The sequence below is a fragment of the Triticum urartu genome, chromosome 3, assembly GCF_003073215.2.
Source record: "Triticum urartu cultivar G1812 chromosome 3, Tu2.1, whole genome shotgun sequence".
In the NCBI taxonomy this organism is placed as follows: Eukaryota; Viridiplantae; Streptophyta; class Magnoliopsida; order Poales; family Poaceae; genus Triticum; species Triticum urartu.
Genome location: NC_053024.1, coordinates 222,848,494 through 222,920,582, shown reverse-complemented (window position 1 = coordinate 222,920,582; position 72,089 = coordinate 222,848,494).

The following is a 72,089-nucleotide window of genomic DNA, read 5'->3' as shown; positions in this document are numbered from 1 at the left end:
AAACCTAGTTTTATTATGTACTTTGCAGTAAAATACAACTAATATTTTACATGGGTTCACCAGAATAAGTTCTATATATAGACCAAAGCTATTTTGTTTAGTTTTGCTGCCTCCTTAATATCTTCTGTTCTGATACTACTAATGTAAAAACTCAACTTTTCAGCAAGCTATGGAAAAATGGTGGAACCGCCACCTTTTGAAGGTGACGAGGCAACTATAACCGCAATGTCAGCTCTTGCTACAGTGGGTCAGTACCTGTCCACTAACAGTGATTCGAGCCAATGTCATGGAAGATGACGAGCAAACTATGGCACGATTCGTGAATGGACCCAACCATACTATCAATAAGATTATGTATTTCCAACTGTACTCGAACCTCCTCGAGCTAGTGCACCAAGCTACCAAGGCGGAGCGACAAGTGCAAGACGACTACAAGTACACCAAGTACTCTTCCAAGACCTATGGTTCATACAATCAAGCTTCAAAAACTATGATGCCTTCTACCTCGACAAAAGCTTCACCAAACAATGGCGACAAGGAAAGTTACAAGAAAACTACGGCATCCTCAAGTTGTCCTCCTACTACAAGCAACTTCAAGCCGAGAGTTTCATCGTCATCAACTCCAATGGATGAGACTGTCAATATGAGTTCCAGCAAATGCTTCACATGTCAAGACCGAGGCCATAAGACATTTGAGTGCCCCACTCAGCGCACTATGATCACCAACGATGATGGCACCCATGACTCCATGAGTGAGGAAGAAATGGAAGTGCTTGAGCACGTGGCAATGCACTGGCAAGTGAATGAAGATGAAGACAATCAAGTCTTTTGTGACAATGGTTCAAGTCCCGCTCTTGTTGTCTCCAAGGTCATGACACTTCAACGCCAATAAGACGAAGACCAATGTTACCACATCTTCCACACCAAAGTGGGCATCAATGGACATTCTGCAAAGGTCATCATCGATGGAGAAAGTTGCCAAAATTTGGCAAGTGAAGAGCTAAGTACCAACCTACAATTGGTCAAGGTGAAGCATCCTCGTCCCTAAAAGGTCCAATGGCTTAATGACTCGGGCACCATTCACGTGGAGCACACCATTCAAGTCTCCTTCAAGATCGGAGCATACGAAGACACATTGTAGTGTGATGTGGTTCCTATGTCCGTTTGCCACATCCTACTTGGACGACCTTGGCAATTTGACCGTGGCGTCATCCACGATGGACGGACCAACCATTATAGCTTCAAGATGAAGGGGAAGGAGTACGTACTACAACCCATGTCGCCAAGTCAAGTGATCGCCGACAAGCAAGCATCTACCCTTCATGGAGCGAATAGTGAGAGAGTGAGCCACCACAAAGAGAGTGAGCACCACAAGCCAAAATTGAGTGCCTCCATGATGAGAGACAAGAAAAACCTAGTACTCTTAGCCACGAAAAGAGATATGAGAGTTGTGTGTGAGCGCCCTTCAAGCATTCTTCATTGTGTCCTGGTGTGCAAAGACGAAGGGGAAAGAACTAACACATCTCACCATCTACCTCTAGTGTTGTATAATCTATTGCAGGAGTTCGCAGATGTCTTTCCCGATGAGTTACCTCCAGGACTACCTCCACTTGCAGCATCGAACACCGCATCGACCTCATCCCCAGCGCACCCCTACCGAACAAGGCACCATACCGCGTCAACCCCGAAGAAACCAAGGAAATGCACATGCAAGTACAACACCTCATTGACAATGGACATGTACGTGAGAGCTTAAGCCCTTGTGTTGTTCCGGTTATTCTTGTGCCTAAGAGGGATGGTAGTTTCCACATGTGTTCCGATTGCCGACCCATAAATGCTATCACCATTTGCTACAGGCATCCCATTCTGTGCCTTGACGATATACTAGATAAGCTTAGTGGAGCCCCACTTTCACAAAAATTGATCTTAAAAGTGGCTATTACCAAATTTGCATTCAAGAAGGCATGGGACATGGTCTGTAAGCCTAAGAACAAAGGAGGCCTCGGTGTGCTAAACCTCAAAATCCAGAATGAGGCCCTTCTCATGAAATTCTTGCATAAGTTTTATAACAAGTTGGACATCCCCTGGGTACATCTTACCTGGGATGCTTATTATGATCGGAAAATTCCACACGCCACGGATCCTATTGGATCATTTTGGTGGAAAGACGTTCTCAAGCTAACTCCACAATTCCGCAGGATCTCTCGAGTCAATATTGTCTGTGGAACCACATCCCTCTTTTGGAAAGATCTCTGGACCGATCAATTACTCTCGGAGTCATACCCACGGGCTTACTCATATGCAGTCAACGAGGATGTCTCTGTAAAAGATTTCTTGGGGATCACGTCATTGGGAATGGCCTTTCATCTACCACTATCCCCCCAGGTCCATGATGAAGTCAGGAACTTGTAATTAATTGCGGCCACTACACAACCAATGACTACCACGTCGGATGTTTGGCACTACGTTTGGGGTAAAACTACTTTGAAATCCACGGACTACTACAAGTTCTTCTTCAGGGAGATTCAGTCTCATCAAGTCTTCCGATGGCTCTGGAGATCTAAATGCACAATGAAGCTGAAAGATTTTGCTTGGTTTTTACTCAATGACAGACTCAACACCCGTAATATGCTTAAGAGACGTCACTACAACATAGGAGATGATCATAATTGTCTACTTTGTGGGCTCAACATAGAAGAAACAGTTGAACACATGATCTTCACTTGCAACTTCAGTAAGCGCTGTTGGCATGCTCTAGACATAAACTGGGAACCTTTTTCTGGGCGCCTGCAAGCCATTGAGGATCAGAAAGCCTCCCACCCTACACCTATGCCACTTGATAAATTTGTTGTGGCAGCGTGGAGTATTTGGAAGGAAAGAAACAACAAACACTTCAGAGCTATAGATCCTTCCTTCACCTCCTGGTTAGGCAGATTCAAGAAAGACTTTCAGCTTCTGCAACACAGGGTCAAAGAGGACCAGAAGTCCTTTGTACTCAACTTTGTAAACTCACTACCCTGAGCCTTAGATCTTATTTTCTTCTACTTTTCTGCTTGATGCAAAGTGATCAAACATCCACTCCCCCCCATGTAAATACTCATCCCTGTACAGTGCCCACTATTTTAATATATTAACACAGTAGGAGCCTTTCCTACTGTTTACGGTAAAAAAACCACTTTCAAAACCAAGTTTAGCTTGTATAAGTGGTTGGTCATGCCTATGGGCTTATCTAAAGCACCTAACACTTTCATGCGTGTGATGCCTTATGTTCTTCGCAAATACATTGGCATATTTGTTGTGGTCTACTTTGATGATATACTTGTGTTAATCGAATCTCTAGAAGATCATGTCACCCATCTTAGGGCTGTTTTGCAAACTCTTCAAAATGAGCGAATTTATGCTAATAAGGAGAAATGCACATTTGGTGTTGATAAGATTTTTTTTCTTGGGTTTTATTGTGTCTTCTAAGGGTGTTCATGTCGGTGAAGCTAAAATTGAAGCCATTAAAATTTATCCACAACCAACCAACTGGCAACAAGTGCGTAGCTTCCTTGGCCTAGCCGGTTTCTATCGTAGATTCGTTAAGGACTTTAGCACTATTCCATCACCATTGCACACATTGAGTAAGAAGAATGCATCATTTGTTTGTGGACCATCCCAAGATACTGCATTTCATGAGCTTAAGAATTTGCTTACACATGCTCCATTGCTTGCATTGCCCAATTTTGACAAAACTATTCAAGTGCATTTGGACGCTAGTGGTAATGGCATATGAGGTGTATTGATGCAAGAGAAGGTCTCAATCGCATACTTTAGCGAAAAACTTTCTGGAGCACAACTTAGCTACCCCATTTGTGACAAATAGTTATATGCTTTAGTGAGAGTCTTGCATGTGCAGAAGCATTATCTTCGTCCTTGTGAATTTGTCATCCATACGGATCATGAGATGCTTAAATACCTTAAAGTTCAAACAAAATTGAATAAGTGACATGCCAAATGGAGTGAGTTCATTGAGTTATTTCCTTATGTTATCAAGTATATCAAGGTTAAGGAAAATGTTGTGGTGGACGCTCTTTCGTGCAAATGCATGCTTGTAACTGAAAGTGCGTTATATCGACTAGAGGGGGGGTGAATAGGCGATTTTTATGAAAGTCTTCAAAACGTGAGAGTTATGAAGACAAACAGTGAAGATTATGCCTATTACTATGCAGCGGAAGTTAGATTACACTAGGGCAGCCATGGTCATGTATTCAATAGAGTGAAAGCGCAATGACAAACAGCTTCAGTGTAATAAGGATCAGGTAGGAAGAAGTTATGAAGCCGAACATATCATACATTCATGTTGTGAAGACAAAAGATAAAGCAAGCATGCAATGGCTTCACAATGAATAACTGTAAATGAAGGGAAGTGAAGATGAAACCAGTGACACGTTGAAGACAATGATTTGTTGGACCAGTTCCAGTTGCTGTGACAACTGCACGTCTGGTTGGAGCGGCTAGGTATTTAAACCGAAGGACACACAGTCCCGGACACCCAGTCAAGGACACTTAGTCCAAGACACCCAGTCCTCACCGTTTTCTCCTTGAGCTAAGGTCACACAGACCTCGCCCAATCACTCTGGTAAGTCTTCAAGGTAGACTCCCAAACCTTCACAGACTTCGTTCACTGGCAATCCACAATTTCTCTTGGATGCTCAGAGCGCGACGCCTAACCGTCTGGAGGATGCACAGTCCTCAAGTGTAATAAGTCTTCAAATCACACAGACACGAAGACTTAAGTGATGCCCAATTTACTCTGGCTCTGGGTGGTTAGGGCTTTTCTCCTCACTGGGAATTTTTCTTTCAAAGGCTTCGAGGTGGGTTGCTCTCAAACGACAAAAGCCGTGCGCTGAAATCTGAGCAGCCAACCATTTAAGGTTGTGGGGGGTGGACTATTTATAGCCACTTGGCAACCCGACCTGATCTGTCCGAAATGACCCTGGGTCACTAAGGAACTGACACGTGTACCAACGGTCGGATTTCGAACTCACACGGCAACTTTTACTTGGGCTACAAGTAAAGCTGACTTGTCTGACTCTGGACAAGATTTTCTCTCAAAGTCTTCGCTCGAAGACATAGGATTTGAATTTGGCATCACTTCAGTCATTCTGACTGGTTCTCTTCGACCCCACTTAACAGTACGGTGGTTCCTATGACACAACATGAATGAAATAAAACTACGAAGGATCTAGGTCTTCGAGTTCCAAAAGCTTCATAGGGAGTCTTCTCATGTCATTGTCTTCAATATGAATATCTTCATAAACCACCATTGTCTTCAATGTCTTCGTACATTTTTAGGGGTCATCTCTGGTAGTGAAACCGAATCAATGAGGGACTTCTACCTGTGTTTTCCTGTAATTCTCACAAACACATTAGTCCCTCAACTAGGTTTGTCGTCAATACTCCAAAACCAACTAGGGGTGGCACTAGATGCACTTACAATCTCCCCCTTTTTGGTGATTGATGACAAACTAGTTGAAGTTTTCAACGGGAAACATAATTTGCGAAATTGTAAAAGAATTGTCTTCATAAGTTGCAAGGGCTCCCCCTGAAGATGTGCATATAAGTAATTTGCTTCTTGAATGCAAATGCACATGGCAGGTTGTACTTGTGGAGATCCACTTCAACTTATGACAATCCACTATGCATGTGAAAGTATATGAAGATAATGACATGCATAATGGAAAATGGACATCTGCAGAATGAGATGAGTGCGGAATTTATCGTCGCACATGCGGAATTTATCTTCGCATAACGGAGTGACAAGCAGGTAGCAGACGGCCATCAAGGCTAAGTGTTACAACTCAAGGAAGCAAATGTAGCAAAAACGGGAGTTGTAAGCACGAAGCAAAATGTAGCAAGATATGAAGGCACCCGCCCATAGTGACCCGCTTGAAGACTATTACCATCATATGCTTCTCCCCCTTTTGTCAGTGATGACCAAAAAGGTTTGAAGACATAGAGGTTTCTACGCGTTCCCAGGCGCAGCAGGGTCGGTGGAGTTGTTTGGCGGCGGTACAGACGAGCTTGGTGCAGATTCGACGCGCGTTGAAGCAGGTGGAGATGATGTCGCGTCGTCTTCTTCTTCAATAATCCGGGCAGACACGGTGGCAGCAGAAGAAGAGAACTCTGACTCTTCAAGTGATGGGGTGCTGCGCATCACCGCTCTTCTCGGAGGCGTGGAGTCAAATTTGAAGTGCTCTGTGAAGCCATCCTCATGCAGTTCAGCTTCAGGGCACATCATGGTGAGGCCCTTCCAAGTGCGGCGACAGGTCTCGTGTGTGACAAATGCATTCTTTGTTGCCATATTTCTGATGCGATTGACGTCTTGCATGATGCTTCTCATCTGCCTCTTGAGCCAGTCGTGATGCCTATCTTGCTTTTGGTGAAGAGCCACAAGAAGCTCTCTGTCATTGAGTGCACGAGCGCGCTTCTTGGGTCTCTTTGCAGCTGTGCTGTTGGTGGCTTCAGTTGATGCAGGGGGTACGTGTGGTGCCAGCCATTGGATACACTCGGGAGAGAGCTTCAACACCTTCAATCTTTTGAGTGAAGCTCTGGTGTTCTGCATTCTGAAGACTAAATGGTTGCTTGGCAGGCTCTGGATATATTGCTTCAGCAGATGTGTCCACATCTGGCAAAAATATCCGGTGATTGCGGGCTGAGGGTTGATAGGAGATTGCAGAGTGAAGCTTGATCAGCCTCATAACCCAAGGAGCATAGAAACTTTAATCCAAACAGTTCTGAAGCAGATGCTGCAAATTGACGGATGAAGAGATCCTGTGCATTGAAGCATTTGCCATGAAGAATGCAGAAGATGAGAGTCTTCATTGCACCATCAATCGTTGCATATCGAGAGTGTCCCTTGACTGGCCAGAGAGTCCGCCTTATGATGTGATATATTGTTCTGGGCAGGTACTCTAAGTCTTCAACGAAGAACCTAGTTGGATAGGGTGCATTTGGAGGAAATGGCTTCATCATTGAGAGCATCTGACTCATATCTGGCTCAGGACGCTGAAATATGCTCTCAATTGCTTCAGCATGGAGTTGGCACCCTTCTTCAAAGAATTCGCCAGGAGTGGGAAGGCCAGTAAGCTCAATTAGGTCGAAAGCATTGGCTTCATGATGGATATTACCTGTCATCCACTCCAGGATCCATGTCTTCAGATCTCTGTTATAGCCTTTGATATGCAAAGTGGCATAGAACTAGAGCAGAAGCTCTTCGTTCCAGTGCTCTTCGTCAGTGATAAATGGCAGCAAACCCACTTGCTTGAAGCAATCCAGTGCTTCTTCCAGACCAGGAAGACCTGCAACAGCTTCAACCTCAAGGCGCTTGTGAGGAAAGATGCGGCCTTGGTTGTAGAGGATGCATGAATAATAGCTGCGCTGTTGATGGCTCCAGAACCTATCTGATACAATCCGTTCCCTTGAATAAGGGTTCTTGGAGCGGTCGAAAAACGTGTTATCTGCCCTGAAGCCGTTGATGTTGAAGGAACCAGGAGCTGATGCAGGACCTGGGAACCTTGGTAGTCGTGGGATCGGCTTCTGGACCTGGGGCCTGTGCGCAATATGATAGTTGAATTGTGGTCCGGCAGCAGACTCAGGCACAGAATGTTCAGGAGCAGTAGCTTCGGTGTCTTCTGAAGCTGTTGTTGGGGAGGGCTCCACATTTGCTTCGGCGTTGTTTGTGGCAGCCTCAACATTTTCAGCTTCAGGCACGTTCTCCTTGAGAACTTCTTCTTGTTGGTGCAGGGGAGTTGGAGCTTGTGGTATTTCTGCTTGCTCTTCGGCTAATACAGCCGGAATGTCTTCAGCAGCCTGAGCCCTTGGCCCTTTGCGAAGCCTATGGAGTGTAGGCGCTGGTGGAGTTGCAGTGGGATGGGGCTCATCTTCCTCATGTGGGCTATCTGCCCATGACGCATTTTGTGTGATTGGCGTCAATGGACGACCAATACTGATCTGTTCGCTTGTCTCAAGCTGAGGAAGGGCTGCATCACCTTGCACATTGTCTTGGGGATCAATGTCTTCAGCAGCATTGGGGTTGGCTGCTGGAATGGCTCCATCGTGCGGAGCCTCTATGGAAGCAGGCTCATGCACTGTCAACTGACGATCTGCGTCAGGATAGCGGACGCATAGTGGTTCAACTATCAGGGGCTCTGTGGGAGCAGCCCGAGATTTCTTTGTCTTGCGCTTCTTGATGATGGGTTCAGAAGGAGAGGCTTCAGAATGTTTTCTCTTCTTAGCTTTAGCCTCTGCAGTCCGTGTCTTCTTGTGCTGTGAGGCGGTTGATCGACTCTTTGGCTTCGAGCTAGTCGTTGCAGCGGGGAAGACAATCGGAGCATCAGGTTCTGACCTTGGCGCTTCAGGTTCGGTCACAGCCACCTTCTTTTTCTTCTTCGCGGCCATCCTGGGGTCAATGCCGGGACGTCCAAGCGCCTTGCGCTTTTCTGCCTCATTGTAGGCCTGCACGCAGTGATCAGCCAAAGTCTTCATGCGTTCTCGCGAGCCTTGAGCTTCAGCACGCGTCTTCAGGAAGCTCTCTTTCAGCTCATGCAACATAGTTTCGAAGCTTTTCACTTCTTGCACACTGAGCTTGGCCACGTGCTTCTTGAACTGAGCCTTTTCATAATCAATTTTCTGCTTCAGTTCTACAATGCGCTGGGCTATTGCAAGTTCTGAAGCAATTGCACCTTGAAAGACAATGCTGAGGCCTATGGGTAGCTGCAGATCATTGAAGCTTATGTCTGGTGTGTCAAACCATTCATCGATGAAGTTGTGGATGATGGCGACATCGAACAGAGGCAGATTGTTGAAGATTTCAGCCTCCTCCTTGCTCTTGATGAGCTGCTCAAGAGCATCATCTCCAAGATCTTCATCGCTTGAGAGATCAATGGCTTCGCAGCGCAGAATGTCAGCAGCTGTGAGCTCTTTGCCTGTGTGTGGCTGAGGCTTCTTGGCTTCTTGGGGCTTGGACACTCGTGATAAGTCTTCTGACTGCACACTGGCTTCAGGAGGTGCAGTTGCTAAAGGCTTCACTCTTGCGATCTTGGGAGAAACGGCTGGCTTTGAAGCTTTTGGAGCTTTTGGCTTCTTCTGCTTTGGCTTCGGAGCAGCAGGGGCGTCATCTGACTCAGTGTCTGCTGGAGGGTCATTCACAGCAGTCCCTTGGACTAGGATGCGAGTGATGAGGCCTGCAAGATTGGCATACGGCCCGATGATATTGGGATCGGCGTTGCGTGTGCCATCTGCCCTTGATGAGGAGGGACCAGGGTTGAAGTCAAGCCCAAATTTCTTCTTGTTTATCTTTGCTGACTGTTGTGCAAACTGAAAGTTGCGCTTGAAGAGATTATCATCGTGACACCAGAGAAGTGATGACGGATGTGCATCAGCTGGCTGTGGTCCTCTCACCATGCATGGATAGAAGCCTTGAGCAATGGCTTCGTCTCTGGACCTAGGTACGAGATTTTTGTATAATACATCTCCCCAAGGTCTCTTGATGGCGCACTTCTCCGCATATTCCTGAGTGACGAAGCGGTAGTGGAACCATTGCTCTGCCCAATATCTTCGAATCCATTGGATTCGTGTCTTGCGCTGACCATAGCTTCCTTCAGGATCAGTTTTGTACATTTCTGCCAATTCATCAGGCAGATCTTTGGACGTTTCACCACGTCGCTGTCTGCCTCCCTTCCTTGCTACTGTTTCTGAAGCCATGAATAACTTGGAAGGCTTCAAGATGTTCAAAGGCTTCAAAGGATTCCTTTTGCAAGAACTGGCTTCAGGCGAGTTGATGTGATGCTGCAAGTACTCTGCAAATGAATGCAGACTATGAGAACCAAAGGATTCTCCCACGGACATGTACCTGTGACAGCATTAAGGTGCGAGGGAAGGGGAAGAGGTCATATGCATTCTCAGAAGATTTTGAAGATAAATCGGTTTAGAAGACATTGACCTTATTATGCGAAGACATTCACTTATAGATAAGAAGTTGGTTCCAGATTTGTACGAACCCATAGATCAGTACAAGTGAGGAATCTAACTACTTTATGAAGCACAAGTGAATATACTAGGCATGTTATGAGATGCAGCGAGAGATTTAACTGGTGTGAAGAGAAACTTCTTATGGCAGAAAGTGACTGAACTGTAGGATCAAAAGAAGCTGTAAAAAGAGGTTTTATTTACCACACTTGGAACTGCTAGACGAAGTGAGAGTTGAGGCCGAGCAGTTCGATCCTCCGTGCCCTAACTTGGCGACGGAAGACACCTACGGCGACGGCGGAGAAAGTGATGTCCGCTGTCGGCGTGAAAACAGCGTCGGAGAGGTTGCGGCAGTGAAGCGCTTCGTCGCCGGCGTCGTCGAGTGCTAGCGGTGGCGCTAGGGTTCGTGCGAGGGTGGAAGAAGGAGATAATGACCGCAGTGAATCGTATATTTATAGGGATAGAGGCGGCACTGTGCTATTACGCAGGTACCCCTGGCGGTTCGCATTTGAGGCACGCGTGGCCAGTTAGATTATCGGGATTTGTTCCACGTCCCACGCATGCCTAAATTATCGGGCGGTCGTTTCTGCTTCTCCGGATCTTATGTGGAGGAATGAGCATTAAAACTGACTTTTATGGTTGTCTCAATGTCTTCGGCTGACAAGGACACAGTGAAGACATTCGACAGTTTCAACAGAATGCATATGACTTGGAGAGATAGAGTTTGAGATAGAAAGCATAGAGAGGTTAGGGTCCGATCACATTCACTTAGTTCAAAAGATTCAACCAAGAAGACATAGCTATAAGTGAATGCTGTAGAGGACAGAACATTAGTACATATATATCCATATAATCAACGTAGTGAAGATAATCATGAAGACATACAGAGAATGAAGCCAAACCAATTGTGAAGACATTGAGAGGTGACGCCATGAGAGAAACACTTCAAAATGGAACGTTTGGTGGTGGCGTTACCCACCGTATAGGAAGTATTAGACCCAGACACGGCGCACAATTATCGTGGCGCTCCGAAGTCAAATTCCACATTAATGTATTCACACTTAGAATGTATGTCTTCATTGATTGAAGATATACGCTACTTCGTGTGTTGCACATCTAAGTCATCAATATGCATAAGTGTTAGGATGTGTGCCTGATCACAGGACATTTGAGGATTCCAAGATATTTAGCTCACACCGTAACTTGCAAAATCTCTTCTCATCAAAGGGCTTTGTGAAGATATCTTCCAATTGCTCTTCAGTGTTGACGTGTATGATATCAATGTCTTCCTTCACAACATGATCTCTGAGAAAGTGATGACGAATTTCAATGTGCTTTGTCTTCGAGTGCTGAACTGGGTTGTTGGCAATCTTGATGGCGCTTTCGTTGTCGCAGTAAAGTGGCACTTGCTTCAGATGAATGCCATAATCCTTGAGTGTTTGCTTCATCCACAGAAGCTGAGCGCAGCAAGATCCAGCAGCAATGTATTCAGATTCAGCAGTGGAGAGAGAGACACAGTTCTGCTTCTTTGAAGACCAACATACAAGTGATCGTCCCAGAAAATGACATGTGCCTGATGTAGATTTGCGATCAACTTTGTCACCAGCATAATCAGCATCCGAAAATCCAACCAGATCAAACTCTGAGCCCTTTGGATACCATAATCCTAGAGTTGGGGTGTGAGCCAAATATCGAAGAATTCGCTTCACAGCTAAGTGATGCGACTCCTTTGGTGTCGCTTGAAATCGAGCACACATGCAAACACTAAGCATGATATCTGGCCTAGATGCACATAAATAAAGCAAAGACCCAATCATGGAGCGGTATACCTTTTGATCGAACTCTTTACCATTGTCGTCGGGACCCAGATGATGCTTGGCTGGCATTGGCGTTGTGAAGCCTTTGCAGTCTTGCATACCGAACTTCTTCAGGCACTCTTTAAGATATTTCTCTTGAGATATGAAGATGCCGTTGCGTTGTTGCCGTATTTGAAGACCGAGAAAGAACCTCAGCTCCCCCATCATGGACATCTGATATTGCTCTTGCATCATGTATCCAAACTCTTCACTATACTTCTGATTGGTGCAGCCGAAGATAATGTCATCCACATATATTTGGCACACAAACAGTTCACCATCATATGTCTTCGTGAAAAGAGTGGGATCCAGGGAACTAGGTATGAAGCCTTTGCTTTTCAGAAAGTACTTGAGTGTATCATACCAGGCCCTAGGGGCTTGTTTGAGGCCATACAGTGCCTTGTTGAGCTTGTATACCATATCAGGATGTTTTGGATTTTCAAAGCCAGGTGGTTGTGCAACATACACTTCTTCTTCAATCTTGCCATTGAGAAAGGCACTTTTCACATCCATTTGATATAGAAGTATGTTATGATGATTTGCATAGGCCAGCAGTATGCGTATGGCTTCAAGCCTAGCCACAGGAGCAAATGTTTCATCGAAGTCAATGCCCTCCACTTGAGTATATCCTTGAGCAACTAGACGAGCTTTGTTTCTGACAACTTGACCATGCTCATCTTGCTTGTTGCGGTATATCCATTTGGTTCCTATTATGTTGTGCTTCCGTGGATCAGGACGCTTAACCAGTTCCCATACATTATTCAGCTCAAACTGTTGAAGCTCTTCTTGCATAGCTTGAATCCATTCAGGTTCCATGAAGGCTTCTTCAACTTTCTTGGGTTCTGATATTGAGACAAATGCGAAATGCCCACAGAAGTTCGTTAGCTGAGTTGCCCTTGAACGAGTGAGTGGACCAGGTGCATTGATGCTGTCCAGTATTTTGTCAATTTGTACTTCATTTGCAACACGAGGGTGTGTGGGGCGAAGACTTTGCTCTTGCTGATCTATGTGGTCATTTGAAGGTATATCTTCAGGCTGAGCATTATCTTCATGTGGATCAGGTGCTGAGATGATAAGTTCTTCTTCAGGTTGAGCTTCAGAAGGTACAATTTCTCCAGTTCCCATAAGCTTGATTGATTCATTTGATGGAACTTCATCTAGCACATTTGGCAATTGCTCTCTTTGTGATCCATTGGTTTCATCAAATCGCACATCCACTGTTTCAACCACTTTGTAGTGGAAGAGATTGAAGACTCTGTAGGAGTGCGAATCCTTTCCATATCCAAGCATGAAGCCTTCATGTGCCTTTGGAGCAAACTTTGAGGTGTGGTGTGGGTCCTTGATCCAGCATTTTGCGCCAAATACTCTGAAATAACTGACATTTGGCTTCTTGCCAGTTAGGAGTTCATAGGATGTCTTGTTCAGAAGCTTGTGAAGATAAACACGATTGATTGTATGGCATGCAGTATCAATGGCTTCAGTCCAGAATTTTCTTGGAGTCTTGTATTCATCTAGCATTGTTCTGGCCATCTCAATGAGTGTTCTGTTCTTGCGTTCGACGACGCCATTCTGCTGTGGCGTGTATGGAGCTGAGAATTCATGTGTGATGCCCAAGGTGTCCAGATATGTATCAAGGCCAGTATTCTTGAATTCGGTGCCATTGTCACTTCTGATGTGCTTTATCTTGGCGCCAAAATTGTTCATAGCTCGATTTGCGAAGCGTCTGAAGACATCCTGCACTTCAGTCTTGTAAAGGATTATGTGCACCCAAGTATATCTAGAATAATCATCAACAATTACGAAGCCATAGAGGCATGCAGAAGTAGTAAAAGTTGAGTAGTGAGTGGGACCGAAAAGATCCATGTGAAGCAGTTCGAAGGGTTGTGTAGTAGTCATGATTGTCTTTGAAGGATGTTTTGCCCTTGTCATCTTCCCTGCTTCACAAGCACCGCATAAGTGATCTTTCTTAAACTTGACGCCCTCGATGCCTATGACGTGCTTTTTCTTCGCAAGGGTGTGGAGGTTCCTCATGCCAGCATGCCCAAGCCTTCGATGCCAAAGCCAGCATTCTGAAGCTTTTGCAAGAAGACATACTGCAAGTTGTGGTCCTGCTGAGAAATCTACCACATACAAATCACCTTTCCTATACCCTTCAAACACTAGAGATTTGTCAGATTCCATTAGCACCAGGCAGCAATATTTGCCAAACATTACAATCATATTCAAATCGCAAAGCATTGAGACAGACATTAAGTTGAAGCCAAGGGATTCAACAAGCATGACTTTATCCATGTGTTGATCCTTTGAGATTGCAACTCTACCTAGACCCAATACCTTACTTTTACCAGTGTCAGCGAATGTAATGTGGCTCTTGTCGGATGGACGTAAAGTTGAGTCCATAAGAAGGCTTCTTATGCCAGTCATGTGATTTGTACACCCACTGTCAATAATCCATTCTGAAGACTTTGAAGTCGCTGGTGTCGTACCCTACAGTGCAGTTAGGGGGATAGGCTTCACGAAGAGTGTTGTGAAGCATAAACATTTGACGAACCAGTGGGTTATGAAAAGTTAGATCCAGATTAGGACTAATGGGGAGAATAGCATGCGATTCAGGAACGAAGTACATAATGATGCCATTTGGGCAGTTTATCTTGCGCCCCACAAGATTTTTATGGTCCCCAGCAATAGTGTCAGAAGATTTTGTTTTTGTGCTGGAGACCTTTCCCTGCAAAAGAGAGTTAAGCTTTCTTAACCACCCACATCTTCAAGGGTGGCTTAGAAGCTATGAGTCTAAGTGCAGCATCTGAGAATTTTGGCTTTGAAGCCTTAGCAAACAGTCTAGCAGGGGGACAATAATACTCATAGGCATAAGCAGAATAATTTTTGGTCATATGAACATGACGGTTCGATGAACCGCTCTCATATTCATATGCCTGAGTGTGGTTTCCCTGCAAAACATTTGCGTTAGTGTGACTCAGGTGAGTCCTCTGTCTGTATGAAGCCTTTGACCGAGGTTTGTCTTCGTCAAGTGAGGTGTCATGAAGACATTCACAGGAAGATTTTCCAGACATGTTTTCGGAACCCAGATCTTCTTCATAGGCGGTCCATTCCTGTAGTTAGTAACAATGTACCTGGCAATCACTTCACCATTCTGATTCTTAAACAGTTTATAGTTTGCATCAAAGGATTCATCAATGATAATTGGGTTAGCACTAGTGAAGCCAGATAAATTGGATGGATCTGCTGAAAGTTCCTTTGCAGCAACCCATGTAGTTTTGGGGTACTGCTCAGGTTTCCAGTAAGAGCCATCTGCATTGATTTTCCTCACGAACCCAACACCCTCTTTCCTAGGGTTTCGGTTCAGAATCTGCTTCTTAAGGACATCACATAATGTTTGATGCCCTTTCAGACTTTTGTACATCCCTGTTTCAAGCAATGTCTTCAACCTAGCATTCTCATCAGCAATAGCAGTGGTATCCTCAGCAGAGGGGTTAGTTGCCACATCAACAGTTGAAGATATTGGAACAGTAGTAGCAGTGGAACATTCAGCAACAGAATTAGCATTATTACGCTCAATGCATTTAAGACATGGTGGTTCAAATCCTTCCTGAGCGGGACTGATCTGTTCGGCGCGAAGTGACTCGTTTTCCTTTTGAAGATCTTCATGAGCCACCCTCAATTTCTCAAGTTCTTGCTTCCTTTGAAGATAGTCATAGGAAAGCTTTTCATGAGTTGTTGAGAGAGTATCATGACGGTCTTCAAGTTCCTGATACTTAACGTGAAGGTTTTTTATGTCTTCAATTAAGGATTCAGATCGAGTCATTTCAGCACCCAACAGATCATCGCTTCTGTCTAACAGTTTTTGAATGTGTTCCATAGCTTTCTGTTGTTCAGTTGCAATTTTAGCAAGTGTTTTGTAGCTAGGTTTTGAATCACATTCAGAGTCATCATCACTGGATGTTTCATAGCGAGTGGTGCGTGTGTTTACCTTGGCACCGCGTGCCATGAAGCAGTAGGTAGGAGTGGAGTCGTTCTTGTCATTTGCGTCGGTGTCGGTGATGCAATTATTGTCTTCAGTGTTGAAGATGGACTTGGCGACGTATGCTGTAGCCAGACTCGCAATGCCAGAATCAGACTCCTCCTCAGATTCCACCTCTGCCTCCTCAGATGCGGATTCCTCCTCTGAATCCATCTCCTTTCCTACAAACGCACGCGCCTTGCCAGATGAGCTCTTCTTGTGTGATGAAGACTTTGATGAAGACTTGGAAGAAGACTTTGAGTTTTTCTTCTTTTTCTTGTCGTCAGAATCATATTCCTTGCTCTTCTTCTTCCTTCTATTCTCATTGTCCCACTGTGGACACTCAGAGATGAAGTGCCCAGTTTTCTTGCACTTGTGACATGTTTTCTTCTTGTAGTCATGAGCAGAAGCTTCATCATTCCTTGAGCTTGATCGTGAAGATTTTCTGAAGCCTTTCTTCTTGGTGAATTTTTGAAACTTCTTCACTAGCATTGCAAGTTCTCTTCCAATGTCTTCAGGATCATCAGAACTGCAGTCAGATTCTTCTTCAGATGAGGAGACAGCTTTTGCCTTCAAGGCACGAGTTTGCCCATAGTTTGGACCGTAGATATCTCTTTTCTCAGAAATCTGAAACTCATGTGTGTTGAGCCTCTCAAGTATGTCAGACGGATCGAGTGTCTTGAAATCAGGACGTTCTTGAATCATCAGGGCCAGAATGTCAAACGAACTATCAAGTGATCTCAGCAGCGTCTTGACGATTTCATGTTTGGTGATCTCAGTAGCGCCGAGGGCTTGGAGCTCATTTGTGATGTCAATGAGCCGATCAAAGGTGTGCTGGACATTCTCATTGTCATTTCGTTTGAAGCGGTTGAAGAGATTGCGAAGGACACTGATTCTTTGATCTCTCTGGGTTGATATGCCTTCATTAACTTTGGAGAGCCAATCCCAGACCAGTTTGGATGTCTTCAAGGCACTCACACGGCCATACTGTCCTTTGGTCAGATGACCACAGATGATATTCTTGGCAGTAGAGTCCAGTTGAACGAACTTCTTGACATCAGCAGCAGTGACACCTTCTCCAGCCTTGGGGACGCCGTTTTCGACGACATACCATAGGTCGACGTCAATGGCTTCAAGATGCATGCGCATCTTATTCTTCCAGTAGGGATATTCAGTTCCATCGAAGACGGGACAAGCAGCGGAGACTTTGATTATCCCTGCAGTCGACATAGCTAAAACTCCAGGTGGTTAAACCGAATCACACAGAACAAGGGAGCACCTTGCTCTGATACCAATTGAAAGTGCGTTATATCGACTAGAGGGGGGTGAATAGGCGATTTTTATGAAAGTCTTCAAAACGTGAGAGTTTATGAAGACAAACAGTGAAGATCATGCCTATTACTATGCAGCGGAAGTTAGATTACACTAGGCCAGCCATGGTCATGTATTCAATAGAGTGAAAGCGCAATGACAAACAGCTTCAGTGTAATAAGGATCAGGTAGGAAGAAGTTATGAAGTCAAACATATCATACATTCATGTTGTGAAGACAAAAGATAAAGCAAGCATGCAATGGCTTCACAATGAATAACTGTAAGAGAAAGGAAGTGAAGATGAAACCAGTGACACGGTGAAGACAATGATTTGTTGGACCAGTTCCAGTTGCTGTGACAACTGTACGTCTGGTTGGAGCGGCTAGGTATTTAAACCGAAGGACACACAGTCCCGGACACCCAGTCAAGGACACTTAGTCCAAGACACCCAGTCCTCACCGTTTTCTCCTTGAGCTAAGGTCACACAGACCTCGCCCAATCACTCTGGTAAGTCTTCAAGGTAGACTCCCAAACCTTCACAGACTTCGTTCACTGGCAATCCACAATTTCTCTTGGATGCTCAGAACGCGACGCCTAACCGTCTGGAGGATGCACAGTCCTCAAGTGTAATAAGTCTTCAAATCACACAGACACGAAGACTTAAGTGATGCCCAATTTACTCTGGCTCTGGGTGGTTAGGGCTTTTCTCCTCACTGGGAATTTTTCTTTCAAAGGCTTCGAGGTGGGTTGCTCTCAAACGACAAAAGCCGTGCGCTGAAATCTGAGCAGCCAACCATTTAAGGTTGTGGGGGGTGGACTATTTATAGCCACTTGGCAACCCGACCTGATCTGTCCGAAATGACCCTGGGTCACTAAGGAACTGACACGTGTACCAACGGTCAGATTTCGAACTCACACGGCAACTTTTACTTGGGCTACAAGTAAAGCTGACTTGTCTGACTCTGGACAAGATTTTCTCTCAAAGTCTTCGCTCGAAGACATAGGATTTGAATTTGGCATCACTTCAGTCATTCTGACTGGTTCTCTTCGACCCCACTTAACAGTACGGTGGTTCCTATGACACAACATGAATGAAATAAAACTACGAAGGATCTAGGTCTTCGAGTTCCAAAAGCTTCATAGGGAGTCTTCTCATGTCATTGTCTTCAATATGAATATCTTCATAAACCACCATTGTCTTCAATGTCTTCGTACATTTTTAGGGGTCATCTCTGGTAGTGAAACCGAATCAATGAGGGACTTCTACCTGTGTTTTCCTGCAATTCTCACAAACACATTAGTCCCTCAACTAGGTTTGTCGTCAATACTCCAAAACCAACTAGGGGTGGCACTAGATGCACTTACAGTAACTCAACTTGAATTGAATGTCATTGGATTTGAGCACATTAAAGAGTTGTATGTGCATGATGTTTCATTTGCCATTCCTTATGCAAAATGTCTAACACATAACACTTGGAACGCTATTACATTAAGGATGATTATCTAATAAGAGCTAAAAAGCTTTGTATACCTGAGTCTTCTCTTCGTTTGTTTCTTTTGCAACAGGCTCACAAAGGAGTACTTATGGGACACTTTGGACGCGACAAGACATTTGCAACGCTCTCCGAGAACTACTTTTGGCCCAACATGTTTCGTGACGTCTCCCACTACACCAACCGATGCTCCACATGTCGCAAAGCTATGTCTAAAGCTCAATCCCATGGTCTCTATATGTCGTTCCCTATTCCATATCACCCATGGGAAAATATTAGTATGGACTTTGTTATTGGTTTGCCTAGAACTCAAAATGGAAAATATTCGGTATTTGTTGTTGTGGACTGTTTCTCTAAGATGGAACACTTTATTCCATGTAACAAGATAGACGATGCTCCACATGTTGCAAATCTATTTTGTAGGGAAATGTTGCGTCTACATGGAGTGCCCAAGACTATTGTGTCGGACCGCGACATCAAGTTCCTTAGCTACTTTTGAAAGACCCTATGGGCCAAGCTCGGTATCAATCTACTCTTCTCTTCAGCATACCATTCGCAAACCGATGGCCAGACGGAGGTCACCAACTGGACGCTATCTACACTTCTTCGAGTCTTGATCAAGAAGAACATCAAGATGTGGGAGGAATGGTTTCCCACCGCCAAGTATGCCTACAAGATCAATATCCCATGCGACAAGTACAACGTCAAGCATCTCTCTCCCTAACATGGTGATGAGGTTTTGATCCGAGGTTTGGATCTTTCCCAAGGGGGAGATGATGCAGAGCATCCTACGGTCATCCCCATGGACCTACCTACGTCTCCTCAAGTACCTAGTGGGCCGATGACACGAGCATGTGCAAGAGCTATCGAGACCAAAGTGACATCTCTCCTTTGTGATAATCTGCATGACACACATGAGACACAATTTCTACCTAAAGCCGGAATGCTATGTGTGATTAGGCATGGAGACCACCCTCTTGAAGACGCTCGTGAAGGTGGACAAGTCCCCAAGTACATGGATGAAGAGGACCGACTAAAGGAACCCGAGAAGGCCTACAGGACCCGGACATCCGGCCCTGGCCTCGGACATCCGGCCCCTGAAGACCTCAGCAACAGCAGTAGCCCAGCAGCCAAAGTGCTACACATGGCCCGGACATCGCCTCGGACATCCGGCCCGGTGGCCTCGGACATCCGGCCCGGTGGCCTCGGACATCCGGCCCGGTGGCCTCGGACATCCAGCCCCAGTCTGGAAATCCGGCCCCACCTTCACAGAGTGCAGCCGAGGCCAGCCCCGGACATCTGACCCCCTTAGCCCGAACATTCGGCCCCGTGCACGCAGTGTAACGGGCCACCGGCCCATGTACCCATCCATTCTCCCCAACATGTACTAAGACTATAAATATACCTCTCCCCTCTCCATATAGGGTTAGCAATGTGATAGCTCATTAGAGATAGAGCTTTGCTCATCCACATATCCCCTACTCCTTTGGAGACCAAGACCTCCTAATGGAGAAGATCCCCCACGTGCATTCAAGGCCTCCTCATGGAGAAGATCCCCCTAATGGATTCAAGACCTCTTTCCTCACAAATGGGGACGAACAAGCTACCGTGTATCCTCCCTTGTTGACTTTGGATCTTGTGTTTCCCCTTTGTGTATGTGGATTTAGTGCATGTGTGATTGGAACTCGTTGTTTTGAGTGGCTTCCCTCTTTTGTGTTCATCGTGTTCTTCGGGAATCCCCCTCCAAATCGTGAAAGATCGGCCATTAGTGTTCCACCATACATCAGATCTCTTGTCTAATTGGATGGACAAGAATGCCTAAGAACCTCCTCTGGATGTGTATCTCAACTTGTCTCAGATTCATTCTTGCTGATCACAAAATTTGAGCACACTGCTTTCCAGACTCTCCGGGTGAGGAGCACTCAGAACCACCAACTCACTCCAACTCGGTCTCATCGATTGCAGACTGGTCCACTTTTAAATCTCGGACAAACCGAATGAAGCAGCCTCTCCCAACGACGATCATAGGAAGCAGGAAATGTGATACAAGCAAGCTGCCAGGTTAGCCAGGGTCATCCTAAAAGAGGACAGGGATCGCAAGCGAGCAATACAACTGGCTCGGCACAGAGTGCAGCGAATGGTGCAAGCGGCGGAGGAGGGACCTCGACGACGCAAGAACAACTGCAGCAGTGGCGGCAGACGCACGAGGCGCAGGCTTATATCCCAGATGGAGGAGGGTGTAGTGCCGGACATCGTCGGGGCATGCCTGGGGGCCGTGATGCGGCTTGCAACTGCGTCGATATTTCCCCAAAGAGGAAGGGATGATGCAACATTGCTACAGTAGGTATTTCCCTCAGTTATGGAACCAATGTATCAATCCAGTAGGAGGACGAAGCAATACTATGTAAATGGTACCTGCACAGAAACAACAAATACTTGTAACCCGACGCGTAAGAGGGGTTGTCAATCCCTCCTGGGTATAAAGATAAATTGTTTTGTGATAGATTGGATAAATAGATCTTGATAAAACACAAAATAGAATAAATGAAGAAAAAGTGCACCAAGGTATTTTTGGGTTTTTGGAAATATAGATCTAAAAATAAATATGACAAAAGATAGAACGGAAAGCAAATATGATATAAGATAGACCCCGGGGTCGTAGATTTCACTATTGGCTTCTCTCGAGAAATAGCACGCAGTGGGTAAACAAATTACTGTTGGGCAATTGAGAGAAGAACAAATAATTATGGTGATAGCCAAGGCAATGATCAATATATAGGCATCACGTCCAAGATTAGCAGACCGATGCCTGCCTTCATCTACTACTATTACTCCACACATCGACCGCTATCCAGCATGCATCTAGTGTATTAAGTTCATGGAGAAATGGAGTAATGCAGCAAGAACGATGGCATGATGTAGAAAAGATCTATTCATGTAGGAATATACCCCATCTTGTGATCCTTAATAGCAATGATACATGTGTGCCTTGCTGCCCCTTCTGTCACTCGGAAAGGACACTGCAAGATCGAACCCATCACAAAGCACCTCTTCCCATTGCAAGAAAAATCAATCTAGTTGGCCTAACTAAACCAAAGATTCGGAGAAGAATAAAAGGCTATAAATGATCATGCATATAAGAGATCAAAGAAGACTCCAATAATATTCATGGATAAAATCTGATCATAAACTCCAACTTCATTAGATCCCAACAAACACATTGCAAAAATTCATTACATAAAATAGATCTCCAAGAGACCATTGTATTGAGAATCAAAAAGAGAGAAGAATCCATCTAGGTAATGCGTACGGACCCATAGGTCTATGGTGGACTACTCACGCATCATCGGAGAGGCACCAATGAGGATGATGAACCCCTTCGTGATGGTGTTAGATTGGATCTCGTGGTTCTGGAACTTGCGGTGGCTGGAATTATGTTTTGTCGACTCCCCTAGGGTTTCTAGAATATTTGGGAATTTATAGAGCTAAGAGGTGGTGCAACGAAGCTACATGGGCCCCATAACCCATCAGGGCGCGCCTGGGCCTCCTGGCGGACCCTGGTGGGTTGTGGTCCCTATGGGCCTTCCCTCGTCCCCTTCCTTGCCTCCCAAGTTGTCTTCTGGTAAAAAGAATCTCCAAAAAGCTTCGCTGCGTTTGGACTCCGTTTGATAGGGATATTCTTGAATTTCAAAACAAGCAAAAAACAGCAACTAGCACTATGTCAATAGGTTAGTTCCAAAAAATGATATAAAGTTGTTATAAAATGAATATAAAACATCCAGGATTGATAATATAATAGCATGTAACAAGCAACAATTATAGATACATTGGAGACGTATCAGCATCCCCAAGCTTAATTCCTACTCATCCTCGAGTGGGTAAATGATGAAAACTAAACTTTTGATGCGGAATGCTACCTAACATGTTCGTCACATATTCTTTTCTTTTGTAGCATGGACATTTGGACTTTTATATGGTTCAAAGCAATAGTCTAGTTTTGACATGAAGATTTCAATACTCAAGCATATCAACAAGCAACCATGTCTTTAAAAATATCAACACTAAAGAAAGTTATCCCTAGCACATTATGCGCAACCATTGATCCATTCACGAAACACACTCAAATATTAGCTACATCTAATGCTCAAGTATGATCATAGTGCTCCCTAGTTGGTACTTTATAAGAGAAGATGGAGACTCAATATAAAAATAAAAATTGCATAAAGTAAATAGATAGACCCTTCACAGAGGGAGGCAGAATTCGTAGAGGTGCCACAGCTCAAAGCTTATATTGAGAGATGATTTCTTTGAGAGGCATACTTTTCCCGTCGACCGAAACGACCGAGTAATTCCCAACACTTTCCATGCTAGATATATCATAGGCAGTTCCCAAACATAAAATAAAGTTTATTCCTTTTTCCACCATACTTTCACATTCCACGGCTAGCCCTATCCACAGGTACCGTCCATACCAACACTTTCTAAGGAATTTATTATTTGGCAACATAAAGTAAATTTCGTTTTCATTTCGGGACTGGGCATCCCTATTACCGCCGTACTCTCGTGCAATGACAAGTGAATAAACACTCATGTTGAGAATAACACATCTAGCATGGAAAATATTGGCCACCCCCTGCCGCTTCATGAGCGATATGAGCACACAAAAAGGAAATTCATTTTGAAAAATAAGAGGTGGCAACTACAAATTTACTTAGAACTGCACGAAAATACCGCATATAGGTAGGTATAGTGGACTTATATGGCAAAACTGGTTTAAGGATTTTGGATGCACAAGTTGTATTTCTACTTAGTACAAATGAAGGATAGCAAATAGATTGAGAAGCATCCAACCAAGAAACGAAAATTCAGATAAACGAGCATTAAGCATAACTAACATCGAATAATTCACCACAAGTAAGATGTAATTTCATTGCATAATTATTAAGTTTCGTGCTTGCATAGGGAATCACAAACGTTAACACCAATATTCTTACTAAAGCATAATTACTCATCAACATGACTCACATATCACTATCATCATATCTCAAAACTATTATGAAGAATCAAGTTTATTTTGTCCAATGATCTTCATGAAAGTTTTTATTATATCCCTCTTGAATATCTATCACTTTGGGACTAATTTCATATGTTGAAATTGCTTTTGATAAGCTCAAACAAATTTAAGTGAAGAACATGAGCATAAAAATTTCCATCTCTCAAAATAATATAAGTGAAGCATGAGAGAATTTCTTCAAAAAGTTTTACTAACTCTCAAATAAATCTACGTGAAGCAAGAGAGTATTTCTCCAAAAATATTGAAGGACACCGTCCTCAAAAAGATATAGGTGAAGCACTAGAGCAAATCCATAGTTCATTTTTTTAAGTGAAGCACATAGAGCAATTCATCATAGCATAATTTTGGCTCTCTCAAATAGGTGTTCCCAGCAAGGATAGATGAGACAAATTAAAAATAAAAACAAGCAAAGACTCATATAATACAAGACGCTCCAAGCAAAACTCATGATATGTGATGAATAAAAATATATCTCCAAGTAAAATTATTGATGGTTGTTAGAAGAAAGAGGGGATGCCTTCCAGGGCATACCCAAGCTTAGTTGCTTGGTTATCCTTTAATATTAACTTGGGATGCCATGGGCATCCTCAAGCTTAGGCGCCTGTTTTCACTCCTTATTCCTTCATCCATCGTGATCACACCGAAAACTTGAAAACTTCAATCACACAATGTTATAACTGTTGAATGAGGAATCGCATCCGAGATAATTATCCATCACTGATCCAATGCCTATGAGCTTTTCACATATTTATCTTTGCTTAGTTACTTTTCCATTGCCACTGTTACAATCACTACAAAAACTACTACTGTTACTTTTGCCACCGTCATCGCTACTTCCATATTACTTTGCTACTAAATACTTTGCTGCAGATATTAAGTCTTTCAAGTGCGGTTGAATTGACAACTCAACTATTAATACTTGAGAATATTTTTTTGGCTCCCCTTGTGTCGAATCAATAAATTTGGGTTGAATACTCTACCCTCGAAAAATGTTGTGATCCCCTATACTTGTGGGTTATCAAGACTATTTTCTGGCGCCGTCGCCGGGAAGGATAGCTCTATTCTTTGAGTCACCTGGGATTTATATCTGTTGATCACTATGAGGAACTTGAAAGATGAAAGAACCAAGATTTTTCCCTCAACTATGAGGGGAGGTAAGGAGCTGCCATCTAGCTCTGCACTTGATTCACATTCTGTTTTGAGTAAACTAGCAACACCTACTCCTTCTATTGATTCTAATATGTCGCATGTTATTGATGATGCCACTTCTGCTATGCATGATGCTTATTGTGAAACTACTTCTATGCTTGATAATACTATGCCATTTGGTGAATTTCTTCATGAACAACTTGCTAGGGTTAGAGAGAATGAAATTATTGAAGCTGATAATATTGATGAAAGTGATGATGAAGATTCTCCCCCTAGATATGAATTGCCCGATGTGCCTGAGTGTTATGTTATGGATGAAGAAACTGCTAGAGATCTTTTAGCTTACAAAGATAGATATAATCTTAAGAAACTGTTAGCTAAGCTAAAAGAAAAATCTTTGAACGCTAGAATGAAATATGACCCTGATTTTGCTACTTCACCTATCTGTATCTCTGATAAGCATTATGATTTTTCTGTCGATCCTGAGATAATTACTTTGGTTGAATCTGATCCTTTTTATGGCTATGAATCTGAAAATGTTGTGGCACATCTTACTAAATTGAATGATATAGCCACCCTATTCACTAATGAGGAAGAAATTCGTTACTACTATATCCTTAAGTTATTTCCGTTCTCATTAAAGGGTGATGCTAAAATATGGTTTAATTATGTTGCTCCTGGTGATGTGCGTAGTCCCCGGGATATGATTTATTACTTCTCTGCTAAATATTTCCCCGCTCATAAGAAACAAGCTGCCTTAAGGGAAATATATAATTTTGTGCAAATTGAAGAAGAGAGTCTCCCACAAGCTTGGGGGAGGATTCTACGATTACTTAATGCTTTGCCTGATTAGCCTCTCAAGCAAAATGAAATACTTGATACCTTTTATAATGGACTAACCGATATGCTTCCAGAGACCACCTGGATAGTTGTGCTTGTCGTGTTTTCAGGGAAAGAACCGTTGATCAAGCTGAATTGCTATTGAATAATATGTTGAGTAATGATAATGATTGGACACTTCCTGAACCAACTCCTAAGCCAACTCCGAAGAAAAGGGGTATTCTATTTCTCAGTCCTGAAGATATGCAAGAGGCAAATAAATCTATGAAAGAAAAGGGTATTAAAGTTGAAGATGTTAAGAATTTACCACCTATTGAAGAAATACATGGTCTTGATAACCCGACACAGGTAGTAAAGGAAAATTCTCTCTATAGATTTGATGAAGGTAATATTCCTCATAATAATTCTGCTAGCCAATGCTTGGATGAGTTTGATAATTTCATTGTTAGACAAGAAAACTTCAATGCTTATATTGGTAGACAATTGAAACATATGCTTATATGATTGAACACTTGAGTGATTATATGTCTAGAGTTCAAGGTGAGCTTAAACTTATTAGTATGCATGCTTCTATGGTTACCACTCAAGTAGAACAAGTGCTTAAAGCTCAGAACAATTTTCTCAATGAATTAAATAATGAGAAAAATGATAATGTTGTTAGACTTGTGACTAGAGGGGGTAAAATGACTCAGGAACCTTTGTATCCTGATGGCCGCCCTAAGAGAATTGAGCAAGATTCTTAGAGAACTAATATTGAGGAACCTGGTTCTTCTAAAAAGAAGAAAAATAAAAATGATAGGACTTTGCATGCTTCTAGTGAACCTGTTGTTGACACACCTGATAATCCCAATGCTATTTCTATTTCTGATGCTGAAACACAATCTGGTAATGAACATGAACCTGGTGATAATATTAATGATGATGTTCATGTCGATGCTCAACCTAGCAATAAAAATGATGTAGAGATTGAACCTGCTGTTGATCTTGATAACCCACAATCAAAGAATCAATGTTATGATAAGAGAGACTTCATTGCTAGGAAGCACGGTAAAGAAAGAGAACCATAGGTTCAGAAACCCATGCCTTTTCCTCCTAAACCATCCAAGAAAAAGGATGATGATGATTTTGAGCGCTTTGCCGAAATGATTAGACCTATCTTTTTGCGTATGCGTTAGCTGATATGCTTAAAATGAATCCTTATGCTAAGTATATGAAAGATATTGTTACAAATAAAAGAAAGATACTGGAAGATGAAATTTCCACCAAGATTGCTAATTATACTTTTAAAGGCGGAATACATAAGAAACTAGGAGATCTAGGAGTACCAACTATACCATGCTCCATTAAAAGAATATATGTTAAAAATGCTTTATGTGATCTTGGAGCCGGTGTTAGTGTTATGCCTCTCTCTTTATATCATAGACTTGATTTGAATAAGTTGACACCTACTGAAATGTCTTTGCAAATGGCCGATAAATCAACTGCTATACTAGTCGGTATTTGCAAGGATGTGTCTGTTGTGGTTGCAAATGTTACTATTTTAACAAACTTTGTTATTCTTGATATTCCCGAGGACGATAGTATGTCGATTATCCTTGGTAGACCCTTTTTGAATACTGCAGGGGCTATTATTGATTGCAACAAAGGCAATGCCGCTTTTCATGTTAATGGTAATGAGCATATGGTACACTTTCCGAGAACAACCTCAAGTCCATAGTATCAATTCTATTGGAAAAATTCCAACGATTATTATTGGAGGTTTTGAATTTCCTCTTCCTACTATTAAGAAGAAATATGAGATTCTTATTGTTGGGGATGTGCATATCCCCGTTGAGGTAACCTAGTGTTATTCGAAAATTCTCCGGTTTCATGCGATTCGGAAAGAGTTTATTAACAAGACTTGATCAACCTTGTTAGTGGATTCCTTTTGATGAGCATTAGATGGATGAAGTTAGAAAGCACAACTCTTTGTACCCTCCTTTTACTTTCTGTTATTTAGATTAAATAAAGCAAAAATAATATTTTCTGTCTATTTTCTGAATTATCCTTGCAATAAAAAAGTACCCCGAAAATAAAAGTTCTCCAATTGTCCTGAAAATAAAATATGATTTTTTTCTAGAATATTTAAGAATTATTGGCACTAAGAACACACCAGGGTGCCACACCACCTGGCCACGAGGGTCCATGGCGAGCCCCTGCCTCGTGGACCCCATGTGGGCCCCCTCCACTTATTCCTGCTCCCACACACTTCGTCTTCCTCCAGAAAAATCCTCTCACAGCTCAAACGCGAGTTCTAGCTCATCTTGCTGCCATTTTGGATCACCTTGCTCAAAACTCCATTCACAAAACAACTTTGGGGGATTGTTCTTCGGTATGTGACTCCTCCAATGGTCCAATTAGTTTTTGTTCTAGTGCTTTATTTATTGCAAATTTTTGCTGCTTAGGTGACACTGTTCTTCAGCTTGCATGTCAAATTTGTGTGGTCAAAAGTAGTTTGGTTCACTTGTAGGAGTTGTTTCTATCAATCTTGTTGAGTTTGGTTCACTTTTATTTTTGAGTCACTAAAAATTTCAGAAATTTTTCTTAGGAGGAAAGATGTTTAGGAAAATTTACCAAGGTGGTTCCTCGAGGAATAAAGGACCAAGGCTCGCGGTATGTGAGCGGGAGGACGAACCACCAAGGGAAGCTCAATTGTGGCCTTGTGAATGGCCATCAGAGGAGTTTATGGTCCAGGCAGGCATCAAGGATGAATTTGACGCGTATGTGCGTAACGCTGATCTTAAGGGCTTTGTGTGAGATAAGTGCTGGCAATACCTCTATCTAACTGATTCCTTTGCGAGAAGGTTTAAATTTACATCCTCGCGCAATTCTCACACTGTTTTATTTGATCTTTATGATAAATCATATACCATGGACCTAGAAGATTTTAATATTGCTTGTAAACTCCCGCATCGGGGCAATGTTAATGAACCTCGCAAATCTGAATATAATGACTTTCTTGCTAGTATTACTATGGGGGAATCTAGGGGAATCACATAAGCTACCATAGGGAGCATTAATTTCCCTTCCATACATTATTTTGCTCTCTTCATTGGTAGATGCATTAATGGTAAATATGAGGCTTGTCACATGTGCGTTCCAGATCTTAGTGTCCTCAAGAGTGCGGTATTAGGTGCTAAACAATATAATTTGGGGGCCATTGTTGCACGAAGGTTGCATCACAATAGTATAAGTGGAGATTTGTTTGGTGGAATTTATGCAACTCGTGTAGCTAATTATCTTAATATACCCATCCATGGAAATGATATTGAGTTGCCTCCTTCTTATCTAGATTATGATGCTATGGTTTGACACCAGTTTGTTGAGAGGAATGAACAATTCCTCTAGTACCGACTAATCTTTGACAGATGGCGCACCATCCATGTTCCCTCCCTGCTCCTACTTTCTTTGACTTTCAGGCAAAAAGGAGACATGTTATAACCAGGGAGGAGGCGAACGAGTATGAGAGGAGGACGGAGGCAGCTCGCCTCCAAGCTACAGCTCGTCAGGCAGTAGCTGCTGCATCTCAGTACGACCCCAGCTACAACTTTGGATATCCATCAGGCCAGAAGTGGCCATAGACCAACTTAGGCCAAAAACCTAAGCTTGGGGGAGTACATACTTCTCACCGACATTACATTCATGTTCACACACTCATTCTACTTGTCGGTGCTCATACTTTTTTCATTGTACTATCCATGCTAGTTTATTTTCTTTTTAAGCCTTCTTCTCGTGTGTTTGAAAAACCTTAAGAAAAACCAAAAAAAATTAGTTGTAGCTTTTAGCTAGTTTACTTTCCATGCCTGTAGTAGTAGTAATTAAAAGAAAACCTAAAAAGATTTCTCGTTCTTCTTTGGCTTGTTGGGAGCTTTCCCCTGTAAATAGTTTTTATTTCTTTTCTTTTCTTTGGCGTCGAGAGGAGAAGGCCATGATGAAAATGTTGAGTGGCTATCATATGCATTATTGTTGATCTAACCAAGAGCCCATATTACCTTGTCTTCTCCCTTGTATTAAATGCTTGCAGATTCCAGCTTAGTCCAATGCACGTGCACTATTATTATTATCCACACCGTTCGGTTGTGCAAGTGAAAGGCAATAATTAATGACGATATATGATGGACTGATTGAGATGAGAGAAGTTGGTATGAACTCGACCTATCTTGTTTTTGTAAATATGATTAGTTCACCATTCCTGATTCAGCCTATTATGAATGAAACATGTTTGCAATGAAAATTAGAGATTATAATTTCTCATGCCATGCTTAATTAGCTAGGAGTTTATAATGGTTTACCTTGCGTGCCAACATGCTATTAAAATGGTTGTGATGTGGTATGATAGGGTGGTATCCTCCTTTGAATGGTTCAAGTGGCTTGACTTGGCACATGTTCACGCATGTAGTTGAAACAAAATCAACATAGCCTCCACGATATTTATGTTCATGGTGAATTATATCCTACTCATGCTTGCACTCAGTCTTGATTAATTTTAATCCATGTTCATGACTGTTGTCGCTCTCTAGTTGGTCGCTTCCCAGTCTCTTTCTAGCCTTCATTTGTACTAAGCGGGAATACTACTTGTCCATCCACTTCCATAAACCCCAAAAGTTATTCCAGATGAGTCCACCATACCTTCCTATATGCGGTATCTACCTCCATTCCAAGTAAATTTGTATGTGCCAAACTCTAAACCTTCAAATGAAATTATGTTTTGTATGCTCGAATAGCTCATGTATCAACTAGGGTTGTCTATATTTTCCATGCTAGGTGGGTTATTCTCACTAGGAGTGGACTCCGCTCCTCATTCACGAGAAAATGGCTGGTAACTGGGATGCCCATTCCCATGCTTAAATTAAAATAATTGCAAACAAAACTCCCCCAGGATTGTTGTTAGTTGGAGGCACTCATTGTTTCGGACAAGCCATGGATTGATGTTTGTTGGTGGTGGGGGAGTATAAACTTTACCATTCTGTTTGGGAACCGCCTATAATGTGTGTAGCATGGAAGATATCGAGATCTCTTGGTTGTTATGTTGACAATGAAAGTATGCCACTCAAAATATTATTTATCTCTATTTCAAAAATCGAGCTCTGACACCTCTACACATCCCTGCTTCCCTCTGCGAAGGGCCTATCTATTTACTTTTATGTTGAGTCATCATCCTCTTATTAGAAAGCACTAGTTGGAGAGCACGGCTATCATTTGCATGCATTACTATTAATTTACATTGACTATGATTGTGATTGGATCCCTTTTACCATGAATTACAATGTCTAGTCAGCCCTTGATCTTCATAGGTGCTTTGCATTTATGTTTTGCAGTCTCAGAAAGGGCTAGCGAGATACCATCTTGTTATATCATATTATGATTGTTTTGAGAAAGTGTTGCCATCCGAGATTTATTATTATTGCTCGCTAGTTGATTATGCCATTGATATGAGTAAACATGTGACCTAAATGTTATTGTGAATACGGTTAGTTCATAATCTTTGCTAAAAACTTGAATGCTATCTTTACATATTTACAACAACAAGAGCAAACAGAGTTTGTAAAAGTTTTTCTTTATCACTTTCAGTTTATCAACTGAATTGCTTGAGGACAAGCAAAGGTTTAAGCTTGGGGGAGTTGATACGTCTCCATCATATCTACTTTTCCAAACACTTTTGCCCTTGTTTTGGACTCTAACTTGCATGATTTGAATGGAACTAACCCAGACTGACGCTGTTTTAACCAGAATTGCCATGGTGTTATTATTGTGTAGAAATAAAAGTTCTCGGAATGACCTGAAACTTCACGGAGAATATTTTGGAATTTATAAAAAAATACCGGTGTAAGAATCAACACCGGGGGGCCCACACCCTGTCCACGAGGGTGGGGGGCACGCCCACCCCCTAGGGCACACCCCCTATCTGTAACATCCCAAATTTTCAATTTGGAATGTTATACACTAGATCATCATGCATAACATATTTTCTTGCATCTTGGCCGATCCTAGAAATTTCACGCAACTCAAGGACCTCCGGAGAGAGTTGGGGATTTCGTTATTTTCATATTTGAGATTTTCTCAAATTTTGAAAAGAGGATCGTTTGATTTATTTGTTTTATCTTCAATAAATTTTCCGGTGTCAAAATATGAGAGAGGGAATAATATGACTTTCCCAAAATTTAGGAAAATGAAGATTTAATAAATAGATCAATTTTTGTTTGCCGGAGTTTTATTTGCATTTTATTTGGATAGGGAAAAATGCGCGTTTTCGAAAATTGCATTTTAGGTCCGGAGAAAAGTTCATTTTGTTCAGATCATTTTTAGGAGTCGGGGAAAATTTACTTTAGATTTTTCGGAGTTCGTTTAGATCTCTTTTTGTTTTTTTTTCTGCGCGCGGAAACTATTTAAAAAAAACAAAAAAAAAACTGGAGCAGGCCGGCCAGGCCAAGGCCCAGCCGGGCCGAAGGCCACCGCGCCCCAGGCCACCGCGCGCCTAGCGCCAGGCGCCAGGGAGCCGGCCGCCGCCGCCTCTCTCCTGTACCGAATCCTAGTAGGACTTTGAACCTACTTCCGTATATTCCTTTTCTATTTCTAGATCTTTTCCTTTCCTCTTTTCTATTCCTATTCCTAGTCTAATTCCTTGCCCTCTACCCCAAGTAAACCCCTCCCCTCCCCAATATAAATACCCAAGCACCCCCCTCTAAACATCAAATCAAAGCCCCTCTCCTCCACACCGCACCTTGCCACCCCACGCCGCGCCGCCGCACCACCCCACGCCGCGCCGCCGCATCACCCGCACGCCGCCCTAAGCCGCCGCCTCACCCGCGCCGCCGCCGCACCTTGCCGCCGCCGCCCCACGCCCACGCCGCCGGAGCCCCTCACCGGAGGCCTCGCCGAGGTTGCCCCGCGTGTCTTTTTCTCGGATCGTTTTCTTCTAATCGTTCCGATTCTTTTCTTCTCTAAACTGTTCCGGTTTTCTAGATCGGTTTTTCGTTCGGTTTTTCTTCTCCGAAACCCTAGATCGGATTCGTTTTCTTCTCCGATTTAGTTGTCTTTGGACCGTTTGCCGGACCGTTCGTCCTAACGAACATGATCACCGGATTCTTCTAGGTTAACGAACGCCCGTTCGTTTAACCATTCTTCTTTTTCTTTTCGTCGGATTTACTCCGCGATCGCGATCTAAGATCCGATCTTCTTTCTAGTCTTTCTTTTCGCTCGTTTATCGGAATCAGGTGATTCAAGCGCCTGGAGTTTCGTTTCGAAACCGCCGTTCCGTCTAATCAACTTAAACAAGTTTTTGCCCCGATAAAAATTTGACCTAGTTTCAACTTGCTAGAACCGAGTTGTTTTCTTCCGCCGTTTGTTTTCCGTTTCTTTGTTCGGTTCGTTCTTTCTTTGCAACCGGAGTTCTTAAGTTGAACTTTCTGGTTCGTTCTCTTGTTCGAGTTTTACCTGTGCATTAGATGAGTACTTATTGTATGCTTGTTGTTTGTTTGCGATAGATTACCCGGATTGCGCTGCTTGTTACTTCGAAACCCTAGGACTCGCGGATCATCAGCAAGGCAAGTAACACTGTGATCATATCTTTTCTACAACCCATGTTTTATTGCATTAGATCAATCCTCTCACATTGCATGATTAGGATCTAATTAAATTGTGGGATGGGAAGTAGATGAGGTAGTACCTATTACCTGTATTACTATGAAACCTTTGGGAGTTACCTCTACGTTTGCTTATTATTATGCCATGCTATGCTAGTAGACGTGGATTGGGTGAGTGATATCCATGACAGATGTGAGTTGATAATTTTAATGGTTTATCTAAGGTGTCAACTTAAACACACATCTGGGTGGATTGAGGCACCTGATGTCTATCAGGACTTTCCTGTTTTTTTTCGGACCGCCACCCAGGCTCAAAGGGATCATAAGATCTTTCATGCTAGAAACTTCCGTGTGCAGCCACAAGCCATTATGGGCTCTGGCATAGTTGACTAAGTTGTGCGAACTCTTACGGGGTGGACTAGCAGATGTAGGGGTTGTAGGTGGTACGGTCTACCCCACATGTAAGGTGCTAGCGCTTCTGAAAGACTGTGTCTCGGTCATCCGTCTTCTCAAACACCATGTAGTGCGAGAAACCAAACGGAGGCGATCGAGACTTGTGGGGAAACGTGCGCAAACCTCTGCAGAGTGTACAAACTAATCATGATTACCGTGTCCCCGGTTATGGACAACTTGAGTATCTAGTACTTGAATATCATTGTGAATCTCAACATGTTACTTCTAATTAATGTTGTTGGGTTTTAATTGTATTTTTTTAATTGGGATTGAGAATGCTGTCAACCATTCTCAATGTATCACAACCACCATGATAGTTAAATAAACTTATTCCTTTGCAGTAGGGAAAAACTGGCTTTACGCAAAACTGTAACCATAGAGCTTTCCACCAGCCATATATGCATATAGTATAGCTGTTTCATTCCATTACTCTCTATGTGTTACTTTGCCAGCATATTCCATGTGCTGACCCGTTTTCGGGCTGCAACGTTAATGTTGCAGACTTTTCAGACGACGATTGAGGTGCGTTTAGGTCATGGCCCTATACTCAGTGATGCTGCTGGAGTTGATGGACCCATTTATCTTCCAAGTCTTCCGCTGTTATCTTTATTAGATGGCCTTCATCCATATTTATTGTAATAAGTTCTTTTTGAGCCATCGATGTAATAAGTGTGTGATTGCAACTCTGCTATAAAACCTCGATGTACTGTGTGGTGTCAGCATTACTGATCCAGGGATGACACCGTAGCACAGTAGACGTGATCCATTCGGGTCAGGTCGCTACAGAGATGGTATCAGAGCACACGCTGACTGTAGGACACGACCACTAAGTTAAAGCCATAGATCACTATTCTCTCCTCATTTTCTAACTCCTCATCTTTTCTACTCTATTAGGATGACGAACGTGAAGATTAAGTACGCTCAACCGGATGAAGGCACACCATTTGGATTTCCTGAAGGAAGTTACTAAGTACCTGAACATTGGATTACCAAGCTTCACGGGAACCTTCAACGCCACTCTGCCTGAAGAGGAGCGCTGGAAGATTCAAGCTCACGTTCCGGGAAGGACATTCGCGCCAATCACAAAACCCATAGATAGTGTTTTCAATGCACCAACCTGGAATCTGGGAAAGAGCATGGCAGCCCATATCACCATAGGACGCATTGGAGAAGTTTATCAAGAAGACCTCAAGCACACTATCTACCAGATTTGCGGACGCCGGGATGAACAATGGGAGTTAGTCAGCACCAAGAAGGATAGATCCATTGCAGCATTCATCCAGGAGTTAAACCAGCACATTCGACGCCACGAGAACCAGATGTGCAATGATATGATAGAGTTGAAGAATGCAAAGGCAAGGATCATCGAGCTAGAAGGAGAACTGAAGTCTACACGCAAGGACTACATGGACGAGATCGTAGCTCTAGCAAAGCACAATAACGATCTTAAGCAGGAGATTGAAGAACTCAAGAGGAAGTTAGCATCCCAGGAGGAAGAGGAGTACGTCGCATGTCCGGACAACTACATCATCATCGACAACACCGATTCGGATCCAAGTGAACCCGACTTTGAAGACGAAGCTGGAGCAGATATCATGGAGTCTTCCACCGGTTCAAATTTCTAGATGACCGCCAGATAGTAGTAGTATTTCCCCCATGTAAAACATTATAGTCGAGCACTTTTGCGATAGTTTTAGACCGTTTGTAAGCCCTTGTTTGATTGATTGAAGTGATTTTGTGTGCATTTGCCTCATGTGCATATGGGTAGTGTTTTCCCTTTAGACCCCCTCTATTCTTACTTCTCGTCTTTTCTAAACCCTCAGATGCCTCCAAGACGTGACAATGGATTTCCACCGGAGCTCACTCAGTTGATCTAGTAGCAGAATCAATTGATGCAGATGTTAGTTCAGAACCAACAGAACAACAACAACAACCCACCACCACCACCACCTGTTGACCACTTAGCCTGTTTTCTTAGACTGAATCCGCCGGTGTTTTCTAGTAGCACCGAGCCGATAGTAGCATACGATTGGCTCCGCAAGATAGGAAGGGAGTTGACCACTGCAGGATGCACGGATGGTGAGAAAGTGAAGTTTGCCGCTCACCAGCTAGACGGACCCGCGGCAGCATGGTGGGAGAATTTCACAGCCACTTACCCAGTTGATACTGTCACATGGGATCAGTTTCAGCAAGCTTTCCGCACTGCCCATGTTTCAGCAGGAGCTATGGCCATAAAGAAGCGTGAGTTTCGCAACTTACGCCAAGGAGGAAGGACTATTGGCCAGTATGTGGAAGAGTTTAGTAAGCTAGCCCGTTATGCCCCAGATGACGTAGCTACGGATGCAGCTAAGCAGGAGAAGTTTCTAGAAGGCCTGAATGATGAACTAAGCATGAAGTTGATGGTAGCAAGTTTCAACAACTACCAGGAGTTGGTAGATCATGCCATCATGATAGAAGGGAAGCAACAGCAGATGGAGAACCGTAAGCGGAAGTATGGACAGGGGAAGTATAACTCTGGAGCCCAGCAGAAGCCCCGTTTTACCCCTAAACCGGGATTTCAATTTCAGCATACCCATGGAGGAGGTAGCACGCACAACCATAATGGCCACAAGAATGGTAATGGGAATGGAGGAAGCAATGGACAGAACCGCACCATCCCATCGACCCCAACCAAGAGAGATCTAAGTCAAGTCACTTGTTACAAGTGTTCGAAGACCGGACATTACGCCAATGAATGTCCTGAAGGCCAGAATGGAAATGGCAATGGAAGCTCTGGGAAGAAGCTAAACCCTTTCAATAGGGGACAGGTGAACCACATTAATGTGGAGGAGGTTGAAGATCAGCCTGATGCAGTAATCGGTAAGTTCTTGGTTAAGTCATTTACCGCACTCGTTCTTTTCGATACTGGTGCATCGCATTCATACATATCAAGGGGATTTGTGGATAAATATAACCTACCAACCCAAGCCCTTAGGTCACCCATGTTAGTAAGCTCACCAGGGGCGGAGTTTATGGCCAGAAGATGGTGTGATCGGTTATCATTAAGGATTGGTAACTATGTGTTTCCCTCAGACCTAATAGTATTGGAATCTCAAGGATTGGATGTGATATTAGGCATGGATTGGTTATCAAAGTATGAAGGTAATATTGAGTGTGCTAGTAAGTCAATTTTGCTTACTACACTAGAAGGGAGAAGGATCAAGTATGTATCCCGGCATGTACCAAAAAGGACACAAGTGAATTGCCTAACAGGAGTTGTGCAAGAAGAAGTGCCAGTGGTAAAGGATTTTCCTGATGTATTTCCTGAGGAATTGCCAGTCATGCCACCGGATAGAGACATTGAGTTTTTGATTGAGTTATTGCCAGGTACAGGCCCAATATCAAAGCGACCATATAGGATGCCAGCAAAGGATTTGGTGGAAATTAAGAATCAGATTAACGAGTTATTGGATAAAGGTTACATTCGCCCAAGTTCTTCACCTTGGGGATCACCCGTACTTCTAGTGGAAAAGAAGGATGGATCATTAAGGATGGTTGTAGATTATCGGGGATTGAATGAAGTAACCATCAAGAACAAGTACCCACTGCCGATGATTAATGATCTGTTTGATCGATTGCAAGGAGCTAAAGTGTTTTCCAAGATCGATTTGCGATCAGGGTACCATTAGTTGAAGATTCGAGAGCAGGACATACCTAAGACAACATTTACCACAAGATATGGACTGTATGAGTATATCGTTATGTCATTTGGATTGACTAACGCACCTGCCTATTTTATGAACCTGATGAACAAAGTGTTTATGGAGTTTTTGGATAAGTTCGTCGTAGTGTTCATTGATGACATCCTGGTTTATTCAAAGAATGAAGAGGAGCATAAGGAACATTTGCGTTTGGTTTTGGAGAAACTAAGGGAACATCAGTTATATGCCAAATTTAGCAAATGTGAGTTTTGGTTGAAGGAAGTTGGATTCCTCGGACATGTTATATCCGGAGAAGGTATAGCAGTTGACCCCACAAAGGTTGAGACCGTAACCGAATGGGAAGCACCAACAACAGTTGGAGAGATCCGGAGTTTTCTTGGGCTCGCAGGATACTACCAGAGATTCATTGAGAATTTTTCAAAGATTGCGAAGCCTATGACGGAGTTGTTGAAGAAGGATACTAAGTTCAAATGGACTGAGGAGTGTGAGGCTAGTTTTTAGGAGTAGAAGAAACGTTTGGTTACCTCACCAGTATTGATTTTGCCAGATCAGACCAAGGATTATGAGGTGTATTGCGACGCTTCACATCAAGGACTTGGAGCAGTGCTTATGCAGGAAGGAAGAGTTGTTTCGTATGCTTCACGGCAACTGAAGCCTCATGAGTTGAATTATGCCACGCATGATTTGGAGTTAGCAGCCGTAGTGCATGCATTGAAGACGTGGAGACATTTCCTCATTGGAAATCATTGTGAGGTGTACACGGATCACAAGAGTTTGAAGTACATTTTCACGCAGAAGGAGTTGAACCTCAGACAGAGAAGATGGTTGGAGCTCATCAAGGATTATGACATGAGATTGCATTACCATCCCGGAAAAGCTAATGTAGTAGCTGACGCATTGAGCCGTAAGAGCCATGTCAATACGATAATGACAGGGAAAATACCCAAGGAGTTAGCAGAAAACCTTCGTGAGCTATGTTTGGAAATAGTTCCGAGAGGCTATGTAGCCGCATTGGAGATTCAATCAACATTGATGGATAAGATCAGAGAAGCTCAGAAATCTAACAAAGAGATTGCTGCTATAAAGGAGAAACTTAGCAAAGGAAAAGCAAAGGGATTTCGTGAGGATGAGCACGATACCCTATGGTTTGAGGACCGTGTTTATGTGCCCAGTGACCCGGAGATCAGGAAGTTGATTTTGCAGGAGGCACATGATTCACCGTATTCAATTCACCCAGGGAATACCAAGATGTATTTGGATTTGAAAGAAACATTCTGGTGGACCGGAATGAAGAAGGATATCGCAGCATATGTAGCAGTTTGTGACGTATGTCAGAGAGTAAAGGCGGAGCATCAGAAGCCAACAGGATTGTTACAACCATATCCGATACCCGAATGGAAGTGGGATAAGATAGGCATGGATTTTATCACAGGACTACCCAGGACGAAAGCAGGGTATGACTCGATATGGGTAGTAGTTGATCAATTGACGAAGGTAGCACATTTCATTCCAGTTAAGACCACTTACACCAGTGCTAAGTTGGCAAAGATATACATGACTAGAATCATTTGTTTGCATGGAGTTCCGAGGAGTATCGTATCAGATAACAGTTTCGTTCCATGACAACAGTAACGAAGTTGGAGACCGACAATTCTTTGGACCGGATTTGATTAAGGAGTCTGAACGGAAAGTTAAGTTGATTCGCGATAGGCTCAAGGTAGCCCAGTCCAGGCAGAAGAGCTACGAAGATTCTAAACGCAAGGAGATAGTTTACGAAACCGGAGACAGAGTTTATCTCCGAGTATCCCCACTTCGAGGAGTTAAGCGCTTTGGAGTTAAGGGAAAATTAGCACCGCGTTTCGTTGGACCGTTTAAGATCTTGAAACGTATGGGAGAAGTCGCGTATAAGTTGGAATTACCAGAGGGACTGTCAGGAGTTCATGATGTATTCCATGTTTCTCAGTTGAAGAAATGTCATGCCGAGATGGCGGAGGTACCGCTAAGAGATACCGTGCCACTTGAAGCAATTCAGTTGAAGGAAGACTTAACATATGAGGAGAAGCCAGTCAAGATTCTCGATTATGCCAGCAGAGTTACCCGCAGCAAGGTTATCAAGTTTTGCAAAGTTCAGTGGAACCACCATTCAGAGGATGAAGCCACCTGGGAGAGAGAAGAAGATTTGCTCAAGGATCACCCTCACCTATTTTCTAGCCAACCCGAATCTCGAGGGCGAGATTCATCTTAAGGGGGGTAGGTTTGTAACTCCCAAATTTTCAATTTGGAATGTTATACACTAGATCATCATGCATAACATATTTTCTTGCATCTTGGCCGATCCTAGAAATTTCACGCAACTCAAGGACCTCCGGAGAGAGTTGGAGATTTCGTTATTTTCATATTTGAGGGTTTCTCAAATTTTGAAAAGAGGATCGTTTGGTTTATTTGTTTTATCTTCAATAAATTTTCCGGTGTCAAAATATGAGAGAGGGAATAATATGACTTTCCCAAAATTTAGGAAAAATGAAGATTTAATAAATAGATCAATTTTTGTTTGCCGGAGTTTTATTTGCATTTTATTGGATAGGGAAAAATGCGCGTTTTCGAAAATTGCATTTTAGGTCCGGAGAAAAGTTCATTTTGTTCAGATCATTTTTAGGAGTCGGGGAAAATTTACTTTAGATTTTTCGGAGTTCGTTTAGATCTCTTTTTGTTTTTTTTTCTGCGCGCGGAAACTATTTAAAAAAAACAAAAAAAAAACTGGAGCAGGCCGGCCAGGCCAAGGCCCAGCCGGGCCGAAGGCCACCGCGCCCCAGGCCACCGCGCGCCTAGCGCCAGGCGCCAGGGAGCCGGCCGCCGCCGCCTCTCTCCTGTACCGAATCCTAGTAGGACTTTGAACCTACTTCCGTATATTCCTTTTCTATTTCTAGATCTTTTCCTTTCCTCTTTTCTATTCCTATTCCTAGTCTAATTCCTTGCCCTCTACCCCAAGTAAACCCCTCCCCTCCCCAATATAAATACCCAAGCACCCCCCTCTAAACATCAAATCAAAGCCCCTCTCCTCCACACCGCACCTTGCCACCCCACGCCGCGCCGCCGCACCACCCCACGCCGCGCCGCCGCATCACCCGCACGCCGCCCTAAGCCGCCGCCTCACCCGCGCCGCCGCCGCACCTTGCCGCCGCCGCCCCACGCCCACGCCGCCGGAGCCCCTCACCGGAGGCCTCGCCGAGGTTGCCCCGCGTGTCTTTTTCTCGGATCGTTTTCTTCTAATCGTTCCGATTCTTTTCTTCTCTAAACTGTTCCGGTTTTCTAGATCGGTTTTTCGTTCGGTTTTTCTTCTCCGAAACCCTAGATCGGATTCGTTTTCTTCTCCGATTTAGTTGTCTTTGGACCGTTTGCCGGACCGTTCGTCCTAACGAACATGATCACCGGATTCTTCTAGGTTAACGAACGCCCGTTCGTTTAACCATTCTTCTTTTTCTTTTCGTCGGATTTACTCCGCGATCGCGATCTAAGATCCGATCTTCTTTCTAGTCTTTCTTTTCGCTCGTTTATCGGAATCAGGTGATTCAAGCGCCTGGAGTTTCGTTTCGAAACCGCCGTTCCGTCTAATCAACTTAAACAAGTTTTTGCCCCGATAAAAATTTGACCTAGTTTCAACTTGCTAGAACCGAGTTGTTTTCTTCCGCCGTTTGTTTTCCGTTTCTTTGTTCGGTTCGTTCTTTCTTTGCAACCGGAGTTCTTAAGTTGAACTTTCTGGTTCGTTCTCTTGTTCGAGTTTTACCTGTGCATTAGATGAGTACTTATTGTATGCTTGTTGTTTGTTTGCGATAGATTACCCGGATTGCGCTGCTTGTTACTTCGAAACCCTAGGACTCGCGGATCATCAGCAAGGCAAGTAACACTGTGATCATATCTTTTCTACAACCCATGTTTTATTGCATTAGATCAATCCTCTCACATTGCATGATTAGGATCTAATTAAATTGTGGGATGGGAAGTAGATGAGGTAGTACCTATTACCTGTATTACTATGAAACCTTTGGGAGTTACCTCTACGTTTGCTTATTATTATGCCATGCTATGCTAGTAGACGTGGATTGGGTGAGTGATATCCATGACAGATGTGAGTTGATAATTTTAATGGTTTATCTAAGGTGTCAACTTAAACACACATCTGGGTGGATTGAGGCACCTGATGTCTATCAGGACTTTCCTGTTTTTTTTCGGACCGCCACCCAGGCTCAAAGGGATCATAAGATCTTTCATGCTAGAAACTTCCGTGTGCAGCCACAAGCCATTATGGGCTCTGGCATAGTTGACTAAGTTGTGCGAACTCTTACGGGGTGGACTAGCAGATGTAGGGGTTGTAGGTGGTACGGTCTACCCCACATGTAAGGTGCTAGCGCTTCTGAAAGACTGTGTCTCGGTCATCCGTCTTCTCAAACACCATGTAGTGCGAGAAACCAAACGGAGGCGATCGAGACTTGTGGGGAAACGTGCGCAAACCTCTGCAGAGTGTACAAACTAATCATGATTACCGTGTCCCCGGTTATGGACAACTTGAGTATCTAGTACTTGAATATCATTGTGAATCTCAACATGTTACTTCTAATTAATGTTGTTGGGTTTTAATTGTATTTTTTTAATTGGGATTGAGAATGCTGTCAACCATTCTCAATGTATCACAACCACCATGATAGTTAAATAAACTTATTCCTTTGCAGTAGGGAAAAACTGGCTTTACGCAAAACTGTAACCATAGAGCTTTCCACCAGCCATATATGCATATAGTATAGCTGTTTCATTCCATTACTCTCTATGTGTTACTTTGCCAGCATATTCCATGTGCTGACCCGTTTTCGGGCTGCAACGTTAATGTTGCAGACTTTTCAGACGACGATTGAGGTGCGTTTAGGTCATGGCCCTATACTCAGTGATGCTGCTGGAGTTGATGGACCCATTTATCTTCCAAGTCTTCCGCTGTTATCTTTATTAGATGGCCTTCAGCCATATTTATTGTAATAAGTTCTTTTTGAGCCATCGATGTAATAAGTGTGTGATTGCAACTCTGTATAAAACCTCGATGTACTGTGTGGTGTCAGCATTACTGATCCAGGGATGACACCGTAGCACAGTAGACGTGATCCATGCGGGTCAGGTTGCTACACTATCTCATGGGCCCCCTGAGGCTCCACCGATGCCAACTCCAACTCTATATATTCACGTTCGGGGAGAAAAAACCAGAGAGAAGGATTCATCACGTTTTATGATACACAGCCACCGCCAAGCCCTAATCTCTCTCAGGAGGGCTGATCTGGAGTTCGTTCGGGGCTCCGGAGAGGGGAATCCGTCGCCATCATCATCACAAACCTGCCTCCATCACCAATTTCATGATGCTCACCGCCGTGCGTGAGTAATTCCATCATAGGCTTGCTGGACGGTGATGGGTTGGATGAGATTTATCGTGTAATCGAGTTAGTTTTGTTAGGGTTTGATCCCTAGTATCCATTATGTTCCGAGATTGATGTTGCTATGACATTGCTATGCTTAATGCTTGTCACTAGGGCCCAAGTGCCATGATTTTAGATCTAAACCTATTATGTTTTCATGAATATATCTGAGTTCTTCATCCTATCTTGCAAGCCAATAGTCACCTACTGTGTGTTATGATCCGGTAACCCCGAAGTGACAATAATCGAGACCACTCCCGGTGATGGCCATAGTTTGAGGAGTTCATGTATTCACTAAGTGTTAATGCTTTGGTCCTGTACTCTATTAAAAGGAGGCCTTAATATCCCATAGTTTCCAATAGGATCCCGCTGCCATGAGAGGGTAGGACAAAAGATGTCATGCAAGTTCTTTTCCATAGGCACGTATGACTATATTCGGAATACATGCCTACATTACATTGATGAACTGGAGCTAGTTCTGTGTCACCCTATGTTATAAATGTTGCATGAGGAATCGCATCCCACATAATTATCCATCACCGATCCAATGCCTACGAGATTTTGACATATTGATCTTTGCTTAGTTACTTTTCCGTTGCCACTATAACAATCACTACAAAAACTACTACTGTTACTTTTGCCACCGTTACCGCTACTTCCATATTACTTTGCTACTAAATACTTTGTTGTAGATATTAAGTCTTTCAGGTGCGGTTGAATTGACAACTCAACTTTTAATACTTGAGAATATTCTTTGGCTCCACTTGTGTCGAATCAATAAATTTGGGTTGAATACTCTACCCTCGAAAACAGTTGCGATCCCCTATACTTGTGAGTTATCAGGCACTACCGGCGATTCCCGATGTCAAGTCTGCCCTAGCCTCGATCGATCGAGGTGTGTAGGTGATTGACTTGACGGCCTCCGCTCCCACTGAGCCCATGATCAACACATTGATGGATGATGACTGTTGTGCGTGCTGGTTCAGCGTCAGGTGCACAGTGTAGCTCTTTTGTGTGCACGTGGTTCGTTATATTCTTGTAAATTAGCAATATATATACTCAATTGATTTCTCGATGCATGTCAAATATGTCAATCGTATGGGTTGGCTTGTCTGTATATTATATGAACTAGCAAAAGGGCACGTGTGTTGCAACGGGTTATACATATTTTCTCCCTCAAGTGCTCCATGTAACCATGTTGATTCTTTCAATCTTCTCGAGCTACTGCACAGTGTTGATGCTTTATGTTTCCCCTAAATGGAACACTCAGATTGTCAGTGGACAAGTTTAAGGAGGAAAGCTCATCGAAAATAAACCAAAACATTAAAGATAATTGAAAACACTCAAATTATGACACATATGGCATAATTCAGTAGTCCTAAGATCACCGCAGATGTTGAATGTGTTGTTTCACATGCTTTTTCCACATTGATACTTACCGGTTGGTCATAAATGTTTGGGTTTCCCATAAATAGTTGTGAAAGAGAAGTTTGATTTTTTCCCTACTCCATCAGGAATACTATTACAATTACTAAAAATTGAGGAAAATGCAGGGGCACACAGTCAATACATATGTATGTTTTGTTAGTAAGCATGTGAATTCCGCTACAACTGACCTCCATCTACTGAACTGTGATCTATAGGCCTTAATAGAAATGCCCGGATTAATTTAGATATCCAGATCCAAGCTTGGCACCAATCCAAGTATGGGTTCCCATGTAATTAATGAATTGTTTTCATGTAAACAATTCAACTGTGCACAAGGATCTTTCCTAAAACGTTACCTAATCACAAAAGGCTGCATTCAGAGAACTACGATTTACTCTCTCATCATCTTGCTCGTACAAGGAACACTATGCTTACACATAATAAGCAGAAAGCAAATCACAGTCATCCACACTGCCAAGAGTAATCAGGCAATAAATTAGACCAAACAATCTATAGATCATAGGAACACAGGAACCCCACCTAAAGGGAAAAGGATGCATTTAGAGAAGTACGATTTATTCTCACATCATCATGCTCGTGCAAGAAGCACTATGCTTGCACATTATATGTAGAATAAGCACAGTAAGCAGACAATACATTAGATCAAACAATCTACTCATCATAAATTAGCCAGATTGGCCATGAAAACTAACACAGGTAGAGCAAATAATTTATCCAGAGGGTAGCAAATGTGCAAAATGAATGACAGGAACAGTTCAAATTGCATTAGAATCTGCAGAGGCTGAAGGATGTGAACTAAATAGTAGAATCATACTGCAGAAGCAGAAACTTTGGATGAAGAGTGAACATGCAGTTACTCATAGATTTAAAGATATCTATATTTATCTGAAATATATTGATACATATATATATATATATATATATGTGGGGGTTCGCGTCTGTGTACCCTTGGGTTTCTGGCTATGGAGGAGGAATCCGGCGCTGGCGGTCACAGCGACCATTACGGGCACCATTGTCTCCATGCTCTAGCCCTGCAGGAACTCCATCATTGGGGTGTGTCCCTCCTCCTTGTGGATTCCCATATTGGCCACGAGATTGTAGACAGCAATACATTCACGGCACAAGTATGAACATGGCTGTAATTAGTGATATCAAAAGAAAATCTAAAGAAAATTGTTTTGTACAAGTGTATCTCGTGCATCCCCAAATTCACAAATACACAAGTACTTTTTTATCCCCAAATTCCCACAACTCTAATTCTTAAAATCCCCAATTGGTCACTAATTAACCACAACACAGTTACACAAAGCTACAAACAGGAATAGAATTTTTGTCCTTCATCACCTAGATTATCCAGAAAATAGGATTTTGGATTATATGAGAACTGCTCAAATAAATTCAGTATACAGCTATATGCAGCATCGGTTGTGGCTAGAGGACAACATTTTGTTTTAACTTTCTATTATAAAAAAATCAACATGAAGACTGCAAGAGCAAAAACTGATGTGAATTTTCTTTTCACCCAAGCAACTATTTTATTTTGGCATTTGCAGGAGGAACACAACATGATTAGTAAGTAGAGAACTCCACATTAATCTACACAAAGAAAAATAGGAACAAAGAGAAGGCAAGCAAATTCTAACCCACATGTCGTCGTTGTGGTCGATTGCAGTTTCTCTCTTGTACATTCAGTCAAGTGACTCGAGGGCATCTAGGAAGTAGCGTCATTTCTTGTAGCTAGTTCAGACATCATCCTCTTGCGGTACTGGCAACATCCATGACGAATCCACACACCAGGAGTCTTGGGTAGTTGCAGCTGCATCCACGCGCCAGGAAGGTGACTCAATTCGGTGCTGCCACTCAACACAATTGAAACATTAGATTAACATTACAGTGCAAATGAATTATATGATGCCAAAGCTACCACATCCCCTATCACAGTGCAAATGAATGAATGGCTTCATGAACTAACCAGCCAGCAGACTTCTGCTGAAAAAACGTAATGCAGTTATGCAAATGATTGTTATTTTCCAAAGGAGGCGCGATGCAAACTTCTTTTATCAGAGGCGCAACACATATTCAGAGGTTAGGAGGAGAGAAATGTAAACAACTTGAGTGGGGCAAAAGCTAGAACAGGCCTTTGTGTCCGGGTGGTCGTGGTGCGCCCAGAAGGCGGCCACGGCGGCATGTCACCCCTGCGCCACCACGCTCCCCAGCAGCCACGCGTCCGCCAGGTCGCGCCGCACCACCACATACTGCACCACCACATCATCGGCTTGCTTCCTCGCTTCCTCAACGACAGCGGCAGAGGAGGGACGTCGCACCGCCGCGCCGGATCCCTCCTTCACCCCCGCCTGCTGGATCCTGCCGCCGTTGTTCTACATCGAGTAGACGCATTGTCCCTGGCCGCTCGAGCGCCGCAACGGGGGCGGCGAGCGGGCAGAGGTGCAGCTGCGGCAGGCGGGTTAAGGTCGGCTGCGACGGTGGCTGGGGAATTTTTCACAGGCCAGGGTCGATGCGAGGAGGCAGATGCGTATATTTTTTCAGCGAACCATTTTTCTGGCAGATTAATGATGGATTTCGGGTTGAATACATAAAAACAGGAGGGACTATTTTGCAAAAAGATCGCGACGGTGAACCCGACAGACTCAATCCGTACTTCATTATTAGGGAGAGATTTGCAATATGGACAAATAATATGCAAATGCCTTCTGGACATCGGTGATGATCGCCTCTTCAAAAACATGGACATCCTCTACTCTATCGGGCACATGCTTAAACTGAATGAACTGTGTACGATACTAATACTTTCCATGAAAATTTAAGAACTTGGTTAACAACATTTGAGTAACATATATATAGTGGCGACACTATACAACAAAAGGAGGATCTTCGTAACACGGTTTTGACAACCATATGGTCCATATCTACATACTTAAATTAGTAACAACTAGCACATTTTAAGAGGTAGAGGGCCAACAACCATATGGTCCATATGTCCATACTTAACATAATAACAACTAGCACATTTTAAGAGGTTGAGGGCCAACAACCACAACTATCCGCTGGAAGCAGCTTGATCACGATGACTCGGCATCTCGTTAATGAAAAGGAAGAACCCTCCTGTGCCTTGGTAGAGCATGAGTAGAACAGTGTCTCCAATTTTTCAATATAGATGCATTGCCACGACAAGAGAGAACTGGTTAATTTGAATGGTTCCATTTCTGCGGGAAATGTGGTACCTTGCAATCACTTTGGCATTATTAGCAGGCACAAGTGTAATCCGACCATGCCGGGAAATCGATTCAGGAACAGCTGCAGCAGGCAATTTCTGTTGAAATGTAGAATAGAAACCAATTGTAACATATCGTTGAAGATATATATAGTTTATGAACATCAACATAAAAATAAGACTTGGTACCAGCGTTTTGTGCACACAATTGGTCTTGTTCAATGTGTGCACCATAGGTATAATTAATCCCATCCAAAATCCAGCGTTAATACGCTGTGCTATCTCTGTCAGATTATCAATAAATTTTATGACATGCTTCAAGTATTTCCAGTGAAATTTGGTATGCCAAGTAACATATACATCATTAATTATGCATCCAACATATCCTGCTTAAAAGGTGGAAAGGTATAATTTATTCAAAACATGGCAGAAGCATATATAGTGTGCATAAATTGGTAAATAGAATTTCTTACTGCCTAGGAATGGAGTCAGAAAATTGAATCACAATTGGTTGCTTAAATAGTGATTAGTTAGTCAGAACAAATACCCCGATTTTGCTAAGTAATACGCCAGCATGGAGAAAGTTGAAAGAACACTAACCTCGATCTAACTTTGATTGGTTGATGACGTTGGGGAAGTAAACATCCATGTTAATTAGACCAGGTTGTGGTGCACGCACTAGAATTTTGTTGCCAGCTTTCAGTTCATAAAACTTAGAAATTTTTCTCCAAAGGTCCGCATCAAAATATATAGGAGTGACCATCTTTATCAAGTTTTATGCTAACTGTCATTGTAAATCCATGATGCATAGTCAATATGACATCCATGGAGTCATCAACAAAGTAAAGCCTAAGATTTCCTTCTACTCGTGTTCTTGCAAAGCAAGGGATGTATTGCTTGAAATGATAATTAAGATCATAAATTAGATATATTGAAATATCAGAGCAAGATGCAAATATGTGAGTAATTGATAGAACAGAACAATATATAGCCGAAAGCAAAGTACAAAAATATATAATTTAAAATAGATGATGTAACAAAGATTTGATGCAAATATGAGAGTACCTACATGAACAATACATCATTAATTTGCCTAATATAGGGGAAATCGGCTTCGACATCTAGGCTGCATGTCGCACCGTACCTTTTATCCAAATGTAGCAATAGATGGTATATGTTCACAAATTTAGGCCATGCTGACTGTGGTATGGTGATATCGAACATACTGCGTGTTCCCTGAAGTCTTCCGGCATGGTGAGATAGAACTTCGTTTCCGACTAGCCGCGACCACACTTGCCCGATTTGTGCTCACACTATGGACACATGAATGAAAACCCTCGAATCAGCTAGAAGAAAAATGAATCCACGGCGATTTCCGCCAGTTGATTAACAGCGACGGACGAACTCCGACAAGAGATGAGTGAATATTTCACTAAATTGATTACCTTCTCCATGAGAAAAATCCCCAGCCCAATCCTGCAGAAAACCCCAATCAACCAGAGTCTAGAATGTCGGTGCACATAGGCGGCAACAAGCGGTAGCGGCGAAATCCCATTAAGTTTGGAGCGCGACCTCCACCCACCAACGACAGCTGTCAAGCTTAGGGTGGCCGCCGCGATAGAAGTTGATTAGGTGCAGAGTTACGGAGGAGTCCGCAGCGAGTGGGTGGGGGCGAGGGTTTTCTTTTTTCCTTTTGCATGCGTGGGTGAACACACACGGTTCGCAGAGGTTACGGAGATGAATCGTGTGGGATAGTAAATCACCGAGATTGAAGGGGAATCCAAATTTCCTTCCTACACTACAAAAAAAAGACACATCCTCTAGCTATCTATGCTTTTCTCGTCTCAAACTCTATTCATGCTACATCACAAAATTTGATCAAGTCAGATTCGAACCACTCTGTGTGAGGAGCGCTCGGAGTCCCCGATTCGTCATAGACTTAAACTTCCAAAACCTCTTTATGATTCTTGGTCTGACCGATACCCGACTTTCGGTCCTACCAAGATCATTAAGTTGATCTAGGTTTTCGATCTCGGTGCAACCGATTTGAACCTTTTAGTTGAACCGAGTTTCAGTAACTGCTTGCAGTTATAAATCTCGGTGCCACCGAGTCGTTCCACTCGGTCACACCGACAGGGTCGGGCTATATATAGTCACGGGCAAAAATTTGGAAATTTCTCCGAACCCCTTCGCCCGCGCGATAGCCTGCTCTGCCAACTTGGTCTCCGGATCGTCTCCTCGCCGCCAGCCGCCTCCAGTCGCTAGTCTCCATCACTGTCAACGGAATTCTACCCCGCCGTTGCCGCCGTAGCGAGTCTCCGCCGAACTAGGGTATGGACTCGATCTTTGTGCTATTCTCCAATCTGATTCTTAGCACATTGTGATCATCATGATTCTTGCCACGACTGAAACACTCCTATCCAGTCAATGCGCTCGTAGATTAGGTTTGATTCGAAAATTTTAGGGTTAGGTTTCCGCCGAAACCATCTCGGACCCACCGAGTTGAAAAACTTGGTCCCACCGATTTTGCTTATGCCAATGCACAAGTGAGACTCGGTCTGACCAAGAATTACTTATTGGTGTGACCGATTTTGGAACTTTGTGAAACCCTAGCAGTCTCGGTGCCACCGAACTGTGACTCGGTCCAACCGAGTTCACTAGTTTAGGTTCCAAATCCGCTTCGGTTTCACCGAGTTTAAAAATCCGTAGACCGAGATGATTTCTGTGGGAAACTAAAACTAAGTTTTTGGGTCATTCTTTTGCAAAAATCTCTGCATTTTATGATGCTCATCCATTCTACCTCATCTATAAATTGTTCACAGGGTCAGCAGTCAGCTTGTTCATCATGTCAGACCAAAGTGACGGCCAGAATGTGTCAGAACAGCAAGTGCAGATGAGTGAGGGCACTATTCCCTCAAGTTCGTCAGATGATGGCAGCAGGAGCTGAAAGTGCGTTATATCGACTAGAGGGGGGGTGAATAGGCGATTTTTATGAAAGTCTTCAAAACGTGAGAGTTGTGAAGACAAACAGTGAAGATCATGCCTATTACTATGCAGCGGAAGTTAGATTACACTATGCCAGCCATGGTCATATATTCAATAGAGTGAAAGCGCAATGACAAACAGCTTCAATGTAATAAGGATCAGGTAGGAAGAAGTTATGAAGCCGAACAGATCATACATTCATGTTGTGAAGACAAAAGATAAAGCAAGCATGCAATGGCTTCACAATGAATAACTGTAAGTGAAAGGAAATGAAGATGAAACCAGTGACACGTTGAAGACAATGATTTGTTGGACCAGTTCCAGTTGCTGTGACAACTGTACGTCTGGTTGGAGCGGCTAGGTATTTAAACCAAAGGACACACAGTCCCGGACACCCAGTCAAGGACACTTAGTCCAAGACACCCAGTCCTCACCGTTTTCTCCTTGAGCTAAGGTCACACAGACCTCGCCCAATCACTCAGGTAAGTCTTCAAGGTAGACTCCCAAACCTTCACAGACTTCGTTCACTGGCAATCCACAATTTCTCTTGGATGCTCAGAACGCGACGCCTAACCGTCTGGAGGATGCACAGTCCTCAAGTGTAATAAGTCTTCAAATCACACAAACACGAAGACTTAAGTGATGCCCAATTTACTCTGGCTCTGGGTGGTTAGGGCTTTTCTCCTCACTGGGAATTTTTCTTTCAAAGGCTTCGAGGTGGGTTGCTCTCAAACGACAAAAGTCGTGCACTGAAATCTGAGCAGCCAACCGTTTATGGTTGTGGGGGTGGAATATTTATAGCCATTTGGCAACCCGACCTGATCTGTCCAAAATGACCCTGGGTCACTAAGGAACTGACACGTGTACCAACGGTCGAATTTTGAACTCACACGGCAACTTTACTTGGACTACAAGTAAAGCTGACTTGTCTGGCTCTAGACAAGATTTTCTCTCAAAGTCTTCGCTCGAAGACATAGGATTTGAATTAGGCATCACTACAGTCATTCTGACTGGTTCTTTTGGACCCCACTTAACAGTACGGCGATTCCTATGACACTACATAAATGAAATAAAACTACGAAGGATCTAAGTCTTCGAGTTCCATAAGCTTCATAGGGAGTCTTCTCATGTCATTGTCTTCAATATGAATATCTTCATAAACCACCATTGTCTTCAATGTCTTCGTACATTTTTAGGGGTCATCTCTGGTAATAAAACCGAATCAATGAGGGACTTCTACCTGTGTTTTCCTGCAATTCTCACAAACACGTTAGTCCCTCAACTAGGTTTGTCGTCAATACTCCAAAACCAACTAGGGGTGGCACTAGATGCACTTACAGGAGCACTCCCAGCAATTTGCCAAAAGCTTCCACCAGACAGAGGAAGAAGAGAACTTCAGATTCTGAGGATGAAGATTATGTGACAGAAGAGGAAGCAACTTCCAAGAGAGTTGAACCAGCTCAAGGCACAAAGCCAGGGATGAAAATCAAAAGGCCAGCAGGTAGGCAGCCTATGCCAAAGGCCAGAGCCTCAACTCAAATTCCTAAGCCAGTTGCTGCTGAAGGAAAGAAAAGAAAGGAAAGGGTGAAGAAGACCGTAGCCAGAGTGCTTGGAAAGGCTTCCATCATGGAAGAGGAAGAGGAAGAGGAAGAAGAGGTTGCTGCACCAGCACCTAAGGCACCTAAGCTTATGGGTGATGCTATCAGGACAGGGGCTGCTGCATCTAAGCCCAAAGAAGCACCCAAAGCTGCCTCCAAGCCCAAGTCTGCACCAAAGAGAAATACAAGAAGCATCCCAGTTGCTGAGAAGAACAAGGCCCCAGTGCCTGAAGCTGCAGAAGAAGATGATGAAGAGCAAGTTCTCAGAAAACTCAAGCCCAAGATCCCAGACCACAACGATGCTCATCCTGTGGCTGAGGATATGAAGCTCAGGAGAGACTCAGGGCTGAGGAAGTGGAGAGAAGCAGATCCGTATGCTTCAAGGAGAAGGACTGCTGTGGATTACAGGTTTCACACCAAGGAACAGCAAGATTTCTATGAGACAGTTTTGCTTGACAAGAAGCGAATAGTCTGTGACATGAGATGGGCTGACTGGCAATACATCAAGGACAATGAAGAGCATTCTCCTGGAGTGCAAGACAGCTTCAATGCTTGTGGAGTAGCAGACTTTGTTGGGCAGAAGCTCACAAAGTGGAATGAGGAGCTTATAATGCAGTTCTACTCCACAGCACATTTTTATCCAGATGGGAGGATCACATGGATGTCTGAAGGTACGAGGTACCAATCTACAGTTGCTGAATGGGCACAGCTCATCAATGCCCCTGAAGAGAATGAGGATGACTTGGATATCTATGCCAAGAAGAAGATGGATCATAACTCAATGTCAAACATGTACAAGGAAATTCCAAATGAAGCACTTGATACTTTCAAGTTTGGCTCAGTGCATTATCTTCTGTCAGGGCTGCCAACTATTAATTGGATTTTGAGGCACACTCTCTTGCCCAAGTCAGGTGATCACAAGATGATCAGAGGCCATGCAATCAATTTGCCTCATGTATTTGATGTACCTCAGAAATTTAAGGTCATGAGCCTCATAGTAGAGACTATCAAGAGGACTGCAGCAGACCAGAAGAGGAGCTGTGGATATGCCCCTCAAATTCAGGAGCTCATTAACTCCAAGATGGGCACAGGCATATACTTATTGGACAAGGAACACCTGCCCATCTGTCCAGATTTTGAAGATAATCAAGTTGTGATGACTGAGAATGAACCATCATCTGCCCAAGCACAAGCAAATAAGGAGAAGGCAAGGAAGGAGAAAGCTGCCAAGATGCCAACTCAAGAGGAGGCATCTGAATATTTCCTGAAAACCAAACAAGAGCAGCTTGGTTACCTGATTGCATCCACCCTGCGGATTGAGAAAGGACTAGCCACCCTAACTCAGAACTAGGCAAGCCTAGATAGAATCATGGAACAAAAGTTCTATGACTTGGATGTCAAGGTGACAGAGATTCAGACTGCAATGGAGCAACTCTAGGATGACATGCAGGAGAGGAGAGGCAGGACTACAACTGATGCCTTTGTCAGAGTGCCGCGAGGTCCGAGGTCGTCTGCAGTGCCAGTTGCTGACACCAGAGCCACCACGTCTGCACCAGCTACAGCTTCAGTTCCACCAGCTCCAGCATCTACTTCAGCTCCAACTCCAGCGTCTACTTCAGCGTCTATAGAAGCCTTCGTCCTTGGAGTGATCCGGACTCCACCACCACCTGAAGATCAAGACTGAGCGTCGATCTAGCACTATGCATTTTCTAGGAACTTTTTGGTAACTTGTTGCCAAAGGGGGAGAAAAATGTATAGATCATAGGCTTCGAGAGAGAGAGTGTTGCTTTTATTCTCTCTTGCTTTTATTTGGTGGTTTTTCGAAGTTTGTTTGCTTTTGAGTGCTTGAGATACTATGTCATTGCTCGTGAGACATTGATGATCATGTGTTTGATCATAAGCTACACTTAATGTTTGCTTAATGCTATTATCTTATCTATCTTATGTGATCATTCACTTTTCTTGGTGATGAGTGCATGTATTTCATTCTTATCATTTTAAGCGCTCCACCAAGATGTATGTGACATGGAAGAGTAACCCATGACTCTAACTCTTTGTGCATTTGCAGTCCAAAGCAAATTTTAAATATGCACAAATTAAGGGGGAGCTCTTACTTGTCACATACTTCTCAAAGCGATGATATATTTCATGCTTATTATCATTTGTCGAAGCTTTGATCTATATGTTGTCATCAATTACCAAAAAGGGGGAGATTGAAAGTGCAACTATCCCTAGGTGGTTTTGGTAATTCATAACAACATATAGCTCATTGAGCTAATGCTATTCCAAGATGATTATTTCAGGAAAGCTCAATGATTGGCATGGCATGGACGTGAAAGTGGAACCCTCAAAATGCTAAGGACAAAGGATTGGATCAAGCTCAAAAGCTCAAGACTCTTCATTTTATATTTTAGTGATCCAAGATCACATTGAGTCTTCAGGAAAAGCCAATACTATCAAGGAGGGATGAGGTGTTGCTTAATGAGCCTCTTGCTTCATGTGCTTAGTGATATGCTCCAAAACCCCTCAACTACTTTACCATATCCACTTATGACCTAAACCCTAAGCCAAACTCGGTCCTGCCGATTCTTTCTATCCGGCGCCACCGAGTTTCATTTGTCATAAGCCACTGCCAAACCCTAGCAAATCGGTTTTACCGATAGGGATCTCGGTCTCACCGAGATGGGATTGCAAACTCTCTGTTTCCCTTTCGTAACTTTTCGGTCTCACCGAAAGAGCGAATCGGTCCCGCCGAGATTGCAATGTAAATTCAGTGTTTCCTTTTTGTAACTTTTCGGTCTCACCGAAAGAGCAAATCGGTCCCACCGAGTTTGCCTGACCAACTCTCTGGTTAGCTAATTACCAAATTCGGTCCCACCGAGTTTGTGTAATCGGTCTCACCGAGATTACGTTATGCCCAAACCCTAACCATATCGGTCCTAACGAGTTGCATGTCAGTCCCACCGAAAATCTCTAACGGTCACTAGGTTTACCTTTTTGGTCCGACCGAGTTTGTTGATTCGTTCCCACCGAGATTGGAAAACTGTGTGTAACGGTTGGATTTTGTGTGGAGGCAATATATACCCCTCCACCTCCTCTTCATTCGTGGAGAGAGCCATCAGAACACATACACAATTCCAACTCATATGTTCTGAGAGAGAACCACCTACTCATGTGTTGAGATCAAGACATTCCATTCCTACCATATGAATCTTGATCTCTAGCCTTCCCAAGTTGCTTTCCACTCAAATCTTCTTTCCACAAAATCCAAATCCTATGAGAGAGAGTTGAGTGTTGGGGAGACTATCATTTGAAGCACAAGAGCAAGGAGTTCATTACCTACACACCATTTGTTACTTCTTGGAGAGTGGTGTCTCCTAGATTGGCTAGGTGTCACTTGGGAGCCTCCGACAAGATTGTGGAGTTGAACCAAGGAGTTTGTAAGGTCAAGGAGATCGCCTACTTCGTGAAGATCTACCGCTAGTGAGGCAAGTCCTTCGTGGGCGACGGCCATGGTGGGATAGACAAGGTTGCTACTTCATGGACCCTTTGTGGGTGGTTGCTTCTTCGTGGACCCTTCGTGGGTGGAGCCCTTCGTGGACTCGCGCAACCGTTACCCTTTGTGGGTGGAGCCCTTCGTGGACTCGCGCAACCGTTACCCTTTGTGGGTTGAAGTCTCCATCAACGTGGATGTAGGATAGCACCACCTATCCGAACCACGGGAAAAACATCCGTGTCTCCAATTGTGTTTGAATTCTCCAAACTCTTCCCTTTACATTGTTGCAAGTTGCATGCTTTACTTTCCGCTGCCAATATACTCTTTGCATGCTTGCTTGAATTGTGTGATGATTGCTTGACTTGTCCTACAATAGCTAAAATCTGCCAAGAACTAAAATTGGGAAAATGCTAAGTTTTTATTTGGTTAAGTAGTCTAATCACCCCCCCTCTAGACATACTTTCGATCCTACAACCCAATCGAGCGATTCCTTCGCTACTGTTGCTAACTGAAGCCGATCGATGGGATGAACAGTGAGCGTTGCGGGGGGATTTGGATGAATAGTGAGCGGTGGCGTTGCCTCTAGATGAACAGGACCCCGTGGTGTGGTGGAGGGCTGGATAAACAGTATACGGTGGAGGGGTGCCCATGGAGGGGTGGACGAACAGGACCCCGTGGTGTGGAGGGATGGATGAACAGTAGACGGTGGAGGGGTGGTTGAACAGGACCCCGTGGTGTGGAGGGCTGGATGAACAGTAGACGGTGGAGGGGTGGCCGTGGAGGGGTGCCCGTGGAGGGGTGGTTGAACAGGACCCCGTGCTGTGGAGGGCTAGATGAACAGTAGACGGTTGAGGGGTGGTTGAACATTAGCCGGTGGAGTAGCGCGCGGTGGAGGCTGGATGAACAGGAGCCCGTGGAGGCTGGAGGAGGTCGACGGTGGAGATGAACACTATCCCGTGGAGTCCCGTTTTGCGGTACGCCACACCCCTCCCGATGAACAGGACCCCCCTTTCGACCATAGCGCTCCAACACAAGTCTGTTTCGTCCGTTTTGCGGTACGCCACACCCCTCCCGATCAACAGGACCCTCGTTGCGACCGTAGGAGGTCCGTTTCCTCTGTTTTGCAGTATGCCAGACCCCTCCCGATGAACAGGATCCCGTTTCGAACATGGCCGGTCGAACACAAGGCCGTTTCCTCCGTTCTGCAGTACACCAGGCCTCGTTTCCATCGCCTGTTCTGTCCAAGCCCTCCCGATGAATATGACGCATTATGTTGCCTCCCCATGAACACGACGCATTTCGTTGCCTCCCCATGAACATGACGCATTTTGTTGCCTTCCCATGAACACGACGACGAAACTGTTTCTCCGTTCCGACCCAGCCATGTACACGAGCCCTGGCCGTACGTATGCGCGAGTAGGCGTTCGAGACCTCGCCCGTATGTACACATACGTGGTCGTATTTTATTTCTTGCACCCTGGCCGCTATACGTATGTGTAAATGCTACATGCGTTCCTCTACTATGACACTTGCGCGCCTCTACTACGACACGTGTGCGCCTCTACATCGACCAGTATGTGCGTACACGTTCGCGACCAGAATGACAAAGCTACGTACGCTTCGACCAGGTGGGTCCCGACTGTCAGGCACTTCCTTGCGTGCGAAGATGTAGCTGGTGGGTCCCAGTAGTCAGGGGCGAAATACAGTGGCCCGTCAGGTGGGTCCTGCTGTCAGGTGGAGAATAATTATTTTGCACGTACTAAGGAGGCACTTCCTTGCTGCGGCTGTGGACCCAGCTGTCAACCTTTCCACGTACAATCCACGTCCGATGGAAGCCGTTCCTTGACCACGTTGACCACGCCGCGCTAAGAGCACCAGGGCGGTGGAAGACGGCGAGGCCTAGGAAGGGGACGACGCGGAGCTGGGGAAGACGCGGCAGTGGATGCCCATGCGTAGAGGAGTACGATGGTTCACTGGTTCGCTGCGTTGTGAGGCTACCGTCGCCGCAGAATAACAGGGGGTGTGGGTGAGTAGAGGGATGGCCTGGCCAGCGGTGGGAGTAGTAGGGGGCGGTGAGGCCTCCGCCGCATCGCAGCTGGCCACGGGAGGCAGGAGCACGAGGCACGACCGGCGCTGGTTTGGGCGGCTGGAGCAAGAAGACTAGAGGTTGAAGAAGCACTACGGCCGTTGGATGGACATCCTACAGTCACTGGAGCTAGAATCGTGCATATTGACTAAGTTGACAAAGCCCTCCGTCCCCGTCAACTTAGTAGGCCCACAAGTAAGCCTGCCACTATACTGGGTCTCAGCTAACAGGGGGAGTATTCATTTTTTTTGTGCGTAATAAGGAGGCACTTCCTTGCGTGTGAAGATATAGCTGGTTGGTCCGAGCTGTCAGCGGCGGTAACGTTTTTTTTTGTGAAATACAGAGGCCCTTTCGATGGGTCCCTGATGTCAGGTGGAGGAATCATTATTTTTCGCGTAATAAGGAGGCATTGCCTTGCGTGCGGCTGTGGACCCAGCTGTCAGCCTTTCCACGTGAAGTCCACTTCAGATGCATGTCGGTCGTTGACCACATTGACCAGGCCGCGCCGAGAGCACCAGGGCGGTGGACGACGGCGAGGCCTAGGAAGGGAACGACACGGAGGCAGGGAAGACTCGGCAGTTGTTTCCCACGCGAAGGGGAGTACGACTGTAGGGTTTACTAGTTCGTCTGCCGTCGCCGGAGAATAATAGCAGGTGTGGGTGAGTAGAGGGATGGCTAGCCAGCGATGGGAGTACGGTGGGGCGGTGAGGCCTGCGTGGCAGCAGAGCCGGCTGCGGGGAGGAGGGAGCAGGCAGTCCCACCGGCGCCTGTTTGAGCGGCTGGAGCAGGAAGAGCAGAGATTGAAGAAGCACGACGGCCGTTGGATGGCCATCCAACAGTCACTGGTTGGGCATCAACCTTTTTTTAGGAAACCTCAAATCTGTGGAAAACAGCATATAGCCCATTTGCCATTATTTCTAATAATTTACAGCCCATTTGCTAATTATTAAGGTTTTTTTTGGAGCCCATATTCTTTTTGTTAGCATTACAGCCCATATTCTGGCCATGGCTAAAAAATTATACGAAATTTTGCATATTTCGGTGCGGTCCGAACTGTTTTTAATCCCGAAATTTCGACTCACTCAAACTGATTTTAAAAATAAATGTATATCGATATAAAATCCAAAAAATTCTCCACGCATAAAAATTAATGTAATTTCAAATCTCGAAATGAAAAAAAGATATTTGAAACTAATTGCCGATTTGATGTGTTTTAAAAATGTACAACCCATTTCTCATTACTGATGGGCCATTTTCTCGGCCAGCCGAATGAAAGCTCTCCTCGTCTTGAAAGATTTGCAGCCCAACAGGCCTGACAAAGCGACTTACTTGGCAAATCACAAAAAAACTGAGTTGTGGTCGTGGACCCAGCTGTCAGCCTCTCCACGTACAGTACTCTTCCGATGGAATGTCGTTGACCACGTTGACCACGCCGCGGCAAGAGCACCAAGGCGGTGGACGACGGCGAGGCCTAGGAAGGGGACGACGCGGAGCCAGGGAAGACGCGGCAGTGGATGCCCATGCGGAGAGGAGTACGAGGGTTCACTGGTTCGGCTGCAGTGTGAGGCTGCCGTCGCCGCAGGGCCTGGCTAGCGGTGGGAGTAGTAGGGGCGATGAGGCCTCATCGGCAGCACAGCCGGCCACTGGAGGCAAGAGCAGGCGGTCTCCCCGGCGCTGGTTTGGGCGGCTGGTGCAAGAAGAGCAGCGATTGAAGAAGCAGCAGGACCGTTTGATTCAAATCCAACGGTTACTGCTGCTAGAATTGTTTATTGACTAAGTTGACAAGCCCTACGTACGTGTCAACTTAGTAGGCCCACAGGTCAGCCTCCCAACTGGTGCACCCCAGATGTCAGTGGGAGGAATCATTTTTCGCATAATAAGGAGGCAGTTGATTGCGTGCGGCCAGGCCAGCGGAGGGAGTAGGGTGGTCCGGGGAAGCCTTCGCGGCATCACAGTGGGCCACAAAGGAGGGAGCAGGCAGTCCCGCCGGCACTAGTTTAGCCGGCTGGAGCAGGAAGATCAGAGATTGAAGAAGCACGTCGGCCGTTGGATGGACATCCAACACTAACTGCTGCTAGAATCGTGTGCTCACTGACAAAGCCTTGCGTAAACAAGTCAGCCTTGAAATCTGTGGCGTGTACATCCCATTTGCTATTATTTTTATAATTTCTACTCATTTTCTAATCCATATGGAATTTATTGCAGCCCGTTTTCCATTTTTATAATTGCTGGCCATTTTCTGGTCAGTACCAGGGTCAAAAAATTAACTAAATATGTGGGAAATTTTGAAAATTCGCAAATTTTTGCTAGGGAACGAAGTATTCTTAATCCAAAAATTAATAGCCATACTAAAACAAATTTAAAAATAAATTAGTACTATGTCATGTTAAATCCAATGAAATACGTATAAGATATCAGTGAAGAACAAAAACAAAAAAAGAAACTTATATCCCATTTGCTATAAATTTTTTGTAATTTTCAACCCCTTTTGATATTACTTTTAACAGACATTGACCATACTCTTAAGCTAGGCCGGAATGCATCCCTCCTCGTCTTGAAAGATTTGCAGCCCAGTAATTCGGAGAAAACAAATAGGCCTAGCTTGGGTATTCTTCAAAAAGAAATACTGGGCTACCTATTTTCCCAAAGAACTGGTGCATGAGCATTTAGCTTTATTTATTTATTTATTTATTTACTTATTTATGTTTAGGGGACCATGAGCATGTACCTGGGCCGGATTCATGTGAGAGCCTCCCTTCCAGGTAATATGGGCTTCTCTATTGGGCCTTCATCAGTGGGCTGCATGTTATCAACAAGTGGAAAATGTGTTCCGAGTTTCAAAAAAAATGTGTTCCGTACGATAAATAGTATGTGCTACGTACGGTACGGGGCACTAAAGGATCGAACCATGCAACGGCTTCCAAAACATTGTGTTTGTCATTCTAACAACACATTTATTCAACCAACAGACGAAATATACTACTGATTATACATTGAAAACAGCAGCAGCAGCAACCAGGGCTCGGGGTGCAACAGAAGCAGTAAGCAGGCCAGAAGAGTGAAGACGCATCTCTCTCCTCTCTTCCAAACCAAACATCAGCCATCATTACAAAAGGGCTACCAAAAAAGAACAAGTGTATGCATCAAACTAAATAAAGATCCTACTACACCAAGTGTACGCATCTAACTAACTAGCTCAATTAGACATTACTATTTATTAAGCTGTGGAGATTGGCTGACGGCTTGAACCAGATGGGTGCCTGGCGGGGGAAACTCCAGCCAGCAGGTCAAAGTCTGATACTTGCAACCCTCTCTCCTACTTTGGGCTGCAGAGCGTGGCAGCACATATCAGGGTATGGTGCATTCAGAGACGCACGGTATGTTGTGTACACACAGTTTTGCCTGATGAACGAAACCGCGCTGCCATCATGATCCTTGCTGTCGGTTATCTCCTGGTTAATCGGATAATTCAGTCCGACAAACAGAGAGCATGTACCAAGGCTACTTACCAGCCTCCAGTCAAAAATTCTTGAAGGCCCAGGGAAGCTGGGATCCTGCTCAAAGACCTTGCAGTGACTGTGATTGTATTCCTCGAAACAACACGTCCGGTACGTGCGAACGATCATCAATCTTTCGCCGTCGTCTGATCGAGCCAGGAACCACCTAGAACTGACATGCCGCTTTTCTTTGAAAGGTTCTGGGATTAGGAAGGGTAGGGACACCAGGCGGCCGACAACATCATATCAAGTTGGAGTCAAATAAAAAAGGGCTCTTGGTTTAGTGAATCTTAAGAACAGCATGTTATGAGCATGAATATTTTTTTAGCAAATGTTGACAGTAATATAAGCAAGCCATCATGATATCATAGGAAAGTAACATACTGTTGTAACAGCCGTTTGTAGCGATGACTGGAGTAGGCCAGCAATACGTCCAGCCATAGAAGGAGTCGACAGCGTAAATGAAGCCCTTGTGTTCAATGGCATCAGAGAACCATGGAGGATGTATGATCCCGCGATGGACGTGCAGATTTATCCCCTTACCGCAGTGACCTGTCAGATAGGAGAGACCTCGGTTGAAGAACGCAATTAGCCTGAAGTCTTTATAATTCGCAGATCTTGTGGGTACTTGGAAGATTACAACCTTGAGCAAATCAAATTTGGTATCATGTTGGCTACTGTAAGATTCCAAGTATTCTGGGCCGCGGTTCCAAAGCAGTGCAGTGTTAATCGAAGGAAGGGGGATCAATCGCCGGGTGTAGACCTCCACGAGCATCCAGCTGCCGCAACCGTCGACGAGCACCATCCAAGACGTGTCCATGCCGACCTAGTACATATCGTTAATGTAGTTGAGGCTGACGGGGATCGGATCGCAGTCAAGGGGGTTGATGCTCGCCACCCTACGATCGTTATGCTGCGTGACACGCCATTTCTGAAGATCAGGCGGCATCAGCGAGCAAGGAGCTGGCTTAAAAAGCTCCTGCCTGAGGGCTTTGAGTAAACGGTACAGCCCCGACGAGCACGCGGCGAGCGGCATGGTACTGAGATTGTCCACATGCGAAACAATGAGCTTGATTACCTCTGTGGGGAGCGAATTCCAGCCACTCTTTCAGCAGACACTACTCGGTTCTGCCATTGTTAGTGCTTGGGTTTCGGACGAGGGAGGGAGGCGCCTTAGCGGGGATGGAAGATTGGACGAGATTATGTGCGAACAAAGATGGTGAAGCGAATATGTGCTGCGGGAAGTGGACAGGTGATGATGACTACAGCATGCCGCTTGACTTACGAGACACATACCAGCAGTGTAGGGTCATGTCGATGCCAGACAACTTGCTTGAGTGATCACAGTACTGGTACTCCCTACAATGCTATGCCCTAACTTGCTTGAGTAGAGTAGTAGAGTAGGACTCTGCTCTACTACTAGCACCGGAGGAGTAGTATATTCTAAATCTAAAATAGTTACAAACTTCAATGCCCGAGCGTGGAACGACTACGAACCGTGCTCAAAGACCGTGTTTACGTGGTGTTTGGACATGGCGACAACCTCGACGCAAACGGTGCTGCTCCCGTTGCACCGTATGTGTTTCTGTCCTTCCTGTTCGAAATTGTGGTAGAATTCATGTTTCTACTCTGTATCCTACTACTATGCTAGTCCACATGATTAGTTTCATCTCTATTATAGCCGTCATGATTAATTTTGTGCTTATTCGGATTAAATCTCGTAGTAACTTGCTCATATATTCAACTGGCGCAACATCCCCTACAGCCACTCCCGTTTCATGGACGGCCTGGTCGATGTTGGAATTTTGCTAGTAGGCCTTTATAAGGTGAGCTCTTCTACCACTTGTATGAGCATGAGAAGAGGAGACCTACACGCGCGCTCCTCCTCCTCGCTCGCCTCGCCACGCCACGCCACGCCTCGTCACGACGCGTCGCGGGTTGCGGGATTGAGCCGAGCCGAGGACAGAGCTATACTCCCACGACCTACCCGGCCTGCACTATATAGTTTCTCACCACCATTCCAGATCATTGCGCCGCCAAGCAAGTCTTCTCCATCCCTCCTTTCGGTGTGCACCGGGAGATGGGACAGCAGGCCTCCAGAACCCCGCCTCTCATGATCCTGTACGGGAGAGGGGCGATCAGGTTTTTGGGGAGCGCACTCGCGCAACTGCTGGCAGCGATGACTTCACGAACACGGCTTCTTCCCCGACCTCGGCAACCTCATCCTCGACGACATGGGCGACAACATCAACGCCGGCAACCAGTGAGATACAGGGTGTAGGAAGCAGTTTGGGAATTTGCATGCCTTTCCAACCAGTGAGATACTCCATACAAAGTACGACAGAGAAATAACCACAGAGAAGGAAGCTAAAAGTAAACAATCAAACAAGCATTTTTGCATTTGTTTTGCATTGAATTGTTTCACAAGCTTGACTAGTGTTGTTTTTCTACTTTTACAAAAACTGCATCGTAATGTTAAAACGTGCATTTGCACGTACAGAAGTAATAGTAGTACTCCCTTCATCTAGGTGTATAAGTCTTCCCTCCTTCTTGGTCATGGTGCATAACCGAAGATGACTTATTGACCTGGACGGAGGGAGTAGCACAGTCTACAAGCATATATCGAGAGAGACGTGTAGTGCGATAGTATATAGTAAAGTTTGTGCTATATGCACGTACTTGCAAAATGCGTACGAATACACAAGGTTTCCAAACTTTCCCTTTTACATACTTAATTAAGGACGCTAAAAATTCCTGAACATTCGGGATTTATCATTTGCATCCCAAAACTAATGAGATCGCCTTACAAAACAAAAATTATACTCCTCCTAAAAGCCACAGCGCTCGCAGGAGCGCTTGCGGCGCGCCACGAGTGCCCTGGTGCGTGGCCGTTTCCCAGTGCACCGACACAACGTCTCTTCCTTAGCCTCGCAACTCGCGAGGTGCTGATTGGCGGCTTGCCGGCGGGCGAGCGCGATCTCACCGGTGTGGTGATCCAGCGCCAACAGGTACTCCTCCTCGCTAGAAGCGTGCACCCAGTCCACGTGCCGCCAAGCGTAGATGAGGCGCTTGGGCCCGACTGCACTTAGGGCGTCGGCAAGGGCGTCCTCCGCCACCCTCACATCCCTCGCACGAGCCTTCTGCCAAAGAGCCAATTGCCTGACTCTCTCGGACGCGACATAGGCCTCCCAGGCAGCTTGTTCCACAGTGCGCTTCTCTTCCTCGGCCTTCTTCTCCGCCTCTATTTTGGCGCGCTCTGCTGGAGGCAAAGCCTCCCACAAGGGGACATCCATTTCTTTCCAAAGCTCCTCAAGGCTGGGGGGGCCCGGCGGGTGGCGCGGCGTTCTCCTCATGGCGGGGAGCCGACGCGTCCTCCGGCGCAAGTGCTGGCGAGATTGGGAATGCCGACGCGTCCACCTCGACGCGTCGCGGTGAGGAGAGGAACGCCAACGCGTCCTCCTCCACTAGTGGTGGCGAGGAACGGAACAGCAACACATCGCGTCGCGGTGAGGAGCGGAACGCTAACGCGTCCTCCTCGACTAGTGGCGGCGAGGAACGGAACGGCGACGCGTCGCGTAGCGGCGAGGAGCGGAACACCGACGCGTCCTCGTCGACTAGTGGCGGCGAGGAATGGAACGGCGACGCGTGACCGTCCGCGCGGTGCAGCGAGGGGCTCCTAGGGCTTGGGAGGGGTGATGCCATGGTGGTCGACGTGAGAGGGAGGGGGAGGAGATAGCGATGAACGTGAATGTGAGGGGGAGGATATAGTGATGTCGTGGGAGGCGTAGTATTTATAGCGAGCAATGGCACACCTATGTAAGATATGGACTGAGCTGCACTGACTTAACTCTCAGTCCAGTTGCGTCACAGACATGTGGGCCAGACCCCTGTTGGGCCCATATGTTAGTGACTGAATGCACCTGTAGTTAAGTAACAGCTACGTGGGCATATTTGTTGGGGTAAATTACGGGGGAGCGAAGGGGTGGAAATATTGCTGGTCACAACGGATTGGACGAGCGTGGGGGATGAGAGTCATGCATGCAGATTTTTTCACACGGGGTGGAGTGGTGGGACCGCCGGAGGGAGAAGGAGAGTTTGGCAGGCATATTGTTTCGACACATGGAGAGGAAAAGATTTGGAGACGAACGGGCTTCCTGCAGGTATGGGGAACGGTGCATAATAAGTCATCTTGCATGCCGGGCTAGGTATAGTCTCAAGTCATTAAAAACAAACACGCCCCACACATGTTCATATTTCAAGGTGCACTAAATTATTGCATGCGATGATTAAGGCTGGCCATAATGGTGGTATCTTAGCTGGTATCATGCACACGAGAATAGCAAACATGCTGATGTGGCAAATAATTAAAGAAGAGAGGGGGGTCAGAGTTACTGGTGTTCATGCATGCATTGGTAAACACATTTTTTTGTGGAGAACGACAGCACTAGTTGAGTACTTTTGCAGACTTCAAAAACTATTCCACAATGTGTCAACATTCACAATGTCAAATCAATATTTTTACACTCATTATAAAATGTAGTTCCTATACTCATTATAATCAGTACTCCCTCCGTCTAGGTGAGCAAGTCATCTTAGATTGTGCACTGTGACCAAGGAGGAGGGGAAAACGAGAGATCTTAATGTTTATTTGCTAATTAATAGCATTGCATGCAATGAACTAACCACTGCATGTCATGTTTGGTAGTCTCAAGTCATTAAAAGCATGCACACCCACATCTCCTATTGGTTGATAGGTCAAGAAACAAGAAACGAGGTAGAAGTTAATGCACCGTGCCTAAGTGTTTTGGGAGTATTGTAGATATTGATATTTTTAGTATAAATTTGGTCGTGGGATTTCATTGATGCCTGTCAAAGCGTTGACATGTCTGCTATGCATGACCTGAAGATGAAAGCGTTGAGCATCTCGAAGTTGATCAACAATCTTAAATTGTCAAAGATTAGCCATTCGGCCAATAAGGTGGCACACTTAATCGCTAAGTATAGCTTTGACAATAGATTAGATGGTATTCTTATAAATAACGTACCGCCCTGTGTGGTGAATATTGTATCGAATGAGTGTACTGGTGTGGCTGGTTAATTAATATAAGGTGGTGTTCAAAAAAGTATAAATTTGGTCAAACACTTTGCAAACGGTTGACGGGAGTAAAAAGGACTAGAGGGAGTATCATGCATGCGAAGTAGGCAAAAAAATTGCTTGTCTAAAAGAAAAGGAAAAAATGCTCATTTATAGTCGGTCGAAGTCTCAAAGGGCGCGACCGCGTGAGGGAGGCGAAGGTCGTGGGAGGCGCGACGTTTGACGGAATTAAGTGAAGTTACATCCACGCGCCGGCATGGCGTGCGAACAGGCAGAAGCTATACCGTCAGGCCTACGATATGGGTCTAGTAGACATGACATCTAGTGGGTCCCGCATAGTTCTCGAGAACTCTTTGGGGGCTTGCAGCCGTTTATCCACTGGGCAAGCCAGAAACCCCACGCCGTTCGCATGCCCTACTCGTCCCCGTCTTCTACCTTACAACAGTTCGCTCCCAGTCATCCCATCCTTTCACATTAGTTCACTCCTAGTTTTTTTGTGGGGTACAACAGTTCAACTTCTCCTAACCCTCCTCCAAAATCCATGGCCTCCCAGATCTCCATGGTCGCCGCTGAGTACCAGGTTAGAGCCATCACCGGCGATCAGTTCATCGTCATCTACACACGTGGATCCGAGATGGTGAAAGCATGGCTTGCTCACTTCCTACGCATGTTCAACGGTTGAGTGGGTCCCTGGGCTAGATGTTGAGTGCACCATAGTCCTGGGACGACAGAAGGATCTAAAGGACGAAGAGAGGAAGAAGCCCACCGTGATCCAGGTTTGCGTACATAACGTTTGCTTGGTCTACCACATATGCCATGCCGACGTTGAGTGCCAGCATTTTAAGAACTTCCTCAAGGACAAAAGAGTGAAATTCGTTAATGTAGGCTTTAAGAACGACAGTGACGTCCTGCGTCGGATAGGTCTCGTTGTAGGCCAGCCCTTCGATCTCCAGAAGGCAAGCCTGGTGTCCTCCTCTCAACCTTCAATGCTGACCCTGGCAGCAGCCATGATTGATCCTTCGTACGCTAAACTGAAGAAACCGCATCACGAGTTTCATCATGCATGGGAGTCGAAGACATTAGATGAAGATCACATCCTGTACGCAGCAATGGATGCCTACCTTTGTTTAAATATCTACAAGGGTTGGATGAAGAAGCAGAGCCCAGTGTCCAGTTCAAGCAAAGGAGCGTCGGCGAAGAGGAAGAGGAAGAGGGACGAGGACGAAGTCGAGGACGTGGACTCGGACTCCAAGTAGGTGGCAGTGCCACCGCTCATGCTGGTTCTACTGCAGTGTCAAGCGGACTAGTTGCTTATTAGTTTATTTTCAAGGGTGTGTTGTGCTGAGGCCCCAGCAGAACTATGTTTATGTTCTTTCTCGTTATTTGAACTCTTTAGTACGTACAGTAGTACTAGTACTATGTCTTACTACTGTTCCTCTTGCAGTTGGTACTACTGCTAGTATCTTCGTGTTCCTACTGTACTTAATACGTTCGTACTAGTTGTATAATTTGGGTCAGTCGATTTGTGAAAGAAGTTCGATGGAGTGAAGGAGGAAGACGGCAGAAGAGGTGGAAGAAGCCCTTCTAGCCACCCATGTTGCATCAAACGGCTCACATGAGTCGACTGACCCAAATTGCTCCTTCAAATTGCAGGATCCACGTGGCATTCAAGGTCTCGAAGGTAGATTCCGTGTCCCCACCCGGTTTGCAGGCTCGACGCGCGCGCGACCAGCTTCCGCCGCGATAGCCACCATGCGCACCTCCTCCGCGCGGGCGGAGACGACAATGACACACTAGTTCCTCCTCGACGGCGTGTTGGAGCACGCTCGTCCTCCTCTTCGTACGTGCATGCATAGACGCGGCTCCACCAGGTACTCGCGTGCTTGGCAGCGTGGCGGCATCGCGAGGAGGGACTGCAGACGACGTGAGCAGGCGAGCCTTCGGCTTCATGGCACATGGATGGCAGCGACACGGCGGTAATGGGCAGGAAATTGTTGGCCGGAGCAGGCGGGCGACATTAGACTTAGGCAGCGCTTTTATTATTTACTAGCTTATGTTCTTGCCCATTGTGACCAGCCTTAGTACCACGGCCACGATACGGAATCCTGTGCAAGCGCCTGAACCACGGCCGCGTGGTCGATCGAACGGTGCGTCACCATGTCACGCTCGAAGGACATGCACCTTTTTATGTGTGTGAAAACAATCCTCAAATATTACTCAACTTTTTTTTCCTGTGAAAGTTCTTGACGCTGCAATATTTCCATATATTTGAATGAGCTCCAGTTCGTGTTTATTTGGATTTGGACGTTTTAGGTGCGCCCTGGTTTTTTTAATACTGATTTTGTGTGTGTGACTGAGAGAGAACGTGTGTATGTGTCCATATGTGTGTTGTGGCGGAAGGGCAATGTGGAGACGGTGTGCGTATGATACAGACATAGAGATGTGTGAATGTGCAAATGATTGTGCATGAGTGAGACATAGACAGATGCCGATACGTTGTCTATACATGAGAGAACGGTCTTCTAGTTTAATTGCGTGTGTGTGAGAGAGAGAGGGAGAGAGAGAGAGAGAGAGGAGCATCCATAACACAACAACCATCTCTCTCGATTCGTCCGTCCCTCGCATGGTCGCATGCAACACATGCATCAACGCGCACATTTTGACACCCTCACCCGGCCCCTGCCCACCTCAAGGCCCGCACAATCTCTTCGTGAATACCCATTTCTCTCCTTAGGTTTGTTTTCTCTCAATATCTGACACACACACATAGAGAGAGAGAGAGACACACGCAGCACAACACACACACACACACTCCCCCGAGCACACAATTCATCCCCATCCAAGGTTATACGGCGACCACTCTCACTTGTGCTTCTTTGCACCCCAACATGCACAACACCTCAATCTTCAAAGAGGGCAACGAGCAGATCGAAGACGGCGACCACACCGCGCTAGAGAATGCGGGGTCATTTGGAAGCAAGGTGATGTGACGACGGCTGACTGACTCCTCCCCCCACCCTCTCTCTCTCTTGCACAAAATTATTAATCCCTCTCTCCCCCGCACAAAATTTTCAATCCCTCAACCCATGAGATCATTCCCCTCTCGTCCATGTTTTTCCTGCTCTCTCATCAAACATGTTGTCTCTTCTCCTTCCACGTATACAGAATCCAGATGCACATGCTTCTCATGTATATTACATGTATGCATCTTTCTCACAGACCTAACTTCTTCCTCTCTCTTTATCTCTCTCTATCTCTCTCTCTGTCTCGTTAGGTTTGTCTCCTACTCTCTCGTCCACATACATACAATCTTCCCCGCCCTATCTGCTCCATCTTCAAAAGCTCTCTCTGCACGTTTCATTCACACATTGGGATATGTCAAAATGTTGCTTCTATAATGGCTGATGTAGAGTTATGGTTGTTCTTGTTGCATCCTACAAAGTAATAACTATGAAATGCATTTAGATTCTCATTTGACTGGGATTATGCGAGTTTGAGCATGTTGTGAAGTACTATAGACCTTGTACACATCTTGGGATTCGACAATGATTGTAACTATTGAATTGTATAGACCATTACATTCGAAGTCAATAGCCTAATATATTTATTTCACAATTTCAACAAATGATTAGTTCACTACAAACTAAGAAAACAAATGTGTACTCCCTCCATTTTTATTTAAGTCCACGTATTAGCATTGGTCAAAGTCAAGTTTTGTAAACTCTCAGAAAGCTTATAACAAGAAATATTAACATATACAATAACAAATAAATACCATTAGATTCATTATTGAATGTACTTTCACATCATACATATTTGTTATGGTAAATGTTTATATTTTTCTATAAACTTGGTCAAACTTTAGGAAGTTTGACTTCGGTCAAACCTAATATGCAGAGTTTACTACTACTACTCTCTAGTTGCTTAGACGAATCACTCAACACGCCACACGGGGAGTCCAGTGTCACAAAATTTTGAGGTCGGTGGGAAAATCTCCTGCGACCCTGATTGGAGCAGTGGGAAGTTACCATCATAGCCTTCGGAACAGGCCTACGGATGACACTTCGTAGGGGGCTGTTTTCGCAACTTCAGGTTCACCCTACCCAGCCAACCACACCCTGGCACCCAGAGTAGTACACCTGAATATTCCCCAATTTCTATCCCCATCGCAAAATAGACTTCTCCACGGCACTGCAGCCTTCGTGCTCGTCCCCTTTACATCGACGCACTCATCCACCACAGCGCATCTACCTCATCGACGACCTCGTACGCCGCACTGGAGCCGGTCCACCATCGTCGTCGTACACAGAGCCTCTTCCCCGGCATCGTCTTCCACGGTCTCGGATCTGCTTCCCGGAAGCCGACGCCAAGCGCAGAAGTACCACCGTCGTGGACAATGAACGGACTCCCGTTGCCGACCATGACTCACAGAGGCCTCCGCGACCATCGTTCTCATCCTCGATTGGTAATGTGTGTATTGAATCACTTAGCAGTACATGTGCAGTTCCAATTTTGTTCATACCTACCCTTCAAATTTCCTAGGTGCTATTGTTCCCGTAAAAGTAATTGGTTATAGCCTCCATTGTCCAATAGAATATCAGCTTGTAATTGTGCGTTGCTCCTGTATCACGCTGTGCTTGGGTAGGTTTTTCATCTGCAACCGGTAGTGTGGCAAATGATGGAAAGGTTTTTAGAACTAGCAAAATGCCCATGCGTTGCCCGCATCAAGATGCATTTGTATGAGTAGTTTATCTTGTTGGAGATGCTCTAACATGGCAGACGAGTGCTTTCATGTTGCCCACAAGATGCGCGAGTATTACTAGTAGTATATTTTTCTTGCCATGTTGATATTTTAAAACCACGAGTGCGAACATGCAGAGGAGCAATGAAGAACAAACACGGGATATTCGAGACATCTTCAAGGAGCGTGGCAAGTTAAAGAGGAGCTGCACCGAACCTGTAAAACGAGCTTTGGTAAGTAACACCCTTTCAATTACTTTCGTGTAGCCTCGTGTTCTTCGATGTGTATATGTTGTAGTTTCTGTTTCTCTTAAGCGTGGTGTTCTTCGATGTGTAATAAGAAGAGTCTTAATCGTCCTAATGCTTTTGTTTTTAGCTTGATGTAGGAAGTGGGTGTTCTCACCTTGTAGTCTGTTTTTATTTATGTTTTCCTTTTGAATTCACTTCTCCGAGTTCAGTTTATCTGGCTTCTACTAAATGGATCTAGGTTGCTCTGAGTATTGATCTAAAAAAGAAGTAACTTCATGTCAGGATGCAGTTCCTGCGAGGAGGGAAGTATGGTCAACCTCGAGATCATGTTTCCAAAATGACGCTGGATTACACACAAGGTGCCAGTTCCCTAATGATGCTGGATTAGACACAAGGTGCAAATTCCCAGATGATGCTGGATTACACACAAGCCAGGTGGAGTCGTCAGCTGTTCGTGTCCTCATGGCATTAGTACTGAAAGAAAGCGTGCAGCAGCCCTTGAGAATGTAGCTGAGTTCCTGAAGAAGCAAAAAGAGCAATCAGATGCTCTCTTCACCCAAGCCAAAGAAGAGATGGAAGAAGCCAAAAATAAGCTAGCAGAGGCAGAGCAGGCTAGGCGTCTCCTGCAATCTAAAATTGTTGTCAATACAAAATTTCCTTCATAATAGCTAGGTTCAAAT